Source organism: Zingiber officinale, chromosome 3B, assembly GCF_018446385.1.
Source record: "Zingiber officinale cultivar Zhangliang chromosome 3B, Zo_v1.1, whole genome shotgun sequence".
Classification (NCBI taxonomy): domain Eukaryota; kingdom Viridiplantae; phylum Streptophyta; class Magnoliopsida; order Zingiberales; family Zingiberaceae; genus Zingiber; species Zingiber officinale.
The window spans coordinates 41447254-41519342 of record NC_055991.1 but is presented as its reverse complement, the minus strand read 5'-3'; the positions used below and the strand labels follow the sequence as shown (position 1 = coordinate 41519342).

General features: G+C 40.7%; 3 protein-coding genes and 1 pseudogene across 3 annotated transcripts in view; 1 reads left to right on the top strand and 3 right to left on the bottom strand.

Annotated features, from left to right (window-relative positions):
• Positions 1 to 29895: 29895 nt before the first annotated feature.
• On the bottom strand, positions 29896 to 30752 carry LOC122054837 (mechanosensitive ion channel protein 5-like). The gene is made up of 3 exons (XM_042616264.1): positions 30615 to 30752; positions 30343 to 30545; positions 29896 to 30184 (listed from the first exon to the last, which is right to left on the bottom strand). The coding sequence occupies exons 1-3, from the start codon at positions 30693 to 30695 to the stop codon at positions 29896 to 29898; spliced, it is 573 nt and encodes a 190-aa protein (XP_042472198.1). The 5' UTR covers positions 30696 to 30752.
• A 519-nt stretch (positions 30753 to 31271) lies between these two features.
• LOC122054835 lies at positions 31272 to 48043 on the bottom strand (annotated as a pseudogene).
• A 3092-nt stretch (positions 48044 to 51135) lies between these two features.
• On the top strand, positions 51136 to 51830 carry LOC122054834 (WAT1-related protein At5g07050-like). Its single transcript, XM_042616263.1, has 3 exons — positions 51136 to 51317; positions 51405 to 51584; positions 51671 to 51830. The coding sequence occupies exons 1-3, from the start codon at positions 51136 to 51138 to the stop codon at positions 51828 to 51830; spliced, it is 522 nt and encodes a 173-aa protein (XP_042472197.1).
• Positions 51831 to 71355: 19525 nt separating this feature from the next.
• The window catches only part of LOC122056412 (plasma membrane-associated cation-binding protein 1-like), a 1440-nt gene continuing 706 nt past the window's right edge, over positions 71356 to 72089 (bottom strand). The window contains exons 4-5 of the mRNA XM_042618349.1: positions 72058 to 72089; positions 71356 to 71981 (exon numbers count right to left, since the gene is read on the bottom strand). The exon at positions 72058 to 72089 is cut by the window's right edge and continues 53 nt beyond it. Of these exons, the coding sequence (XP_042474283.1) occupies positions 71608 to 71981; positions 72058 to 72089 (406 nt within the window). The 3' untranslated portion in view covers positions 71356 to 71607. The remainder of the gene's footprint in view (positions 71982 to 72057) is intronic.

Here is a 72089-nt window from a genome sequence, read left to right as displayed (position 1 = left end):
GGATTTAAACGGAGTCCGTATGACATGTTTTAAAGGGATGGATCTATTGGGCTAGGAGAAAGTCTATTTGAAATATCCATTTAATTGGGAATTATTGATTTAATTAACCTAAGGTTAGGATTAATTAACCTAAGTATTTAATATAAATGCCTAAGTTTGCATTTCCTCTTCTCATTTGCCTTCGCCCTTTTTCTAATTTCCCTTTCCCCGATCCCTTCCTCTCCTCATCGCCGATTTACTTCTCAGCTCAATCCATCGCCGCTGGCACTCAAGCACAATTTGATCCCCCTCTCCTGGTCACAGACACTAGGTGCTTGCTGAAAGTTGAGCTTCTAAGTCCTCAATCCTCTCTCGTGCCCTAGTTTCTCTACTGCCACCGCTGCCTCCCTCATCGCCATTGCTATTGCCATTGCTCCGTTGTGGCCACCACCTAATCTAGCCATCCATCGCTACTCGATCACCTTGACACCCTGAACAATAGCTACTATTGATGCATCACTATAGCCGCACCTCCGGTGTGGCATGTCCTTATTGCCACCTCGTTCTTCTCGTTTATAAATAAAAATATTCATGTACATGTTTGTCTACACTAGATCTACCTTAGATCTACATGAAAAAAAATATTACCCTTGTAGCGATGCCCTTCGCTTATCCCGCTCGTCCAAATGGTTGCCGGATCTCGTAGAGTGTCAAGTGTACACTCCTCTACACGTATCCACACAGACAAAAGGTGAAGAAAACCACTTAGAGTGTGCTAGCACTCTTAGAGGTCTCGGCAATGGAGGAGAAGGAGAGAAAAAAAGAGGGGAAGAAGAAGATGCCTTGAATAAGCACACAACTTTCTTCATGTGTGTGGCCGACCACTTAATAGAGGATTTAATACCTCTATGTAATACCAAGAGTCATGACTCTTGGTCTTCCTCATGAGGTGGCATACAATGATGTAGCCTTGATGATGTGGAACATCATCATTGGCCGACCCATGCCAAGTCACAATGAAGTGGCATTTGGCCAAGTCAAACTTGACCCTTCATCTTCCCTCTCAAGTCAAGTCAAACTTGACCTCTTATCTCCCATGGTTGATCAAATCTACCATTTGATTCAAATCAATTTAATTTAATGAATCTCTATTCATTGGTTTAAATTGGCGCAATGAATCATAGTCTAAATTAGACTCATTCGACACATGAATCAAATTGAGTCCAACTCAATTAGTCTAATTTGGATTACTCTTATTCCAATTTGGTTCATCACATGAACCTAATCCTCTTGGTCCATCATATGAACCTAATCTCCATCTAACTGCCCTTTGTGTGTGACCCTATAGGTTCTTGTAATGTTGGCAATGCTCCTAAACCCATTTAGAAACATAAGCAATGAGCGGTATCTAGCAACACATCATTACTACCCAAGTTACAAGAATGTTGAGATCCAACATCACCATTGTGACTACTAATTGTGACTCTCACAATATGTGACAACGTCCTTCTATCCTTGACATCTAAATTGATCAATTGAGGCATAGACCGTGTCATCCTCTGATCAATCTATGTCTTGAACTTCAAGTAGACTCACTCTAATCAAATAAGCTCAATATCTCATATTGACTTATTTGGGCATGACCATGCACTTAGTGGTCTCACTCTATCAAGAATCATGATATCACTCCCGTCATATAGGAGGGATAGATCTCATCTATATCACTCACATCTCTCTGCATAATTTGTTACATACCCAGTAGTCGCCTTTATAGTCCACCCATTTAAGGGTGACGTTTGACGAAGTCAAAGTATGCAACTCCTTATGTAGGGAACCATGGTGACTTCAAATCCAAGGACTGATAGTCATACTAATAGTCACATAAAAAAGTATATGACACTCATATAACGATCCATGATACTTTCTCATGGCGGGTCATTCAGTATACATTCTCCAATGCATACCCATGTGCCAACTTGATATATAATATCCATGACTTGTGAGATCAAGTCATCGAGTTGACCTACATGATAGTCTCATCGCATTAACATTGTCCCTGAATGTTAATACTTGACTAGGAATGATTAAGAGTAGTGTTCTCTATATCATCTCATTGTCAATTCAACCAATTGATTGATATAGATAAGAACCTTCTACTCAAGGACGCTATTATACTCAGTTATTTGGCACCAATACAAGTAAGTATAATAACCATAAAGAAATGCCTTTATAAATATATATAGGAATATAATACATCAAGTTCATACAACAATCATCACATGATCAGCTCTAGGGCTCTCACTAACAATCTCCCACTAGCACTAGTGCCAATCATGGTAGGCTCTAACACCCAATGACCTAGTGTGACCATCATGCTTTCTCTGTGCCAAAGCCTTGGTCAAGGGATCAGCGACGTTAGCCTCTGTGGGTACTCTGCAAATTTTCACATCTCCTCTATCGATGATCTCTCGAATGAGATGGAAGCGCCGTAGTATGTGTTTGGTCCGTTGGTGTGAGCGAGGTTCCTTAGCCTGTGAAATTGCTCTATTGTTGTCACAATAGAACTCTATAGGATCGTCTATGCTAGGAACCACTCCAAGCTCAATAATGAACTTACGGATCCAAACTGCCTCCTTTGTTGCTTCTGATGCAGCAATATACTCGGCCTCTGTTGTAGAATCAGCAACTGTGTCTTGCTTCAAACTCTTCCAGCTCACCGCACCACCTTTCAAGCAAAACACGAACCCAGACTGCGATCTATAATCATCCTGGTCAGTTTGGAAGCTGACATCACTGTAACCCTTTACAGCTAGCTCGCTATCGCCTCCAAATATCAAGAAATATTTTTTAGTCCTTCTCAAGTACTTAAAAATATTCTTGACCGCTATCCAGTGACACTCACCTGGATCTGACTGGTATCTGCTCGTCATGCTCAAAGCATACGAAACATCAGGATAAGTACATAGCATGACATACATGATAGATCCTATGGCTGAAGTATAAGGGATCTTATCCATGCGGTCTCTCTCCTCTCTAGAAGAGGGACTTTGAGTCTTCAAAAGACTCACACCATGTGATATCAGCAGAAATCCTTTCTTGGAATTCTACATGGCAAACCGTAGTAATACCGTGTCAATATATGTACTTTAACTTAGGCCAAGCAATCTCTTAGATCTATCTTTATAGATCTTTATGCCTAGAATACAGGCTGCTTCACCTAAGTCCTTCATTGAGAAACAATTCCCCAGCCAAGTTTTTATAGACTGCAGCAAAGGGATGTCATTTTCAATGAGTAGTATGTCATCCACATACAATACAAGGAAGACAACTGCGTTCCCAACAACCTTCTTGTAGACACAGGGTTCATCTTCATTCTTGATGAAACCAAACTGTTTGATCGCATCATCGAATCGAAGATTCCAGCTCCGAGAAGCTTGCTTTAGTCCATAAATGGACTTATGCAGCTTGCATACTCTGTCAGTATGCAGTGGATCTACAAAACCTTTAGGTTGTGTCATGTACACATCCTCGAGCAAGTTTCCATTCAGAAACACGGTTTTGACATCCATCTGCCAGATCTCATAATCATGGTATGCTGCAATAACAAGCATGATCCGAATGGACTTAAACATCGCTACTGGAGAAAAAGTTTCATCATAGTCAATACCATGAATTTGCTTGAAACCTTAAGCTATCAAACGACCCTTATAGGTATGCATAAATCCATCCATGTCAGTCTTTCTCTTAAAGACCCACTTACACCCAATGGGTTTGACGCCTTCAGGTGGATCAACCAAATTCCATACTTGGTTGGTGTACTTGGATTCCATCTCGGATCTCATGGCCTCTAGCCATTTCTCAGAATCTGGTCTCATCACACCTTCCTGATAGGAGGTAGGCTCATTCTCAACGAGCATAATGTTGTCATGGTTAGACAAGAGAAATGAGTATCTCTCAAGATGACGACGAACCCTGTCAGACTTGCGAAGAGGTAGGTCTACTTGAACTGGTTGTTGTTCCTCAACTCCTTGTGCAATAATCTCATCATCCACAACATTTTGCGATTCCAGTTCAACTTCCATCAAGGCTTCAGTGCTATGGTCCATATCTTGAACTTCTTCAAGATCGAATGTATTCCCACTAGTTTTTCTAGAAACAAAGTCCTTTTCTAGAAATACCCCAGTCTTAGCCACAAACACTTTGTGGTGACTGGGAATGTAGAAGTAATATCCCTTCGTTGCCTTGGGATATCCTATAAAATAGCACTTATCGGATTTGGGTCCCAGTTTGTCCGAGACTTGACGTCGAACGTAAGCCTCACAATCCCAAATCCTCATAAAAGATATCTGGGCATCTCTCCCAGTCTATATCCTATATGGTGTCTTTATCACAGCTTTGGATAGAACACGGTTAAGTGTGAAGGCTGTTGTGTCTAGAGCATATCCCCAAAAAGATATAGGAAGATCTATGTGACTCATCATAGATCGTACCATATCTAATAGGGTACGATTCCTTCTTTCAGATACACCATTCCACTGTGGTGTTCCAGGAGGAGTGAGTTGGGATAGAATCCCACACTCAGCTAGATAGTCATGAAACTCATCGCTAAGGTATTCACCACCTCGATTTGATCGAAGTATCTTAATACTCTTGCCTAGTTGGTTTTGTACTTTATTCTTGAATTCTTTAAACTTTTCAAAGGATTGTGACTTATGTGTCATCAGATACACATAACCATATCTACTGAAGTCATCAGTAAATGTAATGAAGTACCTATAACCACCTCTGGCAGTGACATTGAAAGGGCCACATACATCACTATGTATAAGTTCTAACAAGTCAGTTGCTCTTTCTCTGTGTCCACTAAAGGGAGTCTTGGTCATCTTGCCCAATAGGCATGACTCGCATGTCTCATCTGATTCAAAATCAAATGAGTCCAGCAAATCATCTTTATGGAGCTGGGATAAGCGATTCTCATTTATATGACCTAAGCGACAATGCCAGAAATAGGTTCGGTTCATTTCATTTGACTTGAACCTTTTGGTACTTATGTTATAGATGGAGTTCTCTAAGTCTAGAATGTAGAGTCTGTTCATTAGAGGTGCACTACAATAAAACATATCTTTCAAATAAACGAAGCAAGATTTATTCTTTATTATAAATGAAAAGCCTTTCTTGTCTAAACAAGAAACTGAAATGATGTTCTTTGTGAGAGCAGGCACATAGCAACATTCATCTAATTCTAGTACAAGCCCAGAGGGCAGAGATAGATAGTAAGTTCCTACAGCAACAATAGCAATCTGTACTCCATTGCCTACTTGTAGGTCCACCTCGCCCTTCGTCAATGTCCTGCTATTTCTTAGTGCTTGTACACTAGTATAAATGTGAGAAGCACATCCGGTATCTAATACCCACGATGAAGAAATAGAGAGATTGACTTCTATAATATATATACCTGAAGTAGAAATCTCATTTCTCTTCTTCTTAAGATCTTCTAGGTATCCTTTGTAGTTCCTCTTCTAGTGCCCGGTCTGACCGCAGTGGAAGCAGGTAGCATCCTTGGCAACCCCTCCTTTAGGTTTCATTACCTTGCCTTTGCCCTTGGCTTGAGACTTTTCCTTACTTTTAGGCTTGCCCTTGCCTTTATGCTTTTGCACCATCAAAATGGAGTTGGACTTTACCTTCTTAAGGTTGAGCTCAGCAGTTCGCAACATACTTAGCAGCTCAGGCAGTGGCTTATCAATTTCATTCATGCTGTAATTTATGACAAATTGACTGTAACTTGCTGGCAAGGATTGCAAGAGCAAGTTAGTGGCCAGTTCTTGGCCATGTGAGAATCCCAACCTCTGTAGGTTCTCTATGTACCCAATCATCTTGAGTACATATGGACCTACGGGAGTCCCATCTTGCATCTTGCACTGAAATAGTGCCTTAGAGATCTCGAATCTCTCGTGCCTTGCTTGTCCTTGATATAGTTAACGAAGATGTTCAACCATATCATAAGCAATCATCAACTCATGTTGCTTCTGAAGCTCAGAGTTCATGGTTGCGAGCATGAGGCATGACACATCTAATGCATCATCTTGATGCTTCTTATAAGCATCTCGGGCGGCTCGTGTGGCAGTGGCAGGAGGTGCCTCCGGAATGTGCTACTCCAGGATGTGCAGTTTTCTTTCTTCTGTGAGAACGATTCTCAGATTCCTGTACCAGTCTAGGAAATTAGCTCCATTGAGCTTGTCCTTGTCAAGGATAGAACGCAGGGAGAAAATGTTTGTGTTCGTCGACATGGCAATCTACAACATAAATAAAGCAGAAAGTAAATATCATATTCCACTTATCATTTAATTAGGCCTTTAACTAAATGATGCTCCCACTGAATTATAGGACTTTTGTAGAATCAAGTCATGGATGTGGTCAAACCACACTACTAGATTCATACCAATTAGCTATAATTCTCGCGGGACAAGATCCACATCATACTACGCCTTGAGTTAGCTTTAGCTAAATCGCCCAAGACTTAGTATGATCGGTAGATAACTAATTACAAATTACATCTTTATGCAACTCTTGTTTATACTATCTTCCAACCGTTGGAAAATGCCTATAGTTTTACCTAATTCAATTGAGTTAACTAGTTATACTCAATCTAATTGAGTTTGTTCTCACCCAAGCTTTGATAGGCGGGACCAAGATTGTCCCTCCGCACCCTACCAAGATAATATGCGTTGCTCTGTTTTGGCAGATTCAACAACAACAAATGATCGAGGTAGTGATGGGTATCAAAACTTGGTAGGCATTTCGAGTTGACTTGATTAAGATCTAATCTAATCATGAATGTGTATCATATACGCATTAAGGCACTAATTACCCTACATTAGCATGCATCACATACACATAAGCAATGATATATATATATATATATATATATATATATACATATATACTGATTAATTAATTTGTGATGAGGTCATGACCCTACTATGATCTTCTCAAGCCAATGAAAAGATCGGACGGTCAACCTAGGGTTAACGACTTCTTCAAGCGCCTCCTTTTGACCGCTATGTGTTGACAGCACCCTCTTCGTAACTCCTTCTTGAGTGGACCTTCCACCGCTTCATTTTGTACATTACAAATATGAAACTTGAGTTACATTCGAGTCTAAAATCTATTTACAACAGGAACATAATAAGGGAGGCACGACACGCAGGTCACATATCATATACAACACGATTTTAACCAATCACATTGGGATTTTTGGGACATGACCATCACAATATCATACATAATTCTAAATTATGTATTTTACATAAATTTCTATAATTATACTACTGTTTTATCAATTTTATGAGTCACAACTCCTCGGCGGCCCCGTTTAACGATTTTCGGGCGCGATCGAGAGACAATGCCCCTTGTGGGGTTAGGGGCAGTGCCCCTTCTCGCGAAATGAATATCACGAGTGTCCCAAACTGATCTAATAGCGCCTTAAGTCGCTGTCTAATGTGCGCAAATATTATGATCTTCTACACATGTTTTAGCGCACATTCACGTGACTGATGCACATATATTCTTCACATGATCACATCTTTTATCTTGTATTCATCATATCTGTTGTTTTGTTGGGATATCTGCTCTTTGTTTGGTTTTATGTTGATAGGAAAATTTTTGGAGCTTGAATGGAGGACATTGATGCACTGGAACCAACCAGACGACACGACCGTGCAACCCTGCACGGCCGTGTGGCCAAAGAGGAGAGGAAGAGCACATGACCGTGCAACCCTACACAGTCGTGCAACCACAACAGCGGCTAGTCAGCACACGGACGTGCAACCCTGCACTACCGTGCTACCCCAGGCAAAGAAGGAGACTTGTACGACTGTGCACCCCTGCACGGCTGTGCCCCAGGAGACAGAGCCCAAGGACTACACGACCGTGCAACCCTGCACGGCCGTGCAGCCACACATCGAACCAAAGAAGGGCACGGCTGTGCCGCCCTTACACGGCCGTGCCACCGCGGCCAAAACCTAGGCTATAAAAGGGGTATTAACCCTTTTTGCAAAGGGGGGAGGCGAGCCGTCAGGGAGAAATAAGTCTTGGAGCAATTCTACGCCGCTTGGGATCGCCGTTTAGCGAAGTTCCACCACCACATCGACTCCAGAAGCTGAGAGTGGGATCCGAAGGCCGCTTTTCGACACCCGATAAGCATATCCCTTCTTACTTGCTGAGAATTGTATGTTTGTCTATACTATGTTTTCGGATATCTCTCTAGCATTCATGGAGTAGATCCCCTTGTTCTGGGATTAGGGAGTAGTCGTGGTATGGATTGATGTAAGACTCGAATTGTGTTTGTACTTGCTGGATGAACCTTCATGCTTTGTTTCAATTGTTAATTGTTACTTTTGATTGTGAAGAACTTGTCAGCCTTGTAGAGGATTATCACTAGATCGTACACTCGAGGGGCCATAGTGACAGGGGTAACCCGTTCACGGACATCTAGGATAACTCCTTGAGAGGAAAGCAAATTCTCCCCAAGGGAGCGAGAGACCAGGCTTAGCTCCACTCACCATTCTTAATTTACCAGTTAGAGTTATGACCTCAAGATTTATCGAGGTGCCCTAGTGACAGGGGTAAACCGTGACAGGACTGTTGGTTAGTCCTAGGAAGATCGTACCGGTTCCACTGTACAAAAATTATGTACAAGTGTCGAACCTTTCCTAAATAACTTATTGTGTTCTTTAGAAGTTAAATTAGGAATCGCAAACGGAACTTAACATTATTGATTCCAAATTTAACTTATCTATTCTTAATGGTTTAGACTTGGATCGCAAGCGGAACTTAACACCATTGATCCAAGTCCACCTATGTTATAAATTCAATTAAATATTAATTTCCAAAATTGGCTTCCAGGTTAAACTTGGCAAGCCACTAGGCCTTCTTGGATATGGGAGCAACCACTTCCTAGACAAAGCCTTTTAAGGAAAGCTAATATTTAATTTCCTTATATAACTCTAGGTTTAACCAAAAAGAACAATCGAATCACAAATTCGAAAAATAAAAAAAAAACACAAACTCAAATAACAAATTCGAAAAACTAGAATCTATTGCCTCTTGTGTTTGGAATTTATACAAAGAAAAATAACTAGCATGATACGGAAGAAAATTACTAGTTATACCTTCTCTTTGCATGCTAATGACCTCGAGATTTTCTGTCGTATTCCTTGCCTCGCCTTGGACGTTGTGTGGGCGACAATCCTCCAAGATGAACACCACCCAAAAGCTTTCTTCTCCTTCTCTATGTTTCGGCCACCACCACCTTAAGGGAACAAGAGAGCAAAGGGAAAGGAAGAGGGGAGAGGGCCGGCCACAAGAGGAGCACCAACAAGAGAATAAGAATTGTTATCTCATGAGGCCTCCCCTCCCCTTCTTTTATATTACTTGCCCAAGGCAAATAAGGGAAGACTTTTTACAAAAATTAAAATCTTCCTCTTGTTTTTTCTTTTCCCTTTTTATTTTTCCTTTTCTTTCCTCTTGATTGAATTAATCACCAAATCAATGATTGGATGATCTTTGATTGGCCGGACCCTTGCTTGGGTACCAAGCAAGGGTGGGCGACCACTTATAAAGGAAGGAAATACTTTTGTAAAAATTTTATAAGCAAAGAAGAAAATCTCTTATAAAATTTTACAAGCTCTCTTTTTAATTTCCCAATGTGAAAGTTAAAAAAGGAAAGTTTTTAAAAATTAAAATCAAGTTTTAAATTTTAAAACTTCTCTTCTAAAATTTTCTTTTTTTAACATGGTTACAAAAATAGAAAAATTTAATTTTAAAACTTCTCTTCCTTTTTTCTAAAAACCATGAGGATGGTTAAAAAAGGAAAATTTTAAAACTTTTAAACTTTCTATTAAGTCATGTGGCCTAATTCAAATAAGGAAAGTTTTATATTTTAAAAACTCTCTTTTAAAACTTGTAGTTTTCTACAAAGAGAAGATTTTAAAAAATTCAAAACACTCATCCTTATTTAACATATTATGGCCGGCCCCTCTTTGCTTGGACACCAAGCAAAGGGCCGACCCCTTTGTGAAGGAGATTGGCCGACCCTTTTGACTTGGTCACCAAGCCATGGGCCGACCTCTTCTTGGACACCAAGAAAGACTTTATATGGGTGGGCTTGAGGCTTTAATGAGGCTATGACAAGGGCCTAGAGGAGAAATTAGTTTTGGCCTTCCAATGAGCTTGAGTATCCTGTGTTTGCCTCGAACACACAACTCAAGTTCATCAATAATAACTCATTCCACTAGAGAGTTATTATTGCACTACCGCACCAATCTCAAATTACATTATGAGCTCCTTCATATATGAGTGTGTTAGTCTCCCTGTGTTTAAGATAATGAATGCCCACTAATTAAGTAAGTCACTGACAACTTCACTTAATTAATATCTAGTTCCAAGAGTAGTACCACTCAACTTCATTGTCATGTTGGACTAAGTCCACCTGCAGGGTTTAACATGAAAATCCTTATGAGCTCCTCTTGGGGACATTCTCAACCTAGATAACTAGGACACAGATTCCTTCTATAATCAACAACACACACTATAAGTAATATTATTTCTCAACTTATCGGGCCTATTGATTTATCGAACTAAATCTCACCCTTTAATAAGTTAAAGAAATAAATACTAAATATATGTGCTTGTTATTATATTAGGATTAAGAGCACACACTTCCATAATAACTAAGGTATAATTCTTTTATTAAGTCAGTATAAAAAGAACTTACCTAAAATGGTCCTACTCAATACACTTAGAGTGTACTAGTGTAATTTATTAGTCAAGATAAACTAATACCTAATTACACTACGACTATTCCAATGGTTTGTTCCTTTCCATCTTAGTCATGAGCAACTGTTTATAATTTATAAAGAACTGATAACATGATCTTCTATGTGTGACACCACACACCATGTTATCTACAATATAAATTAATTGAACAACTACACTTAACAAATAAAATGTAGACATTTGACCAATGTGATTCTTTTATTTCATAAATAAATGTTTGCAAAAGCTAGACTTTTAGTATACACTCTAACAATCTCCCACTTATACTAAAAAACTAAGCTGCCATATCTGCTGCCATACATCTGATTCTCATCCCCTCCACATGCCGATCAAAAGTTTTCGTCGGAAGGGCCTTAGTGAAAGGATCTGCCAGGTTATCTGCTGATGCAATCTTGGCAACGACAACTTCTCCTCGCTTGACAATATCTCATATCAGGTGGTACTTGCGCTCTATATATTTACTTGCCTTATGGGCTCGTGGTTCCTTCGAGTTTACAACTGCACCGCTATTATCACAATAAATTGTGATGATTTTGGGCAAACCAGAAATCACATCTAAGTCCATTAGGAAGTTCCTCAGCCATACAGCTTCTTTGGCTGCCTCAGAGGCTGCTACATACTCAGCTTCCATGGTTGAGTCTGAAACGCATTTCTGCTTAACACTCCTCCATGCAATGGCTCCACCTCCTTAAGTAAACACATAGCCTGATGTAGACTTATTGTTGTCCCTATCTGATTGGAAATCCGAATCCGTGTAACCCACAGGGAGCAAATCGTCTACTTGGTAAACTAGCATATAATCTCTAGTCCTTCTTAGGTACTTCAATATATGCTTTACAGCAGTCCAATGTCCTTATCCAGGGTTACTTTGATATCTGCTAACCATGCCCACGGCAAAACAGATATCAGGTCTCGTATAGAGCATTGCATACATTAGGCTTCCCACAGCCGAAGCATAAGGAACTGCCTTCATGTCCTCTATCTCCTTTGATGTCTTCGGAGACATCTCTTTAGATAAAGCTACTCCATGCCTAAAAGGTAAGAAACCTTTCTTGGAGTTCTGCATGCTAAAACGAGCAAGGATTGTATCTATATATGAAGCTTGAGATAGACACAACATCCTTTTTTTGCGATCCCTTATGACTTTGATCACAAGGATGTGTGCACATTCTCCTAAGTCCTTCATATCGAATTGTTTGGACAACCATACCCTTACATCCGATAACACTTTGACATTGTTGCCAATTAACAAAATATCATCTACGTATAGTACAAGAAATACCACCATGTTTCCGTTACACTTCTTGTATACACAAGACTCATCCAGACACTGAATAAATCCATATGACTGGATTACTTCATTAAACCAGATGTTCCAAGATCTTGAAGCTTGCTTCAGTCCATAAATGGACCGATTGAGCTTACACACTAGATGCTCTTTGCCCTTTTCAATGAACCCCTCTGGTTGCTTTATATGGATATTTTCTTCAAGACTTCCCTTAAGGAAAGCTGTCTTGACATTCATTTGCCAAATCTCATAATCCATATAAGCAGCAATGGATAAGAGTATCCGGATAGACTTTAACATAGCTACTGGCGAAAAAGTCTCCTCATAGTCGATTCCCTCTTTTTGAGTGTACCCTTTCGCAACAAGCCTTGCCTTGAAGGTTACTACCTTCTCGTCTGTCCCTCTTTTCCTTTTGTAGATCCACTTGCATCTAACGGCTTTTACACCATATGGTGGTTTTATAAGCTCCCAGACCTTATTAGAATACATAGACTCTATTTCAAAATTCATTGCCTTTTGCCAAGATACTGCATCTTTATCTTGGAGTGCTTTGTCATATGTCCGGGGATCAGGTTCATGTTTACCCGGGATCAAGTCCGAAGACCCTCCCAAAAACATGAATCTTTCATGTTGCTTTATAACCCTCCCACTACGACGAGGCACTGTCTTTGGTTGTGTATCATGTGTGACACGTGTTGCAGTCTCTTGTGGTACTTCATCTTGTACTGTTGGTATTAAAGTAGACGTGTCCTTTCTTATTTCTTGTAGTACAATTTCACTCATGGGCTTATGGTTCATTATATAATCTTCCTCTAAAAATCGAGCATTGGTGCTTACAATGATCTTCTTATTTTTACGATTATAAAACAAACCCCCTTTCGTTCCCTTAGGATATCCCACAAACAGACATACTTTTGTACGTGATTCCAACTTGTCAGTATCTCCCTTCAGCACATATGTTGGACTACCCCATATCCGGATATAATTCAGACTAGGCTTACGCTCATTCCATAATTCCATGGGAGTAGAAGGAACTGTTTTAGAAAGTACTATATTCAGAATGTATACTGCTGTTTCCAGAGTATATCCCCAAAATGAATTTGGTAATTCTGAATAACTAATCATTGATCTAACTATTTCCATAAGAGTCCTATTCCTTCGTTCTACTAGACCATTCTATTGGGGTGTACCAGGTGCAGACAATTGGGATTGGATCCTAACTTCTGATAAGTAATTCCTAAACTCTCCAAAGAGGTATTCGCCACCATGGTCAGACCGTAGTATCTTGATACTTTTACCAAGATATTTCTCCACATCAGCCCTATATTCTTTGAACTTGCGGTGCATCAGGTAAATGTATCCGTATCTTGAATAATCGTCTATAAAGGAGACAAAGTATTCATAACCACCTCTTACCTGGATAGACATAGGACCCCATAAATCAGAATGAACCAGTTCTAACACATCTTTGGCTCTATACCCCTTGGCCTTAAAAGGTCTCTTGGTCAATTACAGCGGAATAAGAAGTAAGATAGATTCTACGACTAGACCCAATTGCGGTGGCTAAAGTTGGCAACAGCTAGGGTTGGCAACACACGGAGGACAGTGATGGAGGAAGCCATAATAGTTGGAAAATTATATTTCCATATTTATTGTTTTTATTTACTGTGATGTGTGTGATGTGTGCTTGCATGGTTAAAATTCCTCACCTTAAATAACTAAGTGGGATGTTGAATTTTCCTTTTTTGTTTTATTTTATTTTCTTTTATTCCTTCGTTTCCCCCCCCCCCCCCCCCCCCCCCCCCCGCGCCGAACCCACGCGCCCAACGTCGTGCCCTAACCACTCCCAACCGGCGCCGCTTCATACTTCTCTCCTGATCTCCTTATCTTCTCCCAAACCCGATCCTCTCCTCATCTCCCTCACGTGCACACCGTCACCCCCTCTGCCGTCGGCGACGAGAGCCACCTCTCCTCTCCTCTTGCCGACGCGATGCCACCTCCTCTCTCTGCCCTAATCTGGGTTGCGCGCATGCCCTAGCGTCTGCCGACGCCGCCCTGATCTCCGATGCCACTGATCGCCGATTGCCATTGTCCATGAGCCCTAGCCCCGGCTGACCCGCGACTCCCTCTTCCCTTTGTGTTGCCACCGGCCACCACAACCGACATCGATCCCTCTGCCCTCTTTCGTGCCCCAGTTCCTTTCTGTCGAACCAACAAGGTGAGTTGGTTGTACTTGGAACACTTAGTTGCACTCTTGATGTTCCCCGTCTGATCTAGTTCGCAGGTGTAGAGTTCGGTGGATCAATGATCACGAGGATAGTCTTGTGTTGTGGGTTTACTGGAATCCAGCAGAGAGGTGTTTTCTCTGTGGTGTTCTCTGGTCAAGCAACTCCCCTTATTGCTAGTAGCAACAATCTTGGTTGAAAATCACCAAAGGGGGGTTGTGAGGTGAAGTTGAGTGCGGTGGATCAACAATCACGGCAGGTAAGCATCTGTACAGTGATGAATCTTGGGTCTTTTTAGCAATAAGCTAAGTGTTACGCAACCGTAAGTGCACGGTTTCGTCATCAGTAATAAAAATATCAATCCCACAGGGATTGGTTATAAGCACTAGCAATCGTTCACTAAGGGTTAGCTAGACTACCAAGGGTTGTGAATAACATAGGGAAGAAAGGTTGGGGAGAAAAGTCGAGAGCAGGTGAGTCGAAGTGTCTTGGTTATGAGGAGTTCTAGGAGGTCGGTTTCGTTGTGGTGGTATTGATGTATCATGCTTTATCCTACACTCGCTGTCCTTTATCATGCAATTGCAAGAAGCTAAAGCGGTTATCCTTAAGTACCAAAGTAAAGAAGGACCTTAAGAAGTCCTGTCATGGTTTACCCCTGTCACTAGGGCACCTCGGTAAATCTTGAGAACACAACTCTAACTAGTAAGTTAAGGATAGCGGTTAAGGATTAGGTTTGGTCTCTTGCTTCCTTGAGGAAAATTTACCTCTCCTTTCACGGAAGTATCTTAGACATCCGCGAATGAGTTACCCCTATCACTAGGGATCCTCGGGTATACGATCTAGGAATAATCCCTCTACGAGGTTAACAAGTTATACACAATCAAGCAACATGCAATTGAAACAAAGCATAAAAGATCATCCAACAAGTGTAAGTACAATACGAGTTTCACATCAAACCGAGCCACAACTACTCCTTAATCCTAGAACAAAGGATCTACTCCATAAGTATCTGAGAAATACCCAAAGGCATAATGTATATAAACATACAATCTTCAGATATGGAGAAAGAAGGAGAGAATATGCTTATCCTATGTCGACGAGTGGCCTTCGGGTCCAATTCTCTAGTTCTGGAGTCGATGCGGTGGTGGAAGATCCCTGGACGGAGATCCAAGACTATGTGGGGTGGCTCCAAGATGTTTCTCCAACTGTCGGCTCGCTTCCCGGCGCTCCCCCCTCGAGAAAAAGGGTTAAAACCCTTATATATACTAGGGTTCAGTCACAGCGACACGGTTGTGCCAAGACGGCACGACCGTGTTCATTTCCTCCTCTGATGGCGCTGCACGACTGTGCCAATTGGCACGGCCATGTGGTGTCTGGCCTCGGTCCTTGTCGCACAACCGTGCAAGGATGCACGACCGAGCACTTCTTGGTTTCGGTCTCGGGGTGGCACGGTCGTGCAGGGTTGCACGACCGTGTGTTGAACTGCCTCGGTCTCGATCACACGACCGTGCAGGGATTGCACGGCCGTGCACTGTTCCCCTTATGTCTGGTCACACGGCCGTGCCAAGAGTGCACGACCTTGTTCTTCGGCTTGTTCCAGTGCGTTGATAATCGTCGTTTTCGCTCTGAAAGTTATCTCTGTCAACACAAAACCAAACAAAGAGTAGATATCCGAACAAAAGAGTATACATAATAAATACAAGATGAAAGAGGTAATCATGCAACGAATATATATGCATAAAGTACGTGAATGTGCGCTAAAATATGCGTAAATGATCATAATATTTATGCACATCAGTAAGCTACTTAGATTAGGTTTTTCAATTAGGTCATCTTGTTGATCTTTTTCTTGATCCGGTTATGGTAGGTAATTTTTCATAATGAGTTGATGTGTTCTACGGATTAAGCTTTGCTTAGATGTAGATCATGATTGAATTATTTTAGATGAATGATAATAGTGTGATGTAGATTAGGGTTCTTGGTTTAATAGGAATTTGATTTAACTACTAGATACATATCGGAATTAGCTAAAATTATATGTGGCTATTACAGGACATTGATTTAGGACGAGCACTTCAACATAGAGGTTGATTAGTTCGATCTACATTGGAGGCGGGTACTTTGACTTATCTTTTTAGATATGTCATTTGATATGCATAGTAGTGTTTTTAACAAATAGTAATGATTATGTTTCTTATCTGTATCGTTTGGTCACTACCCGATTCCTGTTACATGCTTGTTTTGTTTACTTGTTATGCACTTCATGTTAGTACCTACCTGATTATACATGCTTATAGGGGTAGTGACATAACCATGCTTTATTATGTTCAGGACTTAGGTTTTGATACCTAATCTGATCTGTGTACCTTTGATTTGATTCTTTGTCCTATGGTACACATTTTGTAGAGATGGATAGGTTCTGGATATTCCCATGCTTAGTATCATGCACCATCTCGCATGATTGCATGCTGTGCGATAGTCGGCTCCATTATTGTTGAGCACATCACTAGTTACATAGATCTGCACACGCCACCACTCATAGGTTAGTGGTATGTCAGGTAGGTGTGTGGCAGCTCTGCTGTTAGGATCCGCTGGTCCGGTGACTCAGCGTGGTAGCTGGCAGACAGTTCTGCTCTGTTAGGCTCCGCTGGTCTAGAGACGCAGCGTGGTAGCCGACAGACAGTTTGCTCTATTTGGCTCCGTTGGTTTGCTCATGGATAGTGTGACGCAGCATGGTAGCTGGCAGGGATCCCTCCACTGGACTTGCTCAGGGAGATGAGAGCATTGCGCTCCCCCACTTATGATTTAGGGTAGGAGGATAGGTGTACTCCGACAGCATCCCGTCCACTCGGTCACTCATCAGGAGTATTGATGGAAGAGTGCACGGTTGTCACAGCCCTACCCACTCGGTCTCACCATCGTGTGTGAGATGGCTGACTGGCAGTTGGGGTGACCAGGACATATCATTTGGCATCATACGTATTGATGCATTTATTGCTTATGTTTGCTGCATTTATTTGTTGCATATTGGATTGATGCATTTGTTTGACATGCATACAAGATTTCTATACCTCTCTGTTTATTATCCATACACCAGGTCCTGGTTAGTACAGTTGTTCTTCTATTTATTTTAGTTTGCATTTATCCTTCTTATATCAGGAGACTGTACGCATGATTAGTGTTATTTGTTATTTTCTTTATTATGCATATCATTAGTTACCCGCTGAGGAGTTGACTCACCCCGTGGATATTTACCATTTTCAGGTTAAGGTTGTCCGGAGGAGTTCTAGTCGCTAGTCCCTTGCAGATCGCGAGGATGTGTTTTATCTTTTGATTTTCTTAGTACTACCTAGACTTGTTCTAGTTGTTGACACTTGGATATTGTATGATTTTATTGTCGATGGGTTTTATTGGATATATTTTGCTACATGCTTGTCTGGATGGCAGAAGAGGTGAGTTCGTTGTGATTTGTGTTTTATGAGTGTAGTGGAGTAGGATATCATATTTGAGCTTTATGAGTGTAGTTGAGTAGGATTTTTGAAATGGTTTTTCTTTATCGTTACATTAGTGTAGTTTTACTATTAGACTGTATGGTGATTGCTTATTTTTATATATGTATATTCTGGCCGTGTTGGCCGAGGTATCTGGGCATTGTAGAAAGTTTCAGATTGTCACCCGTACAGGGGAGATGCTGTCGAAATTTCTTCTGGCAGGAACTCCCCCGGGGCATGACATGATTCCAAGGGAGATATCCCTGATCAGGAGTGTTCTCGTAGCTTGGATGGTATGTTGGAGACGTTCCTGAGTGGAGATGCTCCCATGCTGGTTGAACAAGACCGGCGAACCACCACTTCTACATTCAAGCAATATGACTACTAGCTAGATTCCTTTGGGAATGTTCACAAAGGAAATGCTCCCAACCCATGTACTTCTTTCCTGGTCATGTCTGTGTTGAGCATGCTGAGATCCACTCAAATATGTATGCTCGGGCAAAGATTATAAGATGCATCACCCCTCAATCCAATTTAAAAAAAAACAAACAGGCATGTTCCCTCATTCATTTTGTCTTTTAAAAAAAAAACAAAAAAACAAAATTCCCAATTAACTCATTTTCATAGTGTGTCTAATCATGAATATATGTTGTGCTTGCCTCAAATCGTAGAAATTTTCTTTAGTTCTAACTGCTAGTGTGTGCACTTATGTGCCAAGAAACTGTTAGTGTGTGCACTTATGTGCCAAGACACTCCTTATGTATTTTGTGCATAATTATTTAATAAAGGTAAGTATTTATCATTGATTATTTACTTTTCTATACGTATATAATTAATGATAAAGTTCCACAGATTAATGGGTATATGAATATGAAAATAGTCCTTGATCGGACAGATATCTAGAGGGGACATGAATATCTAGATCAACGCTGAGTATGACTAGATCAAGATAGACCGGGGGATGGATATCCAAGTTGTACTTGGGGGTGCCTTGAGTTTAGAGGTACACTGGACACGACCCGCTCAAGAGGAGACCACATATTAAGCATCATTGGTTATTCCTCTTATGAATGAGTGTAACTGATCTTTTGACTTGAGACCTTCATTTATTCTATGCGTGGAGTTATGTGCTTTGACGCCGTTAAAAGTAGTCTTTAATTGGATTGTGATTAATATAGTAGTTGGGTGTATGACAAAGCGTAGAGAGAATAGTGTTGAGTCAATAGAGGATTCATCGCTCTCTTGGATTAGGAGTTAACATCTTGGTCGTTTGATAGAGATATTAGTGACTCAAAATCCATGGTCATGGGAGGAATGATTTATCATTCAAGAGGAGTCTATTATATCTTGGAAATCAAGTAAAACAATTAATTTGGTAATGATGCATAATGTATCGAATTAATTGGGATGTAGGCTTAGATGAAGAGATTGAATTGCATAGTAATCGGTTCATGGTGGTTTATAGTTTATGACTGATATTAATTTTATCACGTTGGGTGGCTAAAAACTGTTGCTAGACGGTTACCTTAGTCTGTGTATGGATTTACACTGCCTTCGTGTATAAAACCTAGAGGGTCGCACGCATAGCACGTGGACATGAACATTGGTATCGGAAGCTAGTCGAGATCAAGATCAAATATGGATTTATTTGATACAAAGAAGAGAGAATTCGAATAGCCATAATCATGATGATTAATGGAGAATTCGAAGAGTCATCATAATGATAATTAATAAAGAATTTGAAGAGTTATCATAATGAAGGTTATAAATGAAGAATTTATAGAGCCTATAACTCTTCATCTTCCTAATTAATGAAGATCATAAATGATGAATTTATTGAGAACTTAACTCTTCGTATTCCTTGGAGGCTATAAGTAGTCATCCTCGGAAAGATGCAAGTTAGATAGGAATTCCTTCTCTCGATTTCTCCCTCGTTAACTTCTTCTTCGTTGACCTTCCACCGGAAGAGATCGGTAGTGCTTCCAAGACTTTGTCGATCCAAGAGGCTAGTACTTAATGGATCGTATCAAGTTCGTGATCTAGTGCACGTGGATACCGCTAGAGGAGTCACACGTGACACTCTTATCTGTCTATTTGTTTGTGATATCATTCACACCTATCGAGGACTCAAGGTATGTTTTTATATTACTTTTGTGTAAAACTATATGTACCACGAAAAGATTCATGATCAATATATGACTTTCGCTGCGCTCCGAACCCAACACTAACCACAAGTCATCAGCCCATGCACATGTTATGCTTGCCTTAAATAATAGAGAATTGTTTTATCCAGGTATTTAAGTTTTACAATCCGATTAATCTAGAAGTGATCAGTTTGATTCTATAAAAATTTTCCATCGACCATTAATATAAATTTAAAAATGACAATTCATACAATGATTCAATGGTTCCAGCGGTTTAAATGTGAGAGACAAATTTTGTAAGCTCTCTGGACTTTGAATGTTGGATGCATGGGAGACACAAGATGTAGTACTTAACTGCACCACAGCCTAGGGATAATAGAGACCTTACTTAGTTCTAACCACCACGAGTGACGAACATGTTGTGCTACACGGCTGTAACACCTAAACTTGAGATTTTATTCAGTTCCATAATATTGAGTTGGTCAAAAACAAATAGAGATAATACTAGAAATCAATTAGAGTTTTTACATGCTTAATTATTTTACCATTTATTTGTTCATTCTTATTTTGTAATATTTTAAGAATTAATTAAAAGGACATGTTATGCTTATTGCACCTGCTATACGACTAGGGTTGACTTGCTAGAGCTTGGTGTCTATTCTGTCCCTCCATGTCTCTCTTTTCTCAACCCGTACGTCCAGCTCAAAGCATGTGGCTTGTTAGTTTCTTTTCCTCCTCTGGCCGACTGTCGAGTTGGCTTGCAGTTCTGCACTAGCTTGCTGGCAAGGCAGCAGCTGGTAGCCAGGCTAGCTAATGAGTATATCTTCATCTTCACCAACTCACACAAGTAAAATATTTTGGCATGTATTAATTAAAAAATGTCACCAATTGATAGCTCTACAAGCTACGCTTGTTTGGTATCTGTCCAGTTGCAAAGTTGATCTTGTCTCGAATTGTTATTGAGTAGAATGCACTCATCATTAACCTGAACTTCTAAGGAATGGGGCTTCATTATTGTTTTCTAGCTAGCTTAAAATAACGATTTATTATCGATCAGTAGGAGCTGCAAAATCTTTATAATCTTTTTCATTAATGATTCTGATGCGAATGGGGACGACAATCCATGAGGTGGTGGGATAATAATAATTAATGCACAGACACAATTTGACTAACAGGAGGTTAGATTAGAGAGGTTGATTTTTTTTTCCTTCAAATGTTTCTTTATTACTGTTTTTTCGGAAAGATAATTATTAATTTATTCTATCACTTGGTTCCACTTAATTCAGACAAAAATGGATAAAGAGGATTCGAACCGTTATAATTTTTTAGTCGAATTAAATCATAAAATCTTTAATATATTAAATTAAAGCAGGTTAAAAGCTCTACCGTTGGTATTCTCGGTGTAATTCGTAACGGTCCTGTCTTAAGTCTAAAGGAATATCATTTAAAATCATTTTAGAAGTTTTGAATTATTTTTAACCTTTTATTTGGGTTATTTTTATATTTTTGTATTGCTAAGATTTTTAGACTAATTAAATATTTTTTTAATTGATAGGTTGATCGGACACTTGGTAATCGGAAGTCCAATAAAAAATTGACAAGAGAAAGTTTAAGTGAATAAAGGTTGACCAGATACTTAGTAATTGGAAGTCTAATGGAAAGTTGACAGTAGAAAAGTGTAAGTGGGTCAATGTTAACCCAACACTTGATGATCGGAAGTTCAACGGAAAGTTGACAAAAGGAAAGTCCAAATAGGTCAAGGTTGATCGGACACTTGATAAACGAAAGTCCAATGAGAAATTGGCAAGAGAAAAGTCAAAGTGAGTCACAAAGAACCGAACACTTGGCATGAGTGAGGAAGTCCTAACAAGTCAAGGTTGACCGTATCAGAAGTTTCTATGCAGATTTTTAAATTTTTTTTTCAAAAATGAGCAGCAGAAGCATAATAATTACCTAAATTATTAGGACACATATCATACACATACCTGATTCACATGTATAGACATAATTGTAGAAAATAAAAACACTTTGTTTAGATTATACATGCCAGATGATGTTTAGTAGAAATGACATCAACTAGTAACCTTTTGAAAGATTGCCTCTATCGATATCCATGCCGAGATATCTTCGAGACGACTTCTCAAAGTCACAAGTTTCGTCTTGCTTCGATACTAGCCAAACGGAGGAGACGATTGATGTCTACAATCTGTAAGTGCATGACTGTCATCAAGTAATAAAAAATTATCGATCACACAAGGATTGGATATAAACACTAGAGATTGATCACAGCGAATTAGCTAAACGAGCATTGGTTGAGAATCTTGCACGAAAGAAGTAAGATTGAGAGAAAGAGGAGAAGAGAGAGAGAGAGAGAGAGAGAGAGAGAGAGAGAGTTGGTTGAAGAAGTTGGTTCAGTGAAACGTTCTAGGAGTTCAGTTTCATTGTGATGCTAATCAATGAACTAAGGGATCACCAATTATCTATCCTCTATTCCTATGCACATGTAGGAGAATCAACTCATTACCAACACTTCCCCACGATGGTTATGTTGGAGTGTCATTTCTATTGACATCCTATGCTACCTAATGGGCATGATTCCTATAAAGTCGGGTTCAAGGGTTACCCCTATCACGAGGACTCCCCCGATCATACATCCACAAGAATACACCAAACACTTGATAGCATGAACATAGAAACAATCCAATAAGCCTAATTCAATATCTCCTTGTAGAGAATTGCTCCCTCTTTCAAGGGAAAGCTCTAGATGTCCAATTAAAGGGTTACCGTTATCACTTGGTTCCCCTGGCCATGGTCTAGAGCATTCCCTCTACAGAGTCAACAAATCCACACAATCATTCAACCAAACATGAGAATTAAGTACAAACACATTACACATATATAATAAAATGAATACAAGGCATAAGCAATGTCATATGGAAAGGAAATTGGCAAATCCAAGAGTGTACATCAATTACATATTACAATTACCCTCTTAATCCTAGAATAATACAATCTACTCCATAACAAGAAAGAGAGAATTCAAAGAAAATAAAATTGTAAGCATATAAACTCAATCTAAGAGAAGAAGGGAGAAGAAGCTTATCCAATGTGTCGAGTGACCTTTGGATCTAATCCTTTACTTTTGGAGTCGAGGAGACAATGAAAGTGACTTTGGATCATCGAATGGAGTGCAGAGAGGGCATAAATCGGAACCAAGATGGTGCCCCAAGTGGGAGAACCTTCCTCCTTTGAAGAAGGGAAAGAAATCCCCTTAAATAGAGCAAGGCACGGGCCAGGCATGACCCGTGCCTCATTGGAATGAGCTCGTACCATGGCCATGCCTCATTGGCACAAGCAAAGCACGGCCCGTGCCACAGTCGTGCCTTATTGGCACGACCAGACCTTGACACATGGTTACTAGACACATGGTCGTGTCTTTTAGCACAACTAGGTTCTTCCACCTTTTTGGATATTGTCACGACCGTGTTCTTCCTCTTCTTTGGATGAATGACACGGTCGTGTGTTGCTTAGCCACGGGAGAAGGGACACAGCTATGTGGTTTCACATAGTCCAAAACTCTACTCTGCTTCTTTTGTCTCTCTAAAGCGCGTTTCACACCGTTTTCACTCCAAAAATGCATCTTGTTAATAGAAAATCAGACAACAGCAGATCTCTTGCAAAGAGTGTAAATATGCTGAAAATACGACAAATAGGGGTGCAAATGCATCGAACATATACAAGGAAAGCAAGTGAATGTACATTAAAGCATGCATAAAAATATATATATTCTATGCACATCACACCTCCAAACTTAAATCTTTGCTTGTCCTCAAGTAAACTACCACAATCTAAATCCATGTGTTCATATAATGCATCATAATATCTAATGAATCAATCTAACTCTATCTACTAATTTCATTGGTGAGCATGATCATAGAGCAACTTAAGAATAGACTAACCATAAGTTCTTGTGCATAGTGCAAAAAGTAATCTAAGCTCTTTAAGTTTCAATCCTTAGTCATAATCAATTCATCATCCCGATGAATACCTCATGTTTCCAGCGATAAACACTTATCAACCACACCCTTTGTTCATATTTCTTTAGTCTACCCAAGGTCTCAAAGGCGTGCTCGACATCAAGAGAAACATAGAATTTATTTTCCCAATAACCTAACTCGGTCTCAAAGGGGGTAACTTCCTAGTTCCCACGTGCGAAACTTTTTTTATATCCCTTATTCTTTTCTCTTTTTTTTCTCAAATGATTACATTATGCAACACTTGAATTTTTCTAAACAAGCTTATATGATATGAGCATCATCCAATAACCAAGATATCACTACAACAAAAACATTAAAAGACAACGGTTAAAAATCGTTGTCATAGGCCCTTTAAAACCGTTGTAATTGGCAGTGTTGTTAAAAGTCGGGGCTATGACAACGATTTTAAACCGTTGTCTTTGAATGAAACGACAATAGTTTTGCAACGGTTTAAAACCGTTGTCTTTGAATGAAAAGACAACGGTTTAAAACCGTTGTTGTTTAGAGCACGTTTAATAACGCTGTTAATTACAACAGTTTTTGGAGCTATGACAACGGTTTTAACCGTTGTCTTTGAGGGTGATAGACAACAACAATAGTTTTAAACTGTTGTCTTTTAAACTATTATCTTTTAATACTATTATATCAGATTTCAATATAAATATATAATAAAGGCTCATAATCACAAAAGAAAGAATATTCCCCATATCAATGTCATTCAAAATGTTACTTATACAAAAATTACAATCACAAAAGAAAACATATCTCATGTTCAAATAAAATTTATCCCAATACAAATAAATAAATAGACTTCATTTACAACTAATGAACAATAGCCAAAAAACTAGAAACTTGTTGTAACACCCATAGGGTCTCTAATAATTCATGTAGATTTATGCATGATTAATATAGATTTATGCATAATTAAAATAAGCCTTAATAATTCAAATAGATTTATACATGATATAACATGGGCCTTATGTGGATTCTTCTTTAGAAAATAAAATAAAAAGGACCAAAAAGAGGCATGACCAAGGATTGAACCTTGGACCTCTTGGTAAATGGTTTCATGTCATAACCAGTAGCCCCAGCAGGGGTGTGCTGATATGAAAAGAGAGGAATTGTTGTTAAAGGTAAGGAGGTGGAGGCTCTCTTTACTAAGGAGGATAATCCCAAGTTTCCTTCCTCTTCTCACAATGAAAAGAAAGTTTTTACTTTCTCCCTTCATTAAGGATGAGTAAAGGAAAAGGGAAGGAAAAAAATTCATGTTTTCTTCTTCCATTCAATTGGAATAAAAGGAGGAAAGAATGAAAATTTTTATTTTTGTTGCTCTCTTTCTCCTTCCTCCTCCTCTCCACCGAAACCACCCTCCTCTCCCTCACCATTGCCGAACCAAGCAAGAAGGGTTGCTCTCTAGGAAAAGCTTCACAACCAAGGATTCTTCTCTTAGAGAGTTAAGCAAGGGATGTAAGTATCCTCTCACCTGGAGTACAATAGTTTTCGTACGCTTGACGTTTAAAAATTGTTTGAAAAAAAAACTTAGGGATTTTCCTTGTAAGTTTCGGCCAAAATAAAGAGTTGTGGTCACTTATGGTTGTCAAGTTGAAATCTATGCTTCATGTTGTAACAAAAAGTTGGAACCTCACTCTTGAAGTTTCGGCCAAGAGAGAATACAAGGATTAGAGTAAAATTTTGAAGCCTAAACATGCTTATTTATGCTCCTTCATGATACATGAATTTTTATATGTTGTTGGATAAGTTTTTATGCTACATGATGTATGAAATAAAACCTAGGACCCTACCTTAGGTTTCGGCCAAAAGAAAATATAAGGTGTAGAGTAAGATTTTGAAATCTAAACATGCTTATTTATGCTCCTTCATGATACATGATCTATTATATGTGGTTAGATAAGTTTTCATGCTACATGATGTATAAACAAAACCTAGAACCTTTCTTTAAGTTTCGGGCAAAGATGAATACAAGGTCTAGGGCAAGATTTTGAGACCTAACTATACTTGTTTGTGCTCCTCATGATGTATGATTTTCTATGCAAGGTTAGATTGAAATGTTCATGTCTTATGTTGCATGAAAACCCTAGAAACCCTACCCTTAGGTTTCGGCCAAGGTTGAATTAAAAAGGCTTAGAGAACAGTTGTTGACCTAACTATACTTGTTTGATGTTTCTTCATGATGTATGCTTCCTTATGCTATGTTAGGTTAAATATCCATGGCTTATGTTGCATGAAAAACCTAGAACACCACCTTGAAGTTTCGGCCAAGTTAAGAGACAAGGTCTAGGGCAAAGTTTTGAAATGAAAACATGCTTGTTTATGTTGTTTCATGATACATGATCTCTTATATGCTGTTAGTTAAGAGTTTTATGCTCCATGTGGTATTAAAAATTTAGAATCCTTACCTTGATGTTTCGGTCAAGTTGGAAATAAGGTCTAGGGCAAGACTTTGAAATCTATTCATGCTTGTATATGCTTCCTTATGATGTATGATCATTATTATATGGTTGGTTTAAGTTTCATGCTTCATGTTGTATTTAAAAGTTAAATGCCTCACATTTAGGTTTCGGCCAAGGTTGAAATTGTGACTTAGGGCAAAGTTTTGAAACCTAACCATGCCTATTTATGCTTCCTTATGAAATATGATGTCTTATATGTTGTTGGTTTCATGCTACATGTGGTATTAAAAGTTGGAACCTCACCTTAGGTTTCGGCCAACAAGGAATTAGGGTTTGTAGGAAGATCAAAACCCCCAACCATGCATGATAATGACTCCTTATGATGTGCTATGAAATTTAGGTCACCATGTTGTATGTTATATGCTTTATGTTATGTGCACTTATGACATCATGTTATGATTCTTTAGGATATGCTTTATGTTATGTGCACTTATGACATCATGATATGATTCCTTATGGTATGCTTAATGTTATGAGCACTCATGTTATGATTCCTTATGATATGCTTTATATGACATCATGTTATGATTCCTTAGGATATGCTTTATGTTATGTGTACTATAACATCATGATATGATTCCTTATGATATGCTTAATGTTATGTGCACTCATGTTATGATTTCTTATGATATGATTTATGCTATGTGCACCTCATGCTATTATGATATGTTTATGAAAGGCTTATGTAAAATGAAAAGCCTAAGAGATGCTTCCCTTGAGATGGGATCAAGAGCACTCTTCATGATATGACAAAGAGATGCTTCCCTTAAGTTGGGATCAAGAGCTCTCTTCATGATATAACAAGAACATGAAATGCTATGATATGCTATGATATGACATGATATGACATGCTATTTTACTTTGTATGGCTTGTACCAAGGGTGGGCTCCATAAGTGCCCCTAGGCCGACGGACTATGAACGGGTCTAGTAAAAAAAAAGGGATGAGCTCCTTAGTACGCCCCTAGGTCGACGGTCATAGTACGGACCTAGTTCCCTAGTAGGTTCGGGGCTAGCTACCCTGTCCTAGGGATTGCGCGCATTCATGTATGTATGTGGTACAAGCCGGGCCCTCATGTTGAGATTATGTTTAAGTATGTATACGATATATGTTTTCAAAAGGACATCTTGCATATACTCATTCACGATTCATGTTTTCAAAAGAACATCTTGCATCTACGAGCTCATGATATATGTTTTCCCTTATGCTTCTTTAAGATGCTCTTGAGATATGTCCATGATGTTCACATGATATGATATGATCTTATGTTATGTTCACATGATACGATATGATTCTATGTTTATGTTCACATGATATGATATGATTCTATGTTTATGTTCACATGATATGATATGACTCTATGTTTATATTCACATGATATGATACGATTTTATGTGTATGCCTCACATGATATGATATGACTTACTGTTATGCTCTCACATGTTATGTTAGGATTTACCAAATGAACATGCTATCACTTTATGTTCATGCATGACTTATGGTTTTTGTGAGTAGGAAAGGAACTTACTAAGCCTATGAGCTTATAGTTTTCTTTATGTTTCCTTGTACTGCAGAAAAAGGAAAGGAATGGCTGAATTAAGAGGAGCAGCAGGAAGGGCAAGTGTGTGTGTGGCAGTGGCATGGTGGAAGAAAACAAACTGCTATATGTTTTATGTTCTAAGTTTTGCATATGAACCATGTGTTGTTTTTATGCCTTGATAGTACTTTAACTAGTATGGATAGTTCTGCACTTATATCCTTCATGTTTCATACTAGTATGCTTATGATATGATGAATTATATTTCAAGTTGTTAGCATTAATTATGTAGTATGCATGAATACTAGTATGTTTACATGTTCAGTATGATAAGCCTGATGTTTACTGCAGTTAGTGTAGAAATAATAATAATAAAAAATTAAATAACTGTTTCCGCTGCCATGAATTTATATGTATGCACGTATGTAAGTAAGTAACCCCGCCCCTCCTTGAGCAGTGGGAGGGCGGGCGTTACACTTGTGATGGTGGTTCATGCCATGTAGGATTGCACTTAATTATTGTCAACCCAAGTCCTATCACAATCTACAACTTGTAGGATTTCATTGGACTCCTCTTCCTCACTTGTTGATTCTTTCATGCCAACCTTTTCCAATATTGTTGATCATCAGTTCCATAATAAGTCCAGTCTTCCCCACACTAGCTCTATCAAAAAGTCCAATATTTCTACCCCGTTATAAGGCACCAGGAGATCAACAACCTATTGATATCAAAAGAAATACGCTATTATATGTATAAAAAAACTTATCCCGAAAGAATAATAAACACACATATGTTTTTATAACAGCTACCATATGTGTGCCTTTGTTATTCTTTCAGAGTCATGAATGGTTCCACAATTTAAAAAGTATACATAAATTTGAGATTTTATTTCTGAATAAGCAAAGATATGATAATTTAGGTTTTACCTTTATATTTTGCATCAGTTATTATTAACCTTGTGTCGTGCAACACCGAAACAACTTCCAAGTAAATTGTAAGTGCTAACAATGCACAATCTACAATTATAGAAATAAAAAAAATCATCAGATCTTGTAAAAAAATCATATAAATAAAAGAAATATTTATCATATCTTGTAAAAACATGCAAGCTATTTATGATCAAAAGAGACAAGTTTCAAAATCTTGGACAATTCACTTCAGCAAGTTGAAACTGGAACCAGTCACTAATCCTGTCTGGTAGGATTGGATGGACTTTGGTTAACCTAGAATTTTCACAAGTTTAACTTGGAAAGAATAGTCAGGCCTCCAAGTGAAACCACAGTCTAGATTTTTCAATACAAGGGTCCTAATAATTTAAAGAATAAACTCATTGAAAGGAAAAAAAAACACACCTTTTGGTTAAAATTCTATCTCCCCCTTGATGGAATAAAGTCCTCTCCATTGCCAACTCTGAGCTGCAATATTTTCTTTAGTTGTCATAAATAACCTCAAATAATACGTAAAAGTAAAAATACAAAACATACAACCATACCCGGGGAGGTTGTAATACTATGCCTCCTACTTGAGTAAAAGCAGTGACAATGCTAACGCCACATGCATGTAGGAGTGGGTTAGGATCATAATTATTGAACCTCAAAGCCTATCATCCAAGGATAAGCATGAAAAAATAGCATACATGGCATACCAACAAAACCAATCTTAAAGATCGGCACATACCTCACTGAGGACACTCATTTGTTTTTGAGGCTTCAACCTTGACTTTTCCACTAGGGAAGCTCATTGAAATGTTGATAGCGATTTGGTATATCTTTGCAGTGAAACTAAGGAGCATATCTGAATAGTTTGCCAAATTTGTCAGGATAAAAATAAAGGTTCTTGTAAAAAAAAATGTCATTAGGTATAGAAGCAAAATGTCATCTAAAGTTTCCTAGGAGTTGAAAGTTGTCCAAGTAGATGGTAGGCGAGTGGAATTGACAACATGCATGTTCCTCACATTTACATCAAGGGGAGCCATGCGATACTCGATATCTAGTTCTCTCAATACCTTGATCATCTCTTGGACAACAAGTTCTCTTCTCACAAATCTTTCTCCCATATCTTGAAAGTTGATACGATGCCTCATCCAAATTGATATTTTCAATTTGTTCATGTCATCGACATCTCTGAGAACGACCAGCAGGCCGGGATACCAGTGCTCCTTCTTGTTCTCCAAATACTTGCAAAAAGAGTTTGATTAGTCGCGTTGGAAATATTGTAAAGTGGATCTGAAGCTGGAACTATTCTTAAAAAATTAGGTTGAAGAACCAGAATAATGACATGTTAACATTCAAAACTTTGTGAGAACATGTAAAAGTGTAGATTTCTTAGTTCTTACCCCAGTATTCGTTCTCTCATGATAGCGATCTTTTCCACAGGAGTTGCGACATGAATACAAAAGTCGATAGATTCACCCATATCTGGACTCCGGTAAAAGTTGCCTAGTGGCAAGGTAGCCAGAACGGTGTTTGGATATGTAACCTTAAGGTTGTCAAACCTCAAGAAAACTGTAGTCAAGATATTCATCTCCTCCACAAACATCTGGAAATTAGAAATTTTTTTAAGAAACTATTTACCATACTACGAGAATGTGTATGAGCTAAGAAGTACCTGAACTCCATCTATTTCACAGCGGTCGTCGACATCAAAAGGGTGCATTGCGAATAAGAAAATAATAGATTCGAAGACCATCTTCAAAGTGTTGCCAAAAATAAAGACTAGCAGTAAAAGGTGAGAGCTTAGAAGAACAAAGAAATGGGTGGTGGCAATTCCCAGAATAAGTATGGTGAATCTATTTATGACAACATTAAATATTGGTTTGACAGCATTTTATGGTGAGGAATTATGTAATTTGTAAATAAGCATTTTAGATAACAGATTAAGCTAGTGGAAAGTTAACTAATTGCCTTTTTATTTCCTGAAAGCAGGAAGGGTAACAAATTGATAACTTGCGACATTTGTTAGAAGTAGGTGAAAAGAACCAACATTAGAACCACAAAAATGACTAAGTAGCTCAAAATTTTGGTCTTGTGTGTGTGTGTGTGTACTATGTTACCTAGTCCAACCTATATGAAGTAGTCATTATAGTCTTTCTAATGTGATTCTCATACCTAAAATCTATTGAGAAACTAATATATATATTTTTCCTGTTGTTATATGTTAGGAATTGCACAACACGAACCTAAAAACTAGATAGATTCTTTGAGCATTGTATGAAATATGAGATTTATACTGATCAGTGAATGACAATGTGATGATCATGATAAGCTAGAGAGAATCGTTAAACATGTTCCAAAACCTGAGATTTATAGTGATCGTGAATGACAATTCAAGACCTTCAAGAAGTTGCATGAGTACAGTCATGCTGGAGTTGATCGTCGACGGAAAGATCGGTCCCAACATAGTCCCAGGATTGACAACTACCACATCCAAATGATTCTCATTTGCAAATTCCCAAGCTGCCTTAGCTTCTCGGCCATCGTCTTGGATGCCTGATACCATAGCTGAAGAGGGACAATGACCCAAACCATCACACAGAAGGTGATAACTACAGCACAGCATCCGCTTGAAGGCTTAGGGCTTGTGATGTGATCTTAAATTCTCACCTCTTTTTGCCGACAGTAATCAAGGCTAGTCCAACAGCTCTCGTCGTTGACCCGATCTGCTGGCCATCCAAGATTGGGGACGATGGAAGAGATCGACGATGTGACGACCACCCGGCGCACTCCGCTCTCTTTGGCCACGCGGAGAACGTTGAGAGTCCCCGTCACCGCTGGATCTATTAGTTCCCTCTGATCAGAAAGGAAACGAGGTTAGAATAGGGAGGAGAGATCTGGAAGGGAAAATACGGACCTGGGGATCCTGGATGCGAGTGATGATGTAAGGTGAGGTGAGGTGGAACACCCCGGAGACGCTGTTGATGGCTGTGAGGATGGAGTCCGGATCAAGGAGGTCGATCTGGAAGAGGCGAAGGCGATTGGAGGCTCCAGGTAGGGATCGTAGGTGCGCCGTCTCGGCCTCGTCTCCTGTAGAAGTTTAGGTAAAGAGAACGTGGAAGAGGAGGGGGAGGCGGAGAAGAGAGGAGGAGGAGAAGAGAGGGGGAGGTAGAGAAGAGAGGAGGAGGAGGAGGAGCGCCTCTGCCTCCGCCTCCACCCAGCAATCTGCACAAGCAGCAGCAACCACCCACGCTCCTGAGAAAGATCTTATAAGGAGAGAGGTTTAGGGTTTAGGTAGTCTAAGGGGGGAAAACAGGGCGCAAAAAAATTTTCAGAGAGAGGGAAGCAAATCACTGCTACAACAAAAACGACGAAGTGGGGAAAAACGGTGAAAGAATAAAGTCAAAGACAATAGTTTATTAAAACTGTTGTCTTTGACCCCTAAAAACGTGCTTAAAGACAACAATTTTAGAAAACTGTTGTAAAAGGTGTTGTTGATTTTACAAAAAGTCGCTCAACGATAACGGTTTTTACAAAATCGTTGTCTTTTATTTTTTTTCGAGCGCTCAAAGACAACGGTTTTGTCAAAAATCGTTGTCTTTTACCAAATTAACAACAGTTCCTTCTAAAACCGTTATCTTTATGGTGTTGTCTTTTAACAATTTTGTTGTAGTGTATAGTCTAAGAAATCACCATAGAAATCTAAGTACTAAATAAATAGGATGAATCATAACTATTTTAGAATTATCTACTATTCAAACTTAAGTAAATGAAAATAAGATCCTTAAGATCAGGCCAACCCTCAAGTTTATCTCATTACAATGCAATGATCACTTCATGCTACTAGAGATAGAGAAAAGAAATTCACCAAACATATAGCACTATCTCAAATAACAACATGAATCTAAATATAAATGTGCTAACAGTTTTTCCATTAAACAAGCCAATAGTAAGGTGAAGATTGATGTTCTCGATAAGCCTCAAAATAATTAAAAAGATAGTCAAAGTGACAATCAAAATAATCAAAGAAAAATTGCACTCAGAATAAGAAGTAGCATGAAAACAAGCAAAATGAAATTGAACTGCAAAGAAAATGACACTAAGTACAACACCCCCCCTCAGACTTAAAACTTTTCATCGTCCCAATGAAATTAATATGATGGAGGAGGTGGAAAAGGAGGACCTCGAGGAGGGAGAGGGTAAGGATAGGGAGGTAGATCTCCAGACCGAGTAATATGTGGTCTAGGAGGAAATGCATGCATTTCGGGAAGTTGGCTAAGAAGTTCATGATACTGAAAAAGAGTAGCCACTTGTTATCTAGTGATATCCATGGAATGCCTAAAGTCTTCCATGATCTCCTGCTCAATGTCGTAGTTTTGAACAAATTTAGCCACCTAGCCTTAAAAGTTTCCCATGAACTAAAAGTGATCACGAACCACTTGGAATTGGTCATCAGATAATTATTATTGGGTACTATGATTCTCATGAAGCAAATCCAAAGAGGCATGAAAATCAGATAAATCAAATCTGTAAGGACCCGTACCATAGGTAAAATAATGCCTAGTAGATTCTGGATGTTAGAACAGCTACGACTGTCCAAATGACGAGGGCTCAGTGTATGCCACAGGGGTGGGGGCAAACTCGGGAACTATGTCTGTGATAACCCAGTTGGCGGGGTTACAAACTGTGATATGCTCGAGGCAAAGTATAGGTAATGGAAAATCATCCTTCTCAGGAAAGGCAAAGTTGTTCTCATCCCGGCATATCATTCGAATGGTAAGACATGTATCGAGATCAATTTTATGATTGCCATGAACAATTTCTAGACCATCCAATTCACAATCTAAATTTATAGTTAGCTGGGTTATCAAACCACCAAAAATAATCCATCTTGAGGCTGCCTTCCTAGATTTCACAAGTGTTTGCAAAAGAAGAAATTGGTATCAAAATCGACTTTATGAAGCATAGCCCAAAAAGAATAAAGCTCTATTTTTCTAACTACTCTGTCACTTTCACCTCTACCAAAGATAGCCTTACTCATTACACGGTGGAGGTATCAGAAAATGGGATTTGCATGTTAGAAGCTTTAGATCTAGAAGGGTCATAAGGTTCACTCAAACCAGCAATTGAACTCCAAAAGCAATTGTTATCAAAACTTTAATCAAACTTGCGAGATCCCCCTGAAGGTAGGACAAAACTATTATCAAAGTCATTAGGTGTCCACTGAAACTCCTTATTCATCAATCTAAAACTGATGTTGCCAACATAATCCTCATCAATGGTGAAATGAATCTCTATGGAACTCAAAAATTCAAGAGCAAGGTGGGTATATGTTGGTTGATGTGAATATATCGTATCATTCTAATCAAAAGTACTAATCAACCAATCTACATCTTCCTTAATTCCTAAAACTTCCATGTTAGTAGGGTCTAAGTATCTAGTGTAAATAATTTTACGAGTAATGAGAGAATCATATATAGAATTTTGCTCATTATTTCAAAAATAATGTCATATTTGATCCTGTCTGAAATCTCGAGGTGGCGCGATAGCTCCGGTGAAGGTGGTTCCAATGAAGATGTGCTCTTGGAGACCTGAAAGAGCTCTTCAATGGTCCTATACACAGTGAGACGAGCCAACAAAGCGTTAGTGACCTAAGACCAGGTGGGGATCTCTAGCTAGGCCCTCCGACTCTCAAGTTAGTTCCTCTCTTGAAGGTGGAAGAAGAAGAAGAAGAAGAAGAAGAAGAAGAAGTAAAATAACGAAAGTACTTAGAAATAGAGTTTTGGATGCTAGAGTTTGCGTACCTTGCCAACGGAGAGGATCCCCCTTTTAATACTATCTCATATAACCTCCGTAGTCATGAGGTAGTCCCCGATTTGTTAGAGTTTGTTAGGAGATGAAGTCAACTTTAGACTGCTTACAATAATCCTTTAAGGAATCTTTTTTGTACCCCAAATGTACCTCTTTTGTCATTTATGACTCATATTCCTCATGAAGTATGCATAAGCACACGTCCCTATAACTGAAGAAACTTCTAGAGAATATTTTCCACCAAATTTGCCAAGCTATCATACTTATATGTTATCTTATGTTAACCATATTTCAACCGATCATTCAAGCCGTATATATATATTGAGAATACCTTTTGTTGAGCATGTCTCGATCGGTCATTTAAGCCAGTCATGTATATATCGAGAATACCTTCTGCTAAGCATGTTTCACACGGTTATTCAAGTTGTTCATGTATATATTAAGAATACCTTCTACTAAGCATGTTTCAGACAGTCATTCAAGCTGGTCATGTATATATTGAGAATACTTTCTGCTAAGCATGTTTTGACCAAGAATGTACTATAAGCTTTATAAGGCTGAGCGCCTTTATGCTCGATCAGGCTTTGCCCAGTCGTGCACATATACGTACACTGGTGCTCGCTCGGCCTTCATTCGACCGATAATATACTAAAAGCTATATATAAGGTTAAGTGCTTTTACGCTCAGTCGGGCTTTGCCCGGCTTAGCGCATATAAGTACACTAGTGCTCGCTTGGCCTTCACTCAGCCGGTAATATACTAAAAGCTATGTATAAGGCTAAGTACCTTTATACTCAGTCAGGCTTTGCTCGGTCAAGCGCATATACGTACACTAGTGCTTGTTTGACCTTCACTCGACCGGTAATATATTAAAAGCTATGTATAAGGCTAAGTACCTTTACGCTCGATCAGGCTTTGCCAGGCCGAGCACATATACGCACACTGGTGCTCGCTCGACCTTTATTCGACTGGTAATATACTAAAAGTTATATATAAGGCTACATGCCTTTATGCTTGGTCGGGCTTTGCCCGGTCGTGCTCGTATACGCACACTAGTACTCGCTCGGCCTTCACTCGGCTGATAATATACTTAAAGCTATACATATAAGACTAAATACTATTAAGCTCGGTCAGGCTTTGCTCGGCCGAGCATATATACGCACACTGGTACTCGCTCGACCTTCACTCGACTAGTAATATACTAAAAGTTATATATAAGGCTAAGTGCTTCTAATCTCGGTCAAGCGCCGCCTGACTGAGCACTTGCAGAAAATCTTTTATTCGATCAACCATTATCCTATTAATCATACATTTACCCAACTATGGTCTTCTTCTTTGTCTCTTGACCTTGACCTCCACGTCATATGACAGGCTGACCTATCATAACCCATATCAATATTCATTGTCATTACCTTTGTCACATGCAACCCATTTACCTTTTCCTTTAGAAGTAGCCTTCTCTTTTCCTTTACCTTTCTCTGGATCATTTTCTCTACTAGATCCTCCACTCCCACGTCAAATATTTTTCAAAAGATGAGAAATGATTAAAAGATAAGTGAGGTGAGAATGATTATTGAAGAAGGAAAGTGGGTGCTCTTGAAGAAGTTAGGAAAGATCTTGAGGTGGAGAAGAGGAGATGTTGAATAGAGAAGAGAAGATTTTGGATTCAGTTTCAGCTTTAGGTTTAGTTCCCTTTGAAGCACCTACAAGAAAGGTGATTCCTTTCTCGACCTTTGAGCTGTTAGTTTGTTCATACAACTCAAGTTCACAAAATAATTCATCTAATTTTAATTTGGAGAGGTTCCTCAAAACCTTATAGGCATCTATAATCGATACCTATAGTGTGTTTCGAGGAAAAGAGCTAAGAGCATACCTTATTATGTCCCAATTTTCGAGATGGTGTCTGATTAGGTGAAGATCATTAAGGATATCCTTGATTCAAGCATGGAGCTGATTTGTGGTCTCACTGTCCTGCATTTTAATGATAAATAATGAATTGAGGAGTAGGTCGCATTTCGTTACCTTTGAATCGAGAGTTCATTCATGTAACATGACGAGTGTGTCCCATAGTTCCTTTACGTTCTCATGTGCGCCGACTCGGTTGAGTTCTTTTTTTGTGATTCTACACTGGATCATGTTCAATGCTTTGGAGTTGATCTGAGTTTTCTTTTTATCTTCTGGACTCTATCTTTCTAGATCGATTGATACTTTTGTTGCTTCATTTATAGGTGCCTAGTACCCTCGTCGGATGGTGAACCATTGCTTGATGTCCATCTTCAAGTAATCTTATATCCTCTTCTTCCAGTATGGAAAGTTATTTCCATTGAAGAGAGGAGGATGAGTGCTGCTGAATCCCTTAACTTGGGTCATTTGATTGTTGAGAAAGGAAAGCTAGAAGGAGAGACCAAGACTTGGTCTTAGATTAGAAGTGCTTGAGAGAGAAAAGAAATTGATGACTCGAGTGGTGTTGCACCGATTTCGAGTAAAAACCGAACAAGAAATAGTTATTTGAAATGGTGAATTTTACCAACTCAAATAAATTATGAAAAATTGAAAATGTTTTAAAAAATAGTTCCACCGGCTTGATTGGTGGTTGCACTAATTCAGAGCAGAACCAGCTCTGATACCACTTGTTGGATGGAGACGCATGTGATAGGAGGGGGTGAATTACGTGGTTTTGAAAATCTTATCTTTTCCGTTTTAAAAACAAAAGTATGCAGCGAAAAAAATAGATAGAAATGAAAAAAAAACATGAACACAAGGATTTACTTGGTTCGGAGCTTTCAGTGACTCCTACTCCAAGACCCAGGTGTCACGGACCTATCAATGGATATACACTAAAAGCTCTTGCGAAATCGCCAGAAGATTAATCGAATACAAAGAGAGTCAAAGAAGTGTAACAGGCTACACTTCTCGTTTATACAAAGTAAGTACAGTAATTAACTTTTTACCAAACACTATTTATAGACGGTCGGCTCGAACTCAATGTTTGGCCAGATTCTCGACTGCGGTCAAGCATAGTAGAGTCGTAGTAGGGTAGCAGTAAGTTGGAGTAGTCAGAAAGCCGATCAAACGCGTAGAAGCTCGTATGGAAGTTGTTGAAGCCTTGGACGAAATATCCTTTTATTGATCAAGGAAGGTGCCTTCCATAGCCTTGAAGGCGCCTCCAATGTGAGGAATCTGATCCTGAACCACCCATTCCTTATCTGCAATGAAATCTAAATTTTATCCTGCGGAAGATGTCTTCCATGGCATTGAAGGCACCTTCCATGAACAGTGCGAAGGCGCCTTCCATACCATGGAAGGCACCTCAGGTACTATTCATCTGAGGTCTTTTGTGCTTATTTTGTTCTGTAAAAGGTGTTAGTCTAATAACCTACAAGACAATGTTAGCATAATAATAATAAGAAATAATAATTATATCATGTCTCCCTAAGACCAGGATCTAGTTAGGGTTTCAATTTAAGTTTCTAAAATGGACATAAATTAGACTAATGCCTACTGTCCCTTCGAATGGGGATGCATTCTCACTTAGTCACTCTCCTCCAGTGACTTACCTCTACTTATCAGGTGTAGAGTTATCTCCAAAATTACACATTCGGGCTTCGGGTGTAAAACCCGACAATTAAATAATAAGTGTTATCGGAGGAAAAATCTTATTGAATTTTTTAGAATTTTTATGGGATTTAAATGGAGGTCATATGACATATTTGAGGGGATGAATCGATTAAGCTTAGAGAAAGTCTATTTAGAATAACCATTTAGGTGAGAGTTGATTGAGGAGTTAATTTAGGATTTAATTAATAAAAACCTAAATATATATACTTAGCCTATTCTTTCCTCCTCTCACCGCCGCACACCACCATTTCCTCTCTCAATCAATTCACTTCATTGTTGGTTCTCCCCTCACCCCTTGTCGCCGCCACTGGATCATCGATGTTGGTTGCCCTAGCACTGATGGTTAGAGTACCATCTCGAAGGTCGACCGCTAACTTAAGGGTTCGCCCTTCTCTCCCTCACGATTTCTCTTCTCTCGATCTATCACCTGTGCCTTAACACTATCGCCCTATCACGTCAGCACCACCCGGGCAATGTTGCCTGATGTCACCTCATCTTGTGTCCGACCACCACCACATCTCTCCTTCGCTCGCTGCTATGAATGTTCTACCGTCAGGTACAGCCGTCGCCGAAAGGGGGAAATCGACTCGAGGAGTTCCTCGATGGATTATCACCCGACCTACCTCCATATGTCTGTTGTTGGTCCACTTCGAGCTAGCGCCCTTCAGGTACAAATAGGGACACACTGTGGTGCCCTAGATCAACTTGCCATAGTTTTCCTTAATCCCTTTCATTGGTGACAACCGGAATGCTCTATCTCCTCACTATGTGTGATTAATCTCTTCCCTTATGCCAGATCTTTGCTCTGTACAGATTTGAGGTGTTTTAGGTTGGAGGATAGCAACACCATTTTGCTCCAACCACCAATTTATAAAGGCAAGCATCCACAATAGTGAATTAACAGTGGGAGCAATCAGTGTTGGGGTATGTATGCTTGTGTATAAACTTTTATTATAGTTGATTGAGTAAAATAATGGTTGATTATGGAATGGGGATGATTGGAATCAGTTAATTTTAGACAACTTTGTAAATCCACTTACATGATTGATTGAAGCATTAGTTTGATGATGTTATTGAAATCAAATTGTTAAAAAAGTTGATTAACCTTTAGGAAGTAGATGGATTGGGTGAAGTCAATTAGGATTTCCTTATTTGGTTTTGGTTTTGGATTTGGGTAGCTAATTAATATATAAAGGGATTAGGTTGTAATCGTATGATTTGTTACAGGACTCTGATATGAGACAACTGTTCCGAAGTAGACACAATCCAGCATAATCTATAGTTAAAGGCGAGTACTTTTTACTTTAGTTTTTTAGTACTCTGACCTTAGTGCATGAGCTTTATATTTAGATAAATGTTGTATTTATCTTGACTATACTCATATTTTTCCTATGCTTGATACTTATCCACTTGATCTTTAAGCTGATCTATTCCATATCTATACAGTCTCTTGTTGTTATCTATGATACTTAGCAGATATTAGACACTATGCTTATTTGCTTTGATTACTATTTATTCACATACCTTATTGAGCACGCTGGCTTACTGTAGCATGCCTTATTTTTGTTTATATATATATGATGATTGTTGCATCTTGCGCATCATATCATTGCATGTATACTAACGACTACTATCTCCCTTGTGGTGTGAGAGAGTTGTTAGTTAGGGCCTCACACTCGGTCACTCATGGATAGTGGTAGTTGGAGTGTGCCACTTGTCCTGTAGTGCTCCCACTCGGTCACTCATGGGTAGTGGCGGCTGGAGATGTGAGCAGCAAGGACCCCCATTGCTACGTAGCTAGTTACCTACTATGCACCTGTCTACTTGGTCACTCAAGAGTAGTGGCGGTTAGAGTGTTATACAGTTATCATTGATCCGACCTCTCGACCATACAGGGGTCATGATGCAGAGAGGTGGGTGGGGTGACCATCCATGCATACACTTTTATTATTATGTTTGCTTATGTTGTTGTTCTTATTGTATCCATATGGTTGTGATATACTTACATATGTTAAGTTATATATCTGATGCATGTGCTTCGATATTGGCATGCTTATCGATAGTATGTATATATACCTCACATGTTATTCTTGTAGTTATGAGCAGTATTATCAAATCCTCACTACACCTGACTTACTATTACTTGTTTAGTATTGGATTCAGGTATCGATATTCATTATGATATCTCTGTAGTTCATGATACTTTTACCTATGAGACTGTATACCTTTGTATCTCTAGTTCTTTACTATACTCATGCACTATCTGTCTATTACCTAATGAGTCCAAGCGCTCACTACCCCTTGAACTAGTTTTTCTTTTGCCAGGAAACAGGTAGATGATACATGGACACCTAGAAGATCCTGACTGTCGATCCCACATCACATCCTATGACAGTGTTTTAGTTTTGTTTACTGCTTTGTTTGCACTTTGAATTTTGTGAATTTGGTATTGTAATAACTTGACGGGGACTTGGAGTTTAGCTTTGTGATTTCTTGTATTTGGTTTGATATTGTGGGGTCAAACCGAGCCGGTCACACTTAGTTGTTTTATGGTTTTGAGATCAATAATTTGGTGACTTCCGTTGTATTTTGTTACAGCAGTGTAGACTGCTTATTATATAACTACGCGATTATGTTCTTTCTGTTCCAGCCGTGTGGAATGTGTATATCACTATGTGATTGTGTATGTTCCAGCCGTGTAGGCTGTTATTATTAGCTTGTGAGTAGCCTTGTGGTAATGTATACTAGTTTCATTTGTCATTGCTACAGGGGAGGTGTTGTTCGATTTTTGTTGGATAACCTTACCCTCGGGGCGTGACAATTTATTGGTATCAGAGCTATATGTTTACGAGGCCTATTTTCTCATATTTTTGGATTCTCGTGTTTTATTTTCTCGATGTGACTTTTTGACTTTTGGGACCAAGCAGCGACAAGGTATCTCCAAGCTATAGGATGTATGTTTATATACTATTATCATACACTTCTATTGGAACTTGTCTAGTTATTTGTAGTATATATGCCATGTGTTGGGTCAGCTACTATTTAGGTCATCAGTCCCTACTAAAGATTAGGGATTTCAGTCTCATGAGATTTCTTCTACCATACCACCAGTACTACTAGTTTCTGCTATTACTAATTGGGTAGTGGATAGTATCTGCTAAATATCATCTTGGCTCGATTAGTAGAGTATTGATTTACTCGTGTTGATTCGGTTAGTAGAGGATTGATTCATTTTTATTGGTTTGGTCAGTAGAGGACTGATTCATTCTTGTTGGTTTAGTTAGTAGAGGACTGATTTTCTCTTATTAGTTCGATCAGTAGGGGACTGACCTACTCTATTTCATGAAGATACCAATTTTTGGGTTACTTATGTTTAGTTAGATGACTTGGAAGACACATTCGAGTACATGACTTGTACATACGTAGAATAGATTGAATTAGCTGCATACCATTGTTGGCTTGACTAGTTTGTAGAGGATCGATGTATCCTATTCCATGAGGACTTTGATCATTGACTGTATATACCTTGTTGGATAATTTAGAAGGTATATTCAGATATATGACCCCATTGATGTGCAAAAGTGTAGAGCTAGCTGCTTAACACTTACGAGATACAATTGTTTCATAGGTATATAACTTGGAGAATACATTCAGATACATAACTTGTACTACTACGGAACAAATGATGTTAGCTGTATATCCTTTACGTGACCAAGCACCACGTGAAGGAGGAAGCAGAAGATGGTTTTGAGAATAAGGCGATGGTCAGTCGACTCGCCTAATGTTGTTCCATTAGAGATCTTGACTCATGAACCGATTGTATATGATTAAATATCCTCGATGATATCTAGAGTTATACAACCCGCAATTATGCGAAGAACATAGTGAAAGTTGGTTAACACCTATGAAATTCAATTGTTATAGATGATGATCTTTTAGGAGCAGTGGGTTGATTGACAATTAGTTTGATCAGCTATCTAGTGACGGTGCTCGTCTGCCCTTGTGTTCATGGCTTGTCACTAGAGGTTACTGAACCTCAGGTGGAGCTATCATAGTATGATATATTACAAGGCAATGGTTAGTTGACTCAACTATCATTTTCTCTATAAGTAGTTCAAGACCTTAACAACATGACTATTTACCCAAGGTCTTGAAATCTATATTTCATATCAGAGGGTGTTCAACATATTGTCGATAGTTATCGGAGGACATTTTATGGGTATGATTATGAGATTTATATTGATATTCTCTGATGGGTAGACTCTTAGTCAGGAGATTGAGTGACCCTTTGAATTTTAGATTATCATTCCTTTACTGTGGATATTTTAGTATTTGAAATAATGAGATTTGGCATACTCTTTGGATATTTTTGGATAGGATTAGTAGAGTTTTTATACTTATATCTTATGGATTGATCGTATCTCTACCATTTGGAGAGTTGTAAATTATTGATCAAGAAGTCAAGGGATATCTCTTGGACTTTAGTACTCATACATCTTAGGTAGGATGGTGATATATTTTTACATCTTAATAGTATACCATGATGAGAATTGGTCACTGGAAAATTATCAGGTTTGATTGATGTTGAGGATGGTTTGAGATTGATGATTTTGTGAGATTAGATGTTGTGATGTGTTATTTTCTGAGGATTTATTAGTAGATATTTGACTTGATGATCTATCATTTGATATTTATTATGTGTAGTGACATGGAGAGTAGCAGGTCTATGATATTATGAATTTGGTGATTTATGGTCAGTGATCATATTACAGACTTGTTGTTAGTGATCGTACAGTTGAGTGTGCCTAATGTACGGACATTATAAGTCCTTGGTTTTACTATTTAGGCTTACAGCGCCTTAGATATTTCATGGACTCAATAAATTTGATATTCCTAGGGACTTTGGATCAATTGTAATTGTCTTCATTGACAATATTGTGATATATTCCTGGTCTGAGGTGGATCACGAACAATATCCTTGCATATTTTTGGAGATGCTTCGACGAGAACATCTCTATGCAAGGTTTAGTAAATACGCATATTAAGCTATCTTCTATAGGGTTTCTGGGGACACATTATCTTTAGCAAGGGCATATTAGTGGATCCATAGAAGATAGTGGTTGTTACCAGTTGGGAGTAGCCAAAGTCTATACAGGAGACTCGCAACTTCCTCAGTCTGGCTGGAGATTACCAGAGATAGGTTAAGGGTTTCTCTAGTGTTATGCCATTAACTGTACTACCCAAGAAGGGTAGGGAACTTACTTGGATAGAGGCTTATGAGACCAGTTTTAGGAGCTAAAATGAAAAGCTGATAACTGCACCTGTTTGAGTTTTACCTTCTTGTGTAGACAGATTTATACTCTACACAGATGTATCATACCAGGGGTTAGGTACAATTTTGTAGCAGCATGGTGGAGTAGCTCCATATTCTTCTCGATAGTTGAAAGATTATGAGAAGAATTATTTGACTCATAATTTGGGAGATAGTAGCTATCATTTTCACGATGAAAGGGGAGACATCATGTATCCGAGATTCATTATCTCCGTGGGAGATTGTGTTTCCTGAGTCTCATCCTGTCCAGGAGGAGTTACTCCATGAATCATATCGATCGAGATTTGCAATATATTCGGATGGTACCCGATGTATAAAAACTTGAAATGTTCCTATTGGTGGAATGACATGAGGAAAGACATCGCAAATTTTGTAGCTTGATATCTAGTATGTCAACAAGTGGAGGTTGAACATTGGATATTAGCATGATTGTTTCAATAGATTTGGATACTGGAATAGGAATGAAAGCATGTTTGATGGATTTTATTATGTGATTATGTAGGACATGGAAAAAAAATGATATGATTTGGGTAATCATTGATTAGTTGACTAATTTACTCCCTTTCTATCAATCAGTATGATGGATTCTTTGGATCAATTAGCAGACTTATACTATAGAGAGATTACCATACCTCATGGTATATCTCTGAGTTTCATATTGGATAGAGATCTACGATTCACATCGTGGTTCTGGTAGAGTTTGTAGCAAACCATGAGCATTGAGCTCTATTTTAATATAGTTTTCCATCGTTAGATAGATGGGCAGTCTAAGCACACCATACGGACATTAGAGGATCTGCTATTAGTGTGTGATATGAATTTTAGAGACAGTTTTGCAAACCATTTGTGTTTGGTAGATTTAACTCACAGGTGGCTAGGTAGCAGTGTGGGAGTAGCAGAAGTAAGGTGAGCTTATAACCCACAGAATCATCCCTTACAATTAGAGATTTAATCATGATATTAGGATGGACTAATATATGGGTATGCTGATTAGTTGTTACCCTTATATAAGGATCCCTGGGTTAGAGCAGTAAATTTGGGGACCAAATTTTTATTAGTGGGGGGAAATGTAAAATCCAGCAATTAAATAATAAGTGTTATTGGAGGAATAACCTTATTGGATTTTTTTTTTTTTTTACGATTTAAATGGAGGTCGTATGACACATTTGAGTGGATGAATCGATTAGGTTTAGAGAAAGCCTGTTTGGAATAACCATTTAGGTGGGAGTTGATTGAAGAGTTAACTTAGGGTTTAATTAATAAAAACCTAAGTATATATACTTAGCAGATTCTTTCCTTCTTTCCTCCTCTCACCACCGCACACCACCATTTCCTCTCTCACTCGATTCACTCTATCGTTGCCTCTCCCATTGCCCCTTGCCATCGCCACTAGATCACGGATGCTCGCTACCCTAGCACCGATGGTCGGAGTACCATCTCGAAGGTCGGCCGCCAACTTGAGGGTTCGCCCTTCTCTCCCTCACGATTTCCCTTCTCTCGATCTATCACCTATGCCTTAACACTGTCGCCCTATCACATCAGCACCACCCGATCGATGTTGCCTGATGTCACCTCATCTTGTGTCTAACCACCACCACATCTCCCCTTCAATAGCTGCTGTGAATGTTCTACCATCGGGTACAGCCGTCGCCAGAAGGGGGAAATTGACTCGAGGAGTTCTTCGATGGATTGTCACTCGACCTACCTCCATACCTCTGTTGTCAGTCCACTTCGAGTTGGCTTCCCTCAGGTATAAACAGGGACACACTGTGGTGCCCTAGATCAACTTGCTACAGTTTTCCTTCATCCCTTTCATTGGTGACAAGCAGAATGCTCTATCTTCTCACTATATGCGATTAATCTCTTCCCTTATGCCAGATCTTTATTCTATACAAATTTGAGGTGTTTTAGGTTGGAGGACAATAACACCATTTTGCTCCGTGACCACCAATTTATAAATACAAGTGTCCACAATAGTGAATTGACAGCGGGAGCAATTAGTGTTGGGGTATGTATGCTTGTGTATAAACTTTTATTAGAGTTGATTGAGTAAAATAATGGTTGATTGTGGAATGGGGATGATTTGAATCAGTTAATTTTGGACAACTTTGTAAATCCACTTACATGATTGATTGAAGCATTAGTTTGATGATGTTATTGAAATCAGATTGTTAAAAAGGTTGATTAACATTTAGGAAGTGGATGGATTAGGTGAAGTCAATTAGGATTTCCTGATTTGGTTTTGGATTTGGGTAGCTAATTGATGTATGAAGGGATTAGGTTGTAATCGTATGATTTATTGCAGGACTCTGATACGAGACAAGTGTTCCAAAGTGGAGATAGTTCAGCACGATCTATAGTTAAAATTCAGCACGATCTACAGTTAAAGGCGAGTACTTCTTACTTTGATTCTTCAGTACTTTGACCTTAGTGCATAAGCTTTATATTCAGATAAATGTTGTATTTATCTTGCCTTGACTCATATTTTTCCTGTGCTTGATACTTACCCACTTGATCTTTGAGCTGATCGGTTCCATATCCATATAGTCTCTTGTTGCCATCTATGATACTTAGTAGATATTAGATACTATGCTTATTTACCTTGATTGCTGTTTATTCACATACCTTATTGAGCACGCTGGCTTACTGTAGCATGCTTTATTTCTGTTTATATATATATGGTGGTTGTTGCATCTTGCGCATCATATCATTGCATGTATACTGACGACCATTGTCTCCCTTGTAATATGAGAGAGTCGTCAGTTAGGGCCACACACTTGGCCACTCATGGATAATGATAGCTGGAGTGTGTTGCTTGTCCTGTAGTGATCCCACTCGGTCACTCATGGGTAGTGAGGCTGGAGATACGAGCAGCAAGGACCCCCATTGCTATATAGCTAGTTAGCTACTATGCGCTTGTCCACTTGGTCACTCGAGAGTAATGACGACTGGAGTGATGTACATTTTTCATTGATTCGTCCTCTCGACCTTACAGAGGTCGTGGTGTAGAGAGGTGTGCGGGGTGGCCACCTGTGCATACACTTTTATTATTCTGTTTGCTTATGCTGTTGTTCTTATTGTATCCATATGGCTGTGATATGCTTACATATGTTGAGTTATATACCTGATGCATGTGCTTCAACATTGGCATTCTTATCAGTAGTATGCATATACCTCATATGTTACCCTTGAAGTTATGAGCAGTATTATCATATTCTCACTACACCTGACTTACTATTACTTGCTTAGTATACGGATTCAGGTATGGATATTCATTATGATATCTCTGTAGTTCATGATATTTTTCCCTATGAAACTGTATACCTTTGCATCTCTAGTTCTTTACTATACCCATGCACTATTTGTCTATTGCCCACTGAGTCCCAGCACTCGCCACCCTATGTACTGATTTTTCTTTTGCTAGGAAATAGGTAGATGATACATGCACACTAGGAGGATCCTAACTGTCAGTCCCACGTCACATCCGAGGATGGTGTTTTAGTTTTGTTTACTTCTTATTTTGCACTTTGAATTTTGTGAATTTGGTATTGTAATAACTCGACGAGGACTTGGAGATCAGCTTTGTGGTTTCTTGTATTTGGTTTGATGTTGTGGTGTCAAGCCGAGCCGGCTCACACTTAGTTGTTTTATGGTTTCACTACAAGAAAAACCCTCATAGACATCAGTGGAACAACAACGGTTTTAAGCAAAAACCGATGTCTTTGAGTATTTTACACCGATTTTTCTAAAAACTGGTGTCTATGAGCGCAGATTTTCGCTCATAGACATCGGTTTTTTAGCTGGTGTCTATGAGCGCCTTTTTTTTTGTTAATAGACACCGATTTTAACAGCGGTTTTTAAAACCCGATGTTAATGAACAAAAAAAAATAATTTAATTTTTTCACCGGCCAAAATTTACAACACTTCACAAAATTCCCTCCAAACCTAAACCAATATCGTGCCCCTTCTCTCAGCCTAAACCTAAACCTCAGCCTCATCTCCCTCTTCCCCTTCCGCCGCCTCACCCTCGGAGATCTCGCCGTCGCCGTCCCCTTCGTCTGCAAGTCCTGGTACCGCGCCTCCCTCGACCCTAGCTGCTGGCGTCGCCTCAACTTCCGCTCCCTCGATTTCACGCCCTGGAGCCCTTTCTCCTGCACCTTTGCGCTCCGCTACTGCCTCCACTCCCCCCTCTCCTTCTCCGCCTTCCTCCGTTTCGCCCTCCACTGCTCCCGCGGCGTCGTCGACCAACTCGCCTTCCCCCTTTCCTCTGCCGTCTCCATCCACGACCTCGCCTATGCCTCTGTCAAGTGAGTCTATGCCTCCTTCTAGTTTCGTCGCCCTCATCGCTCACTACCTGTTCGACGAATTTGCTCATCGATTATTAGCGCAGATGCCTGAGATTGAAGGCGCTGGCTTTGCCGGACAACCTGATGCTGGAGGACGACCTTCGAATCCCGAAGCTGGTGCGGCGGTGGAAGGATCTGGAGCATCTGGAGATGGAGATAGTTGGCATCTTCGCCCCGCCCATCCTCTCTTCCTCGCGCTCCTGCAATCTGTCCTTTGCTATCCCCATCTCCCTCCCCAAACCTTTGTCTTTCGCCACCTCTTCCCTCCCGCGCCTTCACTCACCTCCCTCGCGAAACCCGGGGCCTTTCCATGCCCAAGTTAGTGTCTCCGCTGCTCAGAAGACGAAAGATAGGTTGCCAGCCAACCTCATTGTGACGGAGACCAAAGGGCCTCACTCCACTGTCTGTACCTTTCCTTTTTCTACCTTCTAAATCGTTTTTACTTCTAATTGATCTGATAGTCAAGTGGAAGTGGTAGTCTTGCTTCAAGGCTATAATTTTCTTACTTTCTACCTATCTTCTTGTATAATTTGGAAATATGTTTGTTTGTTCATCTGGCAATTGAAATGAAGAGGCAATCTTGCTTCAAGGCTATAGCTTTCTTGCTATCTCTCTTCCCCTTGCCTGAGTGCATTCAATCGATTATTAGTCCTACAAGTTCACGAGAATCAATTTGTCCAGGAAGTATGGTTATGTCAATTCCCTGATAGCTCATCTTATTTGCAGATTAGGTTAAGCGTAGAAGTTCCTCCAGCAATAAGCCAAGAATGTTACGGAGAAGTCTTAGATGAATTTTCTAAGAAGGCAAAGGTATTATTTTCAGTATGCAGTCATTTAAGGGGTCTATTACTGTTACAGGATGAATAGGAATTCATCTGTAGGATAATTTTGTACTTAAATTATTTTCCATTTTCTGTTTTGATCATTATCACTCTATAGTAATCAGAAAAATTTGAATATGCTACCTAACTTTTACTAAGCCCTCTGGGCTCTGACATATACTAATCTATATTTCTTCTTTCTTTCTTTGGAATGTCAAGGAATTCAATATTGTTCTCCCCTTTTATCTTTTCATCCGATCCAAGTTTGTTGATAGTTATGTTTTCCAGTACCTGTTATTTACTTATTTCCACTTAAAGCATGATTGGAATTGCTTGTACTGGGGTTTAGTCATTTCTATGCTGAACTAAAGTTGAGGGAAGACCATGCTAAGTAAAAATGGCCTTTTAAATGTCACTGGAAGCTTCTTCTCTTTTTCTACCTTCTGTCTCTAGTACTAGATTCTAATTCCTTTATCTACCTTTTCTTCTTGAATACTCATTATTGAAGTAGTATGTTGTGATGCCATGCAATTCCTGATAAAAAACCTTATTCATACAGGTTCCTGGCTTTCGGCAGGGAAAGAAAGTTCCAGAAAATATTCTTCTAAACTACATTGGTAGACAGAACATTCAACAAGCTGTAGTTGAGGCAACTTTGAAAAAAACTCTTCCACATGCTATGTCTTCCGTACGTGAACATAACATTAGCTTGCCAACTTGTAGTAGAAGGCAGTCATTTATCCATCCAATATTATGACAAATTTATGTTGAAATAATGGGTAGAGATTGTTGTCATACTTTTTTATTAATCCACTAGCATAAATCTTTTAATTGGTAGAAAATTACCTTCAATGTCATTATTGTTTTAAGTGCCAATCCCTAGAAGTGGCAATGGGCATGGGCTGAGCGAGATGTGGCCAGCCCGCATTCCATGCCTAATATCACGTCGGCTTAGAAATGAATGGGCCGGGTTAGGTTAATCTAGTCTTGAGTTGGCGCGACAAGTAGGTTTGGAAAGTTTAGCGTGCATGACATGCAAGACTAAAGCTAGTATGGTGCACTTTTACACCTTACAACAACAACCAAACCTTATCCCTAGGTGTGGTCGACTATATGGATCATTTTACGCTAGCTCTATCTCCTACTATATATGGATCGTTTAATTGGTTTTGAAGGACATCTATTGCAAATGCTCTTTTCGTGAAAACCTCTTCTTCTTTTTTCCTGAAACTTGTCTCTTCTTCTCGCTTCAAATCTTTATGGTTCTTGATGGTTTCTTGAGATTATCCTGTAGTTTTGCCTTTCTTTCTTTAATTTCAATGACAAAGAGAATAGCCAGTCTGATGACTTGGTATCGTTCTTAGCATCTTTAGAATTGTGACATCGCTGCGTTTCCTCTATAAAGAAATGTCGTTTTGTTTTGTGTAGGATATTCTCGGACGTTGCTGGGGATGTAACTATTTATGTGGATGGCCAATCGTTCCTATTGCACAAGGTATACATTCTTAAACTGGCTCTGCAGACATATCTTGATATTGTTTTTCATAACTTCCTTTTCAATTTTTGCATATTGTTGTCCAAGTTCCCTCTGGTTTCACGAAGTGGAAAAATCTGGAAAATGGTAGTTGAATCCAGGGAGCCAGACCTTTCCAGATTAGAGCTTCATGAGGAGATATGACTTGCGTGTGTGAACAATTTTTATCTTCTTTGAATTTTTATATATGACTTGCGTGTCTAGCAGGGCTGGATAGAAGATATAATGTGTGAACAATTTGAATACCACTGCTTTATATGTTAATAAATTTGAAGAAATATAACCACGGCTGGCTATACATAGTATAATCTCATCATGGTCTAAGGCCTTCATCAAAAAATGGTTCAGCATCAAAATCAAAGGTCAGGAGAGCCATGTCGATGAGATTGATAGCAAAGGTATGCCTGGTTTCTTCTTCTTGTTCAATTCCAGAAACCCTAGTCGACGAGAATAAAGTGCACTTGTTTGCCTGCTTTTCTCCCTAGTCGTCTTCATCTTGTCGACAAGATGATTTATTTGTCTGTTTGCTGGAGAAAATGATACAACAGTTAGAGGAGTCTGATGTAGCTTGTTGGCACTTGTTTGCCTGCTTTTCTCTCATCTTTTTTCTATTCCTAGCTTTCAAAGCATTTGTCTATCTTAGACTTGTTTGTTTGACAGAATCAATATGATTTTCTTCCTTTATAAAGAACCAAGGACAATAAAAATTGTCACAAACAATTTGGTGAGGAGATCATGGCCTCTGTGAAAGCATGTGCTCCATACTTCTATATGATTGTGTCCCAGTTCACGTATGCTGGATCCAGCATCCTCGGCAAGCTTGCATTAGGACAAGGACTAAGTGCACTTGTCTTCGTAGTGTACAGGCACCTTATTGCCATGCTCATCTTGGCTCCTCTTGCTTATGTGCTCGAAAGGTTCAAGGAGCATGTCTCATTAGAATTGTTGAGAATAAGATATATGACTACAAATTGAATGTTTTTAAACTCATCTCATGGTTGTAGGAATCGAAGACCCAGCTTCTCATTTGGTGTCATGCTAAAAATATTCATTCTTGCTATGTTGGGTATAACAATTCAGCAAAATGTATACTACGTTGGACTCCATCTCATTTCTCCAACTGTTGCCAGTGCCTTGGGCAATGTCATTCCTGCTTTTACTTTCTTATTGGCAATTGTACTGAGGTTGATTCAGATATTAATTCCAAGTAATTTTACAGTGAATTTAGTTCATTCAAATATCATTCTATATTTGGTCTTTTTTTGCTCAGGATGGAAATGCTCAACTTGAAGACTGTAAGAGGGAGGGCCAAGCTTGCAGGGGCCATCTTCTGCATCACTGGTTCCCTGATCTTCACATTTTGGAAAGGTCATTTTGTTGGGGGCCTTTGTTACTTCACCTATGATCCAACTTCATTTCGAAAGTCCTGAGAAAGGCGATGCCTGGCTTAAAGGCTCTGCTCTTATGCTATTCGGCTATTTTGCATGCAGTGTATCACTTGTTCTTCAGGTATTGCGTCAATGGTGTCCCTTGTGTTGTCACATGTATCGCTTTTGATGTAAAAAGAATGTTTGGGTATTTTATGGATATTGTTGTAAGAAGATTATTTATATAATTTGTGAATATTTGTGTATTTTATAGATATTATTGAATGAAGAATATTTGTACAATTTGTGAATATTTGTGTATTTTTTTTTTGTTATTGTCGGTTTTAAAATCAAATCTGTGCTGTTAAAATATATACATATTACATCGGTTTTCCACCGATGTAAAACCGATGTTATAAAGTAATATTACATCGGTTTTACACCGTTGATGAAACAGTGTCGTTAAGTGATACTACACCGGTTAATAACCGATTCGAAGACCGGTGTCGTTATGTGATACTACACCGGTTTTAACCCGATGTCTAAAATGGCAGACTTTTAACATCGACTTCATAGACATCGGTCGAAAATCAAATAGACACCGGTGGAAAACCGATGTCTATGAGCAATTTTGTTGTAGTGTTTTGCGATCGATATTTTGGTGACTTTCGTTGTTTTTTGTTACAACCGTGTAGGCTTCTTATTATATAACTGTATGGTTATGTTCTTTCTGTTCTAGTCGTGTGGGCTGTGTATATCACTGTGTGGTTGTCTATGTTCTAGCCATATGGGTTGTTGTTATTAGCTTGTGAGTAGCCTTGTGGCAATGTATACTAGTCTCATTTGTCACTGCTACAGGGGAGGTGCTGCCCAATTTTCGTTGAATAACCTTACCCTTGGGGTGTGACATCGAGAATCAAACATTCCAACTTACTGGATTCGCACATCTGGTCTTCTCCAATCAGGAATCGTGCATCTCGACCTACCAGAATCACACATCCGGTCTTCTCTAATCGGGAATTGCACATCTCAACCTACCAGAATTCCACAACCGGTCTTCTCTAATCGGAAATCGCACATCCCAACCCTTTCCAGAATCCAACATTTGGACTTCAATGTGTTGGAAATTGAACATCCCGACTTGTAGGAATCACACATCCATACTTCAACTAATTAGGAATCTAATATCCTGACTAGGGTTAGTCAACCCTGCACACTTGATAACAAGGTTAGACTATGATAACACCTAACTTAACTTTCTTGTCATTCATCAAAATCTGAGTTAGACCGTTAGTGCAAATTGCATCAACAATTATTAGTGCAGTTGACACTAATTATTGAATTTTGATTTTGATGAGCCATAAATGGTTAAAGTTAGATTTTGTGTAATTTGATATTTTTACCAAGTGTGCAGGAATTGGCAGGTCTAGAGGACCTAACACCAGGATGAAGCCCAGTTAGGTCTAAGAACCTAATAATTGGCATGAAATTCAGATAGGTCAAGGTGTGACTTGATATCTAGTAGGAATTCTAGCTGAGTCTATAGGAGCTAGCATCTGGTTGAAGTCCAATTGTGTCTATGGACCTGACAACTGACAGAAAAACTTGGTGGATCAAGAGGCAAGTCAAGTGACTGTAAATAGTAAGTAAGGTAAGTTACTAGAAGAGAGTGATTCATTGAGGATGAGTTCCTGTGGGATTATAAGCACTGGTCAAGGTGTGAAATTCAGATAGGTCAAGGTGTGACCTGATATCTAGTAGAAATTCTAGCTGAGTCTATAGGAGCTAACATCTGGCTGAAGTCCAATTGTGTCTACGGACCTGACAATTGGCAGAAAAACTTGGTGGATCAAGAGGCAAGTCAAGTGACTGTAAATAGTAAGTAAGGTAAGTTACTAGAAGAGAGTGATTCATTGAGGATGAGTTCCAGTGGGATTATAAGCACTGGTCCAGCTTAGAGCCATTTTAAAAGTCTAAGATGAGATCATGATTAGATCCTGGTCGTGGTAACACAGGATCTAATTAATAATTATTTTAGTTTAATTGTGCTAACTCTATTTTACAAGTTATATTTTGTTGTATGGATTTATGCTTTTTTACAGAGTTAAAGTGTAAAAATCAGCTCGGATGAACAGTGTCCGAGGAGTCTCGAAGCTGTGAGGAGGCACCTCAGAGTTGCGCGGAGGCACCTCGAAGCTGCACGGAGACACCCTAGATTGATAGGAGGAGCCTTTACGTGGACAAACTTCGGGGATAGAAGTTTGCTGTGGGAAGGCACCCTGGAGCGCATTAGAGGTGCCTCAGAGGTGCGCGAAGACACCTCGGAGGTGCACGGAGAAGCCTTGAAGCGTTGGAGGCTCCCTCGCCCAGATAGAAACCACAGACGCAGGAGATGATAAAGGTGGAAAATTAAGAGATCATAATTGGGGTTGAAGGCGCCTCGGATGAGGTTGAATGCACCCTCAACATTCTTTAAAAGCTTTGTTCGACTAGCCCAAAGCATCAACTTCAATACAACTTATTTACGTGCTTCCTAGACCATTCGGCTTCTCCGATTGTATACTACTACTCTGCCATAGCTTCAATGATTTAATAATGACACGATACTGCTACTTGCTCAAACAAGCATAGACTTGGGTAACGTGTAGTCGTTGTTTTCTTTATTACTCTTGTTTTCTTTTTACACATCATATTCAAAAGTTGGTAGTCTTGTTACCAACTTATTTTTGTAAAGAAACAATTAATTAATGGATTACCCATTGAAAAGGTCCAAAGAACTTGGCTCTTGGAGTAGGAATCGTCGAAAACTCCGAACTAAGTAAAAAACTGAACATGTGTTGTTTTCTCTACTTAACTATTTTGTTTTTCTGTTATGCACTCGCACTTGTTTTAAAAAGAATATTTTAAAAAGAGCAATTTTAAAATCACATGATTCAACACCCTCCTCTCTCTCATGTGTCAATGGTTCTACAATTGTAAGAAGTTTCTTCACCTTCGGAAGGTATCTGAAATGGAGAAGATTCTACTAGAGGGAGATCGCTTGAAGTAGGCCTTAGATTAGTCATCTTAAGAGGCGGATGCCAACTAAATCTCGAAGTTGTGCATATGACAACAAGTTTGAGTCGAGGTTTCTAGAAGTCATCAAAGCTATTCACCCTTAACTTATACGTGATCAAGATGAGAAGCAATCAGAGCTATTCACCCCCTAGCTCGCATGAGTCCTAAAATAAACTAAACAAATTAGACAAGTTAGTTAGAATGGACAAGCCAATAAATTAGCTAGGTTAGCTAGTTGAAATGGATATAGGTTCATTTATATTTAAATAAATTTTATTTTATTTTATTTTATAGTTTCTAATTAAGTTTTCTTTGATGTCTTTCTTTATTTATCATGATTTCACATTATTTGACAGGACATTTATTAGTTATCTATATGTACATCTCTTATTAAATGTATCTCTCAGGATTTTTTCTTAATAGACTTTTCTCATCGCAAGATTTACATTAGATAAAATTTTGATTGTAAAATTTTTTCTTAGCAGGACCTTTAGCAGCGGTTGTTGTGATATTTTTTTGACTGTCATCAAATGGTCACTTATGATGGCAAATTGAGTATTTTTGATGACTTTTACAGTCACAAATAGTCTACAAGTGTTGTGTTGCTCAAGTTCCTCTCGATACAAATGCATTACATAACGTGGACCGCCACTCACCTAGCCTCACCCAAGCAAGGTACAACCCCTGCCTCACACACACGCTCTTTTGCCAGCATTCAATTAGTAGAGACAAGTTCAAACCTAACATTTTGCGGAATTGGCTCATGTTTGTTGTCTAGATTTAGACAACTGATTCGGTGGTAAAGACGAGGGGATTACTCCACTACAACAAAAACTGCAAACGACAACGGATATTATCCGTTGTCGTAGGGTGAAAAAATAGTTGTAACTGAGGGCGTTGTAGAATGTATGACCCTACGACAACGGTTTTGAATCCGTTGTCTTTGTAGACATTTGACAACGGTTTTTATCCGTTGTTGTATATATGCTCAAAATTTGACTACGAAGGATACGACAACGTTTTAAAACCGTTGTAATAGATAATTTCAACAACAGAAATAAACCGTTGTGGTAGACTTTTTTTACAACAGATATAAACTGTTGTGGTAGATAATATTTAACACGTTTTGTTTTTTTTACAACAGTTTTAATATATTTTACAACGGATAAAATCGTTGTCTTTTATCACTTTTTACAAAAAAATTTCGTTGGGGTTTACCTAGTTTTTACAACATTTTTAACTGTTATCTTTAATGTTCATTAATACCAAACAACCAATCTTATTTTACTATAAGCAAACCACTAATACAAAACTAAATATTTGCTACATTAAATCCAAAATAAACATCCATATATAATTCATCTTGTAGCCACATATACAAAAATATACAAAATGAGTTGTTACTCATCAAAATGAACATGTTTTCCATTACTGTTCTCCATATACATTTAATCACATGTTTTCCATTTGCTGCATGTTCTCCATATGACTTTTAATTTATAAATTAGCAAGGCAAGCTACATCCTAACAAAGCTCACTTCTTGCATCAAAAAAACTCAAGCCTCACGAATTGCCGACCTGCAAGAGAAAAATTTAACAAAACTTATCAAATTCCAGAATTCCAGATTATAGTATACATGACAACACGAATTCCTGGAAAACAAACAATACAACATAGAACAGATATTAGGTGTTGTTTCATGCTACACAAGTCAAACAAAATGATACAAATCAGTGTGTATCAAGAAACAGTCGGCAACATCCATTCACGCAGGACAAAATTACATTATACTCAACACAAAAGAAGGAATGATCTTTTCTTCCTTGAGAATTATACCTCCTTGTCACTCGTTTGACCAAACTAACATGTAGTATATAGAGCAAACTATTAAGAAATCAAACTACAGAATATAGATGTTTTCTATAAAACGTTAAAGATGTAAACTCATCCTTACCACCTTGCATACATGGAGACTGTGAGATAGGAGGAAACACAGGATTGAGTCATGGCATATAGATGAAAACCCATAAGGAGAGAACAAACAAGAAATTTGTAGAGCAACTCATAAGATACAAAAGGTCATCATCTAACAATTCATAAAGAGATAACTTCCACATTGTCAGTCCTTGCATAATTAAGAAACAACTAAATAAGCTACTTACACAACCCAACCATTATTAATTTTGGACCACAAAGAAACATACCAAGAAACACTGTTGGATGCATGTTTGGCAACCATTTTTTAGGAAAAGGAAGTAGAAGTCCTGACAATAGATAACACATGGTTGCCAAACAAAATTATAAAGACACCACGACTTTACCTATAACTAAATTCACAAAATGTTTAATCATCAAGATAACACATGGATGTATATTAGGTATTGACATATCAAAGCAAAAGATGAGAACAAAGAGAGGCAATAAATAAGGGAAATGTCAGCTAATTCTGCTCATAGTAGAAATGCAAGAATGAAGTATTGAGAAAAGGAGATAGCTAGCTGTGAACAAACAAATTATTGACACTGAGGAATCAAAATCAATACGTCATGGAGTCACAAACAAAGTGTTAAACCATCTTTTGAAGTCTAGTAATTTATACCTAGTAATGAATATAGTCTGTACACAATCCACCCATTCAGACCACAACATCACTGAATCTGCCCATAAATCACATGTTTTCCATTAATGTTCTCCATATGTAGGTACTGCATGAACTGTAACCAGAGAATAAATATTTCGCATAGCTCTAATATCTTGACATGAGAGAAGGATTTCCAGAATTTCAGGACAACACTCAATGTCTGCAAAACAGAAGAGAAAAAAATTATTCAATATAAACTTATGCAATACAAACTTATAGTCTCTAAGAAATAAAACTTATGTAATACAAATTCTTGTTGTGGCATTACTTAATTAGTCACAGTCAAGTTGTAGAATTAATCATGTTCTGGATAATAATGGTGAGGAACCTTTCTCTTCAAATAAGCAAGGTCACTGTTATAGGCTTCCAATGTAGCACCTTCATCTCCTTGTATCATATCAGGATGAGCCTCTAAAATGGAAAATATATTTAGGAATAACATTCATGGTCAATATGAATAACTAAATAGCATTTGGATTGAGATTGTTCTAAATTGACTTGGATACCCAGCAACAGTGATACCAAAATAATCTCCATACTTAGCTCGAATATGCTGCACCTGTAAGCCAATTGCAAAATACATCCATTAACACAATAAAAAAATGTCTAAAATAAGATAAACTTTCTAGTACAAATACTTAATCGCTAAAAAAACAAGACTATTACTTTCATTGGTCATGGAGACCATAGCCCACATATTTAGTTATGTATATTTCAAAAGGACAATTTACAAAATTGGTATATCTTGATGTTCAGTGTTCAGTCAGTGAAGATAAAAGATAAAGAGGATTCTCAACAAAGGCCACTTGCGAGCTATTAAAATCCCCATAAATGAAGCCAAAAGACTTTAAAATGTATGAAAGAAGTATACCAGATCAAGGACGCATGCAAATCCACCAGCCACTTGAACAAACTTATCTTGACCATGAGGAGGATCCCCCTTGAGTGCCAGGACATTTTGAATACCATTAGCCTTGATGGTATTCAGAGCATGGTCGATCTTCTCCACAGGAATATTCATGCATGTTAAGTGCATAATAGTTTCCATGCATACCTGCAAAAGGAAGTCTGGAACTCACGAACAGCAAGCAAAATTGTGGTCTCAAAATATGCCTTCGAGCTTGTGGATTTGGAACTATTGGGCCATAAATTTTGTATAAGTAAATTCACGAAAATGTTCTTCCTTAGAATAAATTCACCACGAGAAATATGAAATCTCACGAAGTTAATCATTACAACGGGAAATTCAAAGTCCAGGACTGCAAGCCATCACAGTTCAAAAAGGGAAAAGTAGATGTAATATGACAATAAATTCAACCATCAGCAGTCCAGAAAACAACAAAGATTCAAGACAAAAGAGCTACTAACGAAATGACCTTGATATTGAGCTACAAAGGAACTAGTTTACCTTTAATGCTATCGCAATAATCACATCCAAAGAGAATACACAAATCAATGAACTAATCCATAGTGAGTCTTAGCTCTTCAAGAACCTGAAAAATAAGGATGAGAATAAATACAGTAATTCAATTAGCAATAAGCAGAATAAATATACCTTTGAAACTTCAAATTTCATCACATAGATTTTTTTGGAACTAGGATCCATTAAATGACGGAAAAACCTTGGTGCCCCAAAAGTTAAAGTATACATATATGTCTTCTGAGGCAACCGCAAACACCTAGAGATTGCTAACAAACAAATATGTTTAGGATTTTAAAGTTAAAAAAATAAAATAGATTGTGTTACATTGCATCATTTTACCTTGTCACTTTTGCAAAGAGCTGCACATTGAGCTTCTTCTTCATAGGGTGCCTTTAGATCAGAAAGATGAGTTTAGCTTCTAAAATAAGAGATACAATACTTGTATATTAAGCAATTGCATGCAGCTTTAGGAAATGTTTGCAAGAGAAAGTAAAATTGTATCATTGTTAGTTCAAATTCTTGTAGCAAGGATAAAGAATTCAATAAGTGAAAGTGGACTAGTTTACCTCAATAGTAGGCACACCTATTAGTCTTAAGAGATGTTTACAATCTTCATTATGTTGTTTGGTTACCTGTGAAAAAACTCTACAGTCAGCTACTGGAATCAAATTCTTCAAGAAAGTAATTTGAAAGTTCAAAATATATTTAAAGAAACTTTATTTAAGGAACTTCTACTGCCGACTTGTTTTAAGTATCTAATATCAGCAGCTAACAATAGCAATAAAAGAAACAATCACAAATCTACCTAGACAAGATAACATGTTATTATGATATTAATAGACATCAACTTATGCCCTTGAGAAACATAGGATCACATTATTACCTTAAAGAAAATCCAATTAGATGCACATCTTATTAAAATTTTAGTTTTTTAAAATTCAGGAGAGCTGGTTAATGGTATACAGGATCATGATTAATGAATTAAAATCAGAACTTCTTATCTTAATACTAACTAAACAACAAAAGGAGTATAGAAGAGGTCACATGCTAATTTTATGGTGGAAAGCAGATCAAACTTGGATCATTTGTCATCTTTTCATAATCTTCTTAATGTAAGACTGACTTCGACATCAAAGATTCTGTTGCCTTCTCTAGGCATGGAAAAATTAGCCTATTTTGAGTAAAACTTGTTGACTCTCTTTGTTAGAAAATGGACAGTCTTCTTGGAGCATATAATGTAGAAATATACATCTCTGACTCTGCTATAGTTCTATAGACATGAACAAAAACAACAATAAACAAGGATGCCATGGCTAAAATCCTGATGCCTTTGCAGTCTACTATAGACCCTGCAGAAGAAGCTTGCTTACATGCGAAACAGACGTATGTTTTCATATTCTTCTCCAATCTATGAATTATTCTGATACATCAAGGAACAACCAAAACCTGTAGCGGCAGCAAAAGCTGCTAAATTGAACTAAAAAAAGAAGAAATGGCGATTTTTTTTCAAAAGGAAAAGAAAAGAAAATACTAATTTGGAAAACTCTGTCGGCATAAAAAAAGCAACTTCTCCAAGAATATCTACATGAAAGGATGCGCACAATTTCGGCAAAATCCAACAATTCTCGCCTACAATTTCCACCAAATTCCAACCACGGGAAGCAAAGCACCAAGAAAAATCAAAACTTTACCTGACCTCGATAGGCGACGCCACCGCAAGATTAGGGCCATCATCCGTCGAAGCAATCGGTGCTCCATCATTGATCGATCCCAAGCCAGAGTTTTTCCAAAATGATTCGGAGTGACACAACGAAGCGAGTTGGGAGAGAGAGCAGGAAAGGAGGAGGAGGAGGAGAAGGACAAAGGGAAGGCTGCAAGGCCAATCAAGATCGATTTGGTCCACCATTTATTTCTTCTCCACCAGAGAGAGGGATCAAACAAGAGAGAGGATGAGGATCTTCTTTGCTTTAACCGCCAGCCAACCCACGTTCTACTTATTTACAAGCTCATAAACAAGCTGAGGGCGTCGACCTGGAGGAGCACGGGCTGCGGCTTCCCGCCGTTGTCCTCTTCGCCTCTTCCCAGCGGTGCGAAGAGCTTGTGTGTGCTACTATATAGGGAAACAGGTTCAAAGAACCCTCTTCCAAGGCCAGACGGCGAAGCGTAGGCTTGTGCCCTAGAGAAGGCGATGAAGACTGCGTCGTCGCTCTTGTCAATGACGAAGCTGGCGCTACCTACATTGGCACGCAGGTAGCGGGTCCAGGCTTGCTCCAGAAGAGGGGAAGATGCAAGGAGCACACCAAGGGCATGGCCTGTCTCGAACCTTTAGGAGGCAAAGGTAGACAAATCAAGAGTGAGGGTGAGAGTGAGAGAGAGAGGAGAGCACACCGTCGTGGAGGAATATCCAGCGGTCGGCAGGAGCGTGAAGAGATCGTATGGAGAGAGGGAAATAAAAACGGATAAGAAGGGGTTCAGGAAGGCTAAGGCGGAAAACACAGCGCCAAAAATTTTTCACAGAGAGGGAAAAACACCGAAAGAATAAAGTAAAAGACAACGGTTTACAAAACTGTTGTCGTATCGCCTAAAGAAGTGCTTAAAGACAACGGTTTTAGATAACCGTTGTAAAATGCGTTGTTGATTTAAAAAAATATTGCTCAATGACAACAGTTTTGCTAAAACCGTTGTCTTTTATATTTAATGGGGAGTTCAAAGACAACGGTTTTGGCAAAAACTGTTGTCTTTGAGCAAATACGCAACACTTTCTCTTAAAACCGTTGTCGTAGGGGTGTTGTCGTTTGCAGTTTTTGTTGTAGTGCTCGTTGGCGGGAGGTCAACGACACGTAGAGGTCAAGGGTCAAGAGGGTCAACACCAAGGTCATGTCGAGCAGACTGGCGGATCATCCTAGGACATCAGGCCGACCGGACGCCCGGTCCGGGTCTCCCAGGCGACCGGACAAAAGACAACCCGACCATGGGGCGGATTTCTGATGCTCAAGGTAAAAAGAGTGTTTAAGCCGAGCGGCTAGGACGTTCGGCCGAGCTGCAGGACAGTAATCCGCAATCCCAACCGAGCACGTGAATAGGGCTTCTTGGAGGACATGAGCACCGAGCGGCCGTTCCGCTCGGCTCAGGAATAGATAAGAGCGCTAGGAGACAAAAAGGACAGTTGGTAGCTTCATCCTCGAGACACCTGCCGCCGACGAACAGCATGGTCGGCGGCCGAAGCGGACAGAATATCGTACGGTAGAAGCTTCTATCGTCACATCCGGGATATGATCGGACGATTGCGGAATTGCGTCAGGCGTACTTTTCTGACACAACCCTACTGAGGTATATTTGGGGAAGCGTGCACGCATCAAGAAGCGTGCCCGCGCCTCCTCGGGGTCCTATATAAGGACCCCCAGACTTCGACGGAGGTATGCAATCTTCATCACTGTAGCCACAGTAACGTTACTCTGCTTCTTCGTTGCCTGACTTGAGCGTCGGAGGGTCGTCGCCGGGAAACCCCTCCGGCTCGGCTTCTTGGCAGGTCCGCCGGAGATCTACACCACCAGTTGAAGACAGCGGAGATTGCCACGTCCCCAGCGTCCGTCGACTTAGTGCTTGGACAGGATCAAATTGGCGCCGTCTGTGGGAACGCACCTGAATCCGAGCCTAGAAGATGGAAGAAGCTGGAAGTCAACTCCTGGTAACGCTCTCACCTGAGGAGCTCGAAGCACTCATCCAGGCGCGAGCCGCAAAGATAGTTGAGCAACAGCAGAAGGCTCAAGCAAAAAGGATAACGCAGCAGGCCGCATCCGTCTCTGGAGGCCGAGCGGCAATGGAGGACCGACCGGAACAATATTCTACGTGGGCTCAGAACAAGGGGCAGACCGACACACCAGGAGATGCGTTGACCGCCCCTATTCCATTCCATCGAGCACTATTCCAGACACCGTCAGAATTGGCCCAAGCCAACTAGGGGTCGTCCGACGAGGCGCCTATCCGTGACGTTAGGAAGGGCAAGGCGCCCCGAACAGATTCATCCCCCGAGCGGATAAATCGGCAGTTCTCCGACACCATCCTGAGAGACCCACTACCAAAGCATTATGCGCCTCCGGCGATCGGAGAATACAACGGGACCACCGACCCGGATGACCATCTGGGTAAGTTCGACAACACCGCCACTTTGCATCAATATACCGATGGGGTGAAGTGCCGAGTGTTCCTCACCAGCCTTTTTGGGTCGGCACAATGGTGGTTCCGGAGGCTGCCGGACGGATCAATAACAAGCTTTAAGGAGTTCTGCACGGCTTTTCTACACCACTTCGCGAGTAGCAGACGCTATCAGAAAACCAGCGTCAGCCTATTCGCCATCAAACAAGGACCGAGGGAGTCACTCCGGGCCTACATCCAACGCTTCAACCAGGTTGCCATAGACATCCCGATGGCCACCTCGGAAACTATGATGAACGCATTTACACAGGGGCTTGCGGACGGGGATTTCTTCCGTGCGCTCGTCAGAAAGCCGCCTTGCTGCTACGACCACATGTTGAACAAGGCCAATGAGTACATCAACGTGGAGGAAGCTCAGATGGTGAGGAAAAAGGAAGCACCAGTCGACCCACCAGTCCCAGCCGAGCGGAAGCCGCCTTCCAATTATCAACCGCCAAGAGGATCCCACGCAGAGATGGCTCGTCCCCATCAGCAAGCGAGGTCGCACGCCATTCAACAAGTAGCAGCCGATCGAACTAAGCCAAAAGGGAATGTATGGACTCCCATGTTCTGCTCACTCCACCAATCCGCAACTCACAACAGCCGTGACTGTCAGAGCCTCCCCCCGATCGCCCATCCTACGCCAAGGAGCTACCACCGTCGATCACCTTCGTCGAATCAGCGACATCGACACTAAAGCCCTGGTCGGCGTTTTGAGAGAAGATCCCCCGAGCGGCAACATCACCAGCAGCCCAGGAGTCAACCTCGGGCATCGCATGAACGACCCCGACCATCCGCTCGGGAGGAAGAGAACATAGGAAATGCCTCGAGGGGCGAGATCAACATCATCGCCGGAGGGCCGACCGGAGGTGACTCCAACAGGGCAAGGAAGGCGCACGCTAGGCAGCTAACGATCCATGCGGTGGGCTGTAGCCAGGAGCGGGCGAACGGGCCCGAAATCAACTTTGTCCAAGGGACCTCGAGGGAGTCGAAGTCCCGCATGATGACACTCTCATCATCCGAGCGGTAATAGCTAACTATACTATTCACCGCATATTTATTGATACAGGCAGCTCGGTCAACATATTCTTCCGAAAGGCCTTCGACCAATTGCAAATTGACCGAGTCGAGTTGCTGCCAATGGCAACCCCCCTCTACGGGTTCACCGGTAACGAAGTTTTGCCGGTCGGACAAGTCCGGCTAGCTATCTCACTGGGGGAGGAGCCACTCAGAAGAACGCGGACCGCCAACTTCATCGTGGTCGACGCTCCCTCGGCGTACAATGTTATCCTAGGGCGACCGACTCTCAACGAGTTCTGAGCGGTCGTTTCAACCTTCTGCAAGAAGATCAAATTTCCGGTGGAAGACCAAGTTGGGGAGGTTCGAGGAGATCATCTTGCTGCTCGGCGATGCTATGTAGAGATGGTCCAAGCCGAGGCTAAATCCGCTCGGAAAGTGCCACGAGTCGAGTTAAACGCTATAATCGAAAAGCCACCTTCTCTAGTTTATGAAGAAAAGAAGGAGGTACAGATCCACCCTGCCCGACCGGAGGCCACTACTTTCATAGCGTCCGACCTAGAATCAAGCCATAAAGAGAAGCTGATCGGATGCCTCCAGAAAAACTGCGACGTTTTCGCTTGGTCGACCCACGAGCTACCAGGAGTTTCACCAAGCATAGCGCAGCACGAGCTTCACGTCCGGCCGGATGCTCGGCCTGTAAAGCAAAGAAAGAGGGACTTCAGTGCCGAACAGAATAGCATCATCCGGGCAGAGGTGGAGAAGCTCTTGGAGGCTGGCCACATACGGGAGGTGCAGTTCCCGAGCTGGCTCGCAAACGTGGTGCTGGTCTCCAAACCAGGCAACAAGTGGAGAGTCTGCATCGACTTCCGGGATCTGAACAAGGCCTACCCAAAGGATTTCTACCCCTTGCCCCGAATCGATCAACTGGTAGACTCTACGACCGGATGCGAGCTGATATGCATGTTGGATGTATATCAGGGCTACCATCAAGTGTCGCTCGCCCGAGAAGACCATGACAAAGTCAGTTTCGTCACTGCAGACGACACCTACTGTTACAACGTAATGCCGTTCGGACTGAAGAACGCGGGAGCTACCTATCAGCGGCTGATGAATAAGGTATTCCGGGAGCAGATCGGGCGCAACTTGGAAGTATATGTGGACGATATACTTATCAAATCCTTCTAAGCGGCAGACCTTTATGCGGATCTGGAAGAAACTTTCCAAACACTGAGGAGATACGGGGTCAAGCTGAACCCCCAGAAGTGCTTGTTTGGAGCAAAGGGCGGGCATTTCTTGGGCTATATTGTGACCGAGCGGGGCATAGAAGCGAACCCCAGCAAGGTAAAAGCATTGCAAAATATGCCTCCTCCATGAAATCTTCGAGAAGTACAACACCTCACCGGTCGGATAACTGTGCTATCACCATTCATCTCCCGAACGGCCGACCGAAGCTTCCCTTTTTTCAAGATTCTGCGCAAGGCTACCAAGTTTCAATGGGATGAGGAATGCGATCGGGCGTTCGAGGAGCTGAAGACTTATGTCAATTCTTTACCCGTGCTGGCCAAACCGGCTGTAGGAGAGCCACTCCGTATTTACTTGTCTTCGACCGAGCATGCTGTGGGCTCGGCATTAGTAAGGCCGGACGGCGAAGAGCAGCCCGTGTACTTTTTAAGCCACATTCTAAAGGATGTTGAAGTTCGCTACACTGGTCTCGAGAAATTGGCATTTGCCTTGATCCTCGCCGCGCGGAGATTGCGCCCTTATTTCTTGGTGCATACAATCATCGTGATGACGAACAATCCACTAAAAAGAGTGCTCCTGAATCCAGAAGCGTCTGGGCGGCTCATCAAATGGACAACGGAGCTGAGTATGTTCGACATTCAGTATCAACCCCGCTCGGCGATTAAGGCCCAGTCCTTGGCAGATTTTGTGACCGAAGTGAAAAATCCCGAGCCCGAAGCTATGTGGAAGGTATTTGTGGATGGATCGTCCACTCGGCTAGGAAGCGGAATTGGCATCCTGTTGCTTTCCCCTCAAGGAGAGCGGATGCACTTGTCCGTCCGGCTGGACTATCGAGCAACCAATAATGAAGCAAAGTACGAAGCCTTAATAGCCGGCATGCAGGCCGCGCCGCACGTGGGAGCCAGCTGGGTGACTCTGTTCTCAGAGGTACACCAAGGATCTTGCGGAGGTCATCCGGGCAGCCGATCTTTGGCTAGGAAGATCCTGCTAGCCGGATACTTCTGGCCAACTTTACAGGAAGACGCCGCTCGAACCGTCGCTACCTGCCTTTCTTGTCAAAGTTACCACAATTTCTCCCATAGGCCTACGACGAAAATGAAGGCGTCCACAGTATCCTGCCCGTTCGACCAATGGAGCATGGATATCGTAGGGTCTTTCCCCATGGCGACCAGTCAGCGAAGGTTTTACTAGTGGCAGTCGACTACTTCTCCAAATGGGTCGAAGCCGAACCACTAGCCAAGATAACCGAGCAGATGGTCGAAAAGTTCATCTGGCAGCATATAATCTGTCGGTTCGGCATCCCTTGTCGACTCATCTCGGATAACTACCGATAATTCGTTGGTCAGGAGCTCGGAGAATGGTGCAAAGGATATGACATCGAACAACACTTCACTTCCGTGGCGTATTCTCAAAGCAACGGTCAAGCCGAAGTGACCAATCGGGAGATCCTGCAAATACTTCGGGTTCGGCTCGATCACATAGGAGGGAGCTGGGTGGACGAGCTGCCCGGCGTACTATGGGCCATCCGCACAACCCTAAAGGAGGGAACGGGAGTAACATCGTTCCACTTGGTGTACGACGGCGAAGCGGTCGTCCCAATCGAGGTCGGGGTAGAGTCCGATCGGATCCAAAGCTACAATGAGGACAATGCCGAGCGGAGGCAGCTGGAGTTGGACCTGGTGGGCGAAGCAAGAGCTAAAGCAGCTGTCCGGCTAATGGCGTACAGGCAGAGAATGAAGCAGAATTACAACAGGCGTGTAATTCCTAGAGCATTCTAGGTTGGTGATCTTGTATGGAAGAAGGTGAAGTCGGTCGGCGATGTGAGCAAAATGGCAGCTCCTTGGGCGGGGCCCTTTAAAGTCGTCGAGAAGCTCCGATCGGGTGCCTAGTACCTGGAAGATGAAGGCAGACGGCGGCTAGATCGACCATGGAGCGCAAACCATCTCCAGTCGTACCGTGCTGGATAAAAGGTGCACCATTGTAATTCATTACATGTACCTTCCGTTCGTATGTATCCATTGGCTGCAGGATTGAAGATAAGAAAAATTGCGAAGAGTCTGAGCGTTATTCGCTAAACGGAAAACTACATGAAGATCGTTGAGCAGCGATGTTAAACTCTAGAGTCGAACCGGCGACTATAAACCCCCCGGCCCGAAGACCGTCGAACGGCGACGTTAAACTCTAGAGTCGAACCGGCGACTATAAACCCCCCTGGCTTGAAGACCGTCGAGCGGCGACGTTAAACTCTAGAATCGGACCGGCAACTATAAACCCCCCGGCCCGAACACCGTCGAGCGGCGACGTTAAACTCTAGAGTCGGACCGACGACTATAAACCCCCCGGCTTGAAGACCGTCGAGCGGTGATGTTAAACTCTAGAGTCGGACCGGCGACTATAAACCCCCCGGCTTGAAGACCATCGAGCGGCGACGTTAAACTCTAGAGTCGGACCGGCGACTATAAACCCCCCGGCTCAAAGACCGCTTGACTGAGCGACGCAATTGAGAAAAATACTTAAACGAAAAACTAACGGAAGTTCCATTTGGAATGAAGATCGCTTGACCGGGCGAGAAAGTTAAGAACATGCGGAAAAAAGGTCGAGCGACCGGTCGGCATAGTTATGAGGAGCACTTGAAATGAAAGGCTTACAGAGCAAAAGTTGGCATTCTAAAAATTAAATTTGAAAGTTCACCGATCGGAGGCAAGGTTACAGATGCCACATTAAAATTAAGGTTTAGCCGATTGGGAGAATTACAGAAAAAACTTCATTCAAGGTAGTCAAAAATATGTTTCGGGATGGTGGTGAGAAGCGCCGCATGCTCCGTAGCAGGGATGGCCACGGACTCGGGGAGCTGACCCTTGGACTTCAGATAGTCCGCCGTGGCGGTGATGGCCAACTCGAAGGTGATGACCAGCCGGTCGCACACCTTCTCCACAAATTCCGCCGAGCGGATGTATTTTTGCCTCAGAGTTGCGACGCGGCCTGGCTCCGCTTCTTGGTACTCCTTGAAGGTGGCACTGGAAGCATCTAGAGCCTCCTGCAGGGCCTTCACGTCGTCCTTGAGTTTGGTCACCTCCTCTGAGCGACCTTTCTGCTCTCCTTCTAGCAGCTCGGCTAGCTCATTCACACGCTGCTCTAGAGCTCGGGCTTCCACACTCTTTTTATCCAGATCCGCGATAGCGGTATTCTTCCGAGTGGTGGCTATCTCAATCTTGCGGTCATAGGTTTTGACCTTCTTGTCAAGCTGGTCCAACATGTATGCCTGGTCGGCCGTCTTCTTTCTCTCGACCTCTAACAGATCCTTGGTTTTGGCGAGCTCCTTCTGTAGCTCGTCATAAGAAGGGCCTCGAGAAGAAGACGGGCCGCCCTAACTCTTCAGCCTCTTCAACTCCTCCTCCACCATAGCCAAGTGGTTGGAGACAGCAATCTCTTCCACCCATCGCTGATGTACACAGAAAGGTTAAAAGGCCGATCGGGAAGGCTACAAAAAGAAGAAATAAAGCTTACCCCTGTGGACTGCTGCATGTGGTTGTCAGCCAGCTTGTCGAGCGGTATCATGGCCACACGGGCCCGGGCGTCAGCCCACATCTCAGCAAGGGGCCCCTTCATAGTGATCATATGTTCAGGAGCTGTCGGCCGATCGGACTCGGCCATGAACACCTCAGTAGGGAGATGCAGGGTGACCCTAATAGTGCGGCGCCGACCCAGAGTCGTCTGAGCGGACGCCAAAGGATTAGAGGCCGGGCGGGACATTGTGGATAGAATGCCCGAGCGGAGGACTCGGCATGGTGCAGGAGGAAGGGAGCTAACCGGCACCGCTTCGATGGGGGCCGCAGGCGCATCCAGCTGAGAGGGAGTCCGGTCGGAGGAGAGCGCCTCGACCGATGGTGCTTTGCCGTGTTGAGAGGTGGTGTCCATCCGCTCAGACGCTTGCACTGTGGAGGTTGCCGAACGGAGACGCTTTCTCGGTCAGAGGAAGGCATTTAATGAGCCCCATCACGAGGCAAAACCCGCGTGCTCAACCATAATGGCGGAGATTTGCACGTATTCTGAGAAGATCCCTGGCAGCTTCATCACAGCCCATTGGGGCAACCCTCGGCAACTAACCGACCGGCCCATAGGGACCGAGCGGAAGTATACTTTCGGTAGTGGCGGGTCGGCTGGCGATTGACCAGACTCATAGTCCAGTCAGTCGGACTTAATGCCTCCTTCGACTAAACTTGAGGGGGAGGCATGTGATCCGGTGGTAAATACGAGGGGATCACTCGTTGGCGGGAGATCAACGACACGTAGAGGTCAAGGGTCAAGAGGGTCAACACCAAGGTCATGCCTAGTGGACTGGCGGATCATCCCAGGACATCAGGCCGACCGGGCGCTCGGTCCGGGTCTCCCAGGCGATCAAACAAAAGACAACCCGACCATGGGGCGGGTTTCCGATGCTCAAGGTAAAAAGATTGTTTAAGCCGAGCGGCTAGGACGTTCGGCCGAGCTGCAGGACAGTAATTCGCAATCCCAGCCGAGCACGTGAATAGGGCTTCTTGGAGGACATGAGCGCCGAGCGACCGTTCCGCTCGGCCCTGGAACAGATAAGAGCGCTAGGAGGCAAAAAAGACAGTTGATAGCTTCATCCTCGAGACACCTTTCGCCGACAAACAGCATGGTCGGCGGCCGAAGCGGACAGAATATCGTACGGTAGAAGCTTCCACCGTCACATCCGAGATATGCTCGGATGATTGCGGAATGACGTCAGGTGTACTTTTCTGACACAACCCTACTGAGGTATGTTTGGGGAAGCGTGCACGCATCAAGAAGCGTGTCCGCGCCTCCCCGGGGTCCTATATAAGGACCCCCAGACTTCGACGGAGGTATGCAATCTTCATCACTGTAGCCACAGTAACGTTACTCTGCTTCTTTGTTGCCTGACTTGAGCGTCGGAGGGTCGTCGCCGGGAAACCCCTCCCGGCTCGACTTCTTTGCAGGTCCGTCGGAGATCTACACCACCAGTTGAAGACAGCGGAGAGTGCCACATCCCCAGCATCCGTCGACTCAGCGCTCGGACAGGATCAACAACCATGATTTAGCTTCAAATCACTTCCGCGGGATCTACAATAAATTCCTTTTCTCCAAAATAAAAAGCTAATTAAATGGAGAAAATTAAAGCACTTCGTAAATCTATGTTTTCTTTTTCTTTTTTTCTTCAGTCAAATCTACAAACGTAAACGCAACCTGAAAGAAACTAGAAATGATAACTTATTTGACTGGTTCATGTCAACATCTCTAAAACTCTATCAGAAGAGTTATCGTCATCTGTCTATCTATTTTAATTTGTGTATGCTAATTTCTCACGAAAGCTAATACCTTTGAAGTCTCACCTTGATTCAATATCCTATCATTCCTTCACTCTCGCAGGCCCCACTCCATTCAAAGACACCAGCCTCCCTCCGCCTCTGTCAGCTCCAATTACAAACTCCCCAGCGGCTACACTGATTTGCCATAGTTAAGTTTACAGTCGATTTCCAATTGATGGAAACGCCCCACGGGCTACAGTGATATACCCCCTGTATGTGTTAATATTGATGGTGAAACTCTCCATAATTTATGTATTTGTATTTAGTCGAGGCTAACGATACTGGCCGCTTAGATGAGCATTTTATCACCTAGCCACAGGCAAATTATTTTTTTTTAAAAAAAATATATATTTATATTTTGGAAAAAAAAATACAACTCAAAAACTTAGCCATCAACTCTTCTTAAGTGTGTAGGACACCTCCTCTGGTCATGGCAGCATTGAGCTGGATAAACCTCACGTCCTTTTCCTCTTTCCTTCTCCTAATAAAACACTAAAAGTACGAAAAATTCTTAGTTTCTGATGGTATGTGCAACCTCCACATGGAAACCTAATCAATCTCCAAATTAAATAATATCGTTGCTTCAATGATTGAGTAGCACAATAACTATTTTTAAAGTGAATGTTTATCTGGAAAGAGAAAAAAAATATATAAAATAAATGTAACTCAATTGAACATTTTATAATTAATAAACCACACCAGTACAGTTGTTCATAATATTACACAGCTCGCATGAGCAAAATGGAACTACGTATCCCCATCACCAATACAATTTAAGTACAGAAGAAATCAAGAAAAGAATTAATAACAATTTCAATCACGTACGTAGACACAGAAATTGTGATGCCTTGCTCTGTTCGCCTTGCCAAGGAAGCACGAAATTGATTACAATTGGAGCATGCAGAAACTGTACCTCATGCTTTGGCGGGCTCCGGCGGCGGCACCTCCTCTGCCTTGGCAGGCTCAGGCTCCGGTACTGGAGGATCGGTGGCCGCTGGTTCGGTCGGGGCAGGAGTTTCGGTGGCGGCTGGAGGAGGAGGCGGCGTCTCCTCCTCCTTGACAACCTCCTCCTCTTTCTTGATCTCCTCGATGACCTCGGCGGTTACCTCTCTGCTCGCGCTCTCCTCCGCGGGAGCAGAGGCATCGGTGGCCTCGGCCGGGGCAGCAGGCGGTTCTTCCACCGGGAGGAGGCTGGAGACCTCCTGGAAGATGAAGGTGATCGGTCCGGCGACATACGAGGGACCAAACTTGACGGCGGCCTCGCTCACCGGCTTGGAGCCCGGGAATTCTGCAAACACATATTGATTAATTGATTAATATATTGATCTTTTATTTTATATATATGTGATACAAATAGGAATTACCAATCTTCACTAATTCATCAAGGAATTTCTTG

Coding starts and splice junctions, on each gene's coding strand:
- LOC122054837 (XM_042616264.1), bottom strand. CDS start 30,695: ATGGTCTTCGAATCTATTATTTTCTTATTCGCAATGCACCCTTTTGAT. Junction 30,546..30,614: donor GTGAAATAGATGGAGTTCAG/GTACTTCTTAGC, acceptor TCTAATTTCCAG/ATGTTTGTGGAGGAGATGAA. Junction 30,185..30,342: donor ATGAGAGAACGAATACTGGG/GTAAGAACTAAG, acceptor CTCTTTTTGCAA/GTATTTGGAGAACAAGAAGG.
- LOC122054834 (XM_042616263.1), top strand. CDS start 51,136: ATGGCCTCTGTGAAAGCATGTGCTCCATACTTCTATATGATTGTGTCC. Junction 51,318..51,404: donor CTTGCTTATGTGCTCGAAAG/GTTCAAGGAGCA, acceptor TCATGGTTGTAG/GAATCGAAGACCCAGCTTCT. Junction 51,585..51,670: donor TTATTGGCAATTGTACTGAG/GTTGATTCAGAT, acceptor TTTTTTGCTCAG/GATGGAAATGCTCAACTTGA.